Here is a 64,429-nt window from a genome sequence, read left to right on the forward strand (position 1 = left end):
TTCTCTTGGAATGAACACGGCAAAATGACCTTTTCAGCTTTTCCTATTTGTGCCAAGTCACAGGTTGTCTCCTTGACCCATTCGTTATAGTCCTTTAGCTTCACATCACATTGAATTCTGTCTACAGCTCTTAAGTCCTCATTTCTGATGCAACGTCAATCTCATATTCATAATTTACTTTCCATTTGTTCTTTCAAGTTATATTTAGTTTTCAAGTTTTATTGTCAATACATACCAAGACAGATATTGCATGAAATACAACACCTGACGTCCCAGTAAGTCCCAAGACTTGTGAAAATAAAAATAGTATGATAACTAAAATAACATCATAAATCAATAAGAGATGCAAAGGTGTGGCTGCAGCAGAATGAAAATGCAAGAGGATGGAATTCCACGTTTATATTTTGAACTTGACAAAAATAAGAGGGAACATTTTCAAGGTGTAGGAAATCTATGAATAATCATTGTATTAATATCGTTAAAAATTATATTTATTTATTTTTCCCTATAATCACCCAACTTTACTTCATTATCATTTTCAGTAACGATTTCATGTGCAAATGATTTTCATTATCATTCCCGTACGCCCACTTGAACTCTGCTTTTGTTCTCTCCGTTGGCTTCGGTTAACACGTTGCTCCACAACCTCGTTTCTTTCCCTCTCTTGTGTCTTACCCTGCCCTCCAGTGCTGCTCTTTTGCTTTTCACTGGCGCTATCTCGCTTCCGCAGAGGCCAAGTTGAAACGGCGTTGCGAAGCTGACTTCCAAGCCCCGCGCCTCGCCAAGCGGCCAACGCGCTCGCTGCCGTTCAGCCGGAACGTGAAATATACTTGCCACTGACTTGTTGTATATTCACCGCCTGCCAGCTACGACTTCCTGACAAATGACTGCTAAACGCGAGATGCTCGCACACCAGCTTAAGACGGCGGCAGTGTTCCCGCATCAAATCTCAAGTCGTCAAAGAGAACAGACGCGTGCGAAAGGCACCTTCGCCTTCCACTCTTCGCCCTCCTACTTGTTCATTTCACAGACGGTTAATCGTTACGAAGATTATTTAATTAAATAACCGCCTGACGACGGACCGAGAGTGATTCGTCGGCGAGGGTACAGAAGCATTCGCATGAGAATTTAACGCATTTTCCAAGATGTCTCTCTTTGTCAAAGTATGATCTGTTCTATGTAGTCCTAGCAGAGGACCCTCGACAACGCTTTCTTCTCCCATGGTCACCACGGTGCCATTTATTGACTGGAACACGCGGGCCCCATTGTTGGGGTGTCACGACGCCGCATGCTTGAAAAGCGACAAATCCCTGTAGGCTGTCAACGCGGTCCCGTTGTGCCGCATTAGTCTCTGTGGAGAGCGGTGGCGTTAATGCTGACAAACACTGCAGAGTGAGCATCATTTAACTTCACATCCATTCAAGCCCGTGCCAATAGTCGGTGGCGGCATCGCTCACTGACAGGGTCACTCGGCATCAGCGGTAATAAGAAGAAGTTAAAAGGTTTGGCCGGCGCATACTAAACAGTTTTCCCCCTGCTTCTGGGGTCAAAACTGTCCAAACTAATGCCGAACATTTCATTTCAGTATTGCAAAGCTAATTATTCTTTGTTGATGTTGCTGGAGGGCACGCGCTGTTTGATTTCCAATTTATGAGCTCAAATCATTTCACGGTCCTTTGGAAGTCAGGTATGAAGATGCTGATTTCCTTGTCACAGCCAATAAGTCAACTGACACAAAATTAGATTGATCAGACATCCCGGTTTAGCGGAGACAATCACGATTTTGAGCCTTATGTCGTACTTTTTGCAGGGCCCATCGCAGCGTCCCGTTTTTTTCTTCAAGTCCATCAGCAACAGTAAGCCAATGTGTATTTCAATCACATAGTTGTCATGGCGATTCATACGGTAAACCAATTAAAAAGCTAAGCTGTTAAACTCCTTCTTATTTATTTACTTACTTACTTATTTCCACATTTGACATTTGCGTTCTCAAGCTCATCCGCATCTAAACACGAGCAGGTGTGTTTTTGTCATACCAGAACTAGAACTACTTTGTGCGCAGAGGTGGCAAACTGCCCCAGTTTCGCTTTAGCCCTTGGTTCTAGCTAGCTAGGGGTAAATGAGCACCATGGGAGCTAGCTAGGGAGCTAACTAACTAGCACCTGAGGCTAAAGCCAAACTGTGGCAGGGTTTTTACCTTCTGGCCCTGCATCTCGCCACCTCTGTTAAATTGTGTGTCCGTGTCCAAGAATCATGAGAAATGTAGCGCTACTAGCTTGCGGTCACCGCCACCGGACAGACCCAACACAAGCTGAGCATTTCTTGCAGTGTTTTTTCAATGCGCAGCCGGCTTCCAATAAGTTGGATAATGGTGAGTGCTTTGACTTGTTTGCACTGTTGAACTGTCAACCAAGATAGCGTTTAGCATTAGCTAAAGTAATAACACAACCGCCAGTGATGTGATTGACTAGTGATTCCATTTGTTATAAATAGTTCCTGATAAGAATTTATTTCTAAATCTGATTTTCAGCTAAATCGTGGAGTTCGGAATTGGGACATGAAATATGAATCCCTGGAAATTGACACTTTCCGACCTGTTCTCATGTGTGGCGCATAAAGGTTCTCTTTGAATAGACAGCTCCGGTCTCATAAATATGTCATAGGAGCAACCTATGACCAATTCCAAGAGTGGCGGCGGGGGTGGGGAGGGACAGCGATAAAACTAACACAGCTAATCTGCACATTTTCATGCATCATTAAAACATCAGTCCAGAGGTGCGGGGAGAAGGTCATTTCAAAGTAGCGTGACGTCACTTGACTGTGCTAACTCGAAATTTCTGCTGCAACGACTCACTCAAGATGACCGCAGTATTGTTCAGATCCCAACAACGTTTGACTCAAATTCACACACATTGCGGTGACGTGGTCAGACAGAGACGCCATCACGGTAGCCAAGTACACCAAGTGGATAAACAAAGTCTTAAATTTCCGTTGGCAGCAACTAAGAGCAAGCACACGCGGTCATGAAAAGGAAATTGAAGCAACAGTGGAAACATTCGCATTCATCGATTTGCATTTGACAAGATGTGTGAGAATTCAAAGGCTTTTGAGGGGGACAACATTTTGATGGGCCCGACAACCAATAATTAATCAGGGCTTGGTCTACGTGTTAAAATTTTCCACCTAGATGTGATGAATCTCTTGTTCCAACTTTGTGGCACAAGCTTGGGGAAAGCCCATTTCTGTTCCAGTGACAACGCCCCAGTGCAAAAAAAAAAAACTAGCTAAAAAAGGGAATTAAATTATATCTCAAACACAAAATTGATGGAGGACAAAGTTTGCAACAACGGTCTAAGGTCGGAAACAATACTTTGAAATAGACATTTTCCCCAAGTGGGCGAGCAACACCGGGGTGGGCTTCAGCAAAGCTAACAATTAAAACTAGCGAGGAGAATTAGCACCGCGTAAGCATGTCATTAAATGGCAGGGACGCGGAAACAATGTGGGCCTCCAAGGTGGCATCCAAAGATAGGCCTCAAATCCCCCCTCCCCACCACATTTACGTAGGTGGCTGCCCTTCACCGCAGCTTCTCGGGGATAATAATCCACAAAGGATTTGGCACCTTCTTGATATGGGTTAGACACTTTCACAATTTAAAGCTCTTGCGCATGAATTTGGAATGACAAAGTTTGTGCATTGTGCACTTAATTATTTGTACATCATTTACAGCACTCATAAACAACGCCATGGAAAACATAAATGACATCCTAAGTCACACATACTACAGTACAATTGTTTTGTACAGTTTAAGTCATACAAGTATAAATGCAAAGTTAATATGATTGACTTACACATCACAGATAGTGTTTACCAGCTGTGTCCGAAAGTATTTTTTTGGGCGGGCCGCATACCGGCAAACCGAAGGATGCAAGTGCTACTTTCACAGCTAAACCCCATCAATCCAGAAATTGTCTGTTATTTATATTTTTGTTAGTTATTTATAACACCTGCTGAAGGCAATGAGGCAAACAGTTTGGGATTCTTCATGATTTTGGGGTGGCCCATTGCCCTATATCCCACTAGAAAGATCCGTCCCTGCCCTTGTATATTTAGAAAAGCCCTATAAGTCAAATGTATTAGTTGGGGGAACACCCACACCCAAATAGGGTTGCAGGCCATGCCAACAGTTATTTATTTATTTATTTGTTCTCTTTTTTTTTTTTTTTCTTTTTTTTTAAGAGCTCAGTATTGTTCATTCGGAAATGTCATCATCATTGCTCTTTTATTATTATTATTATTTTTTTATATATATATATATATATTATTTATTTATTTTTATTTTTATTTTTTGTGTGTGTGTGTGGGGGTGAGTATGCGTGCGTGCGTGCGTGCGTGCGTGTATTTGTTAGCTCACCAGAAAACCTATTAGAAAAAATCTCATACCGTTCACCTAAACCGAACACCAGGAGACCCGAGGGGACCAAAGAAAACCAAGGAAGGTGAAATCCAGCACCGACCAGACACCCCCAACCAGAACTCCTCCCCAGCCCAAGAAACATCCAGACCCCAACAAATCCAAAAAACATAAAATCAGGGAGGCCTCAAGAGACCAAAGGAGAGACCGAGAAAAGGAAGGAAGGACAGACGAAGCCGCGTGAGATCCGCAGACACCAGCCTCCACCGATTCAATAACCTGAGGAGGAAACAGATTGTGTCTGAGTTTCGGTAGATGCTGGTGTGGTGGATCTGGCATGCATGAAAATCTCCACCAAAGAGGGGAGCCGTCGACCCCCGCCGGAACAGAGCAAGCGCAACACCTCAGGGCCCCCCAGGCCGCGGCAGCGCCAAAGGACGACCCCCGGGCCCCCGGGACAGGGGACCGCAGCACTGCTCTATCCTGCGGCCCCCAACCGATGGCACCCCCACAAGCCCCCCCCCCCCCACCACACACAAGTTGTGTGGTGTATTAAAATTGGAGGGGAGTTGTAGGGTGAAGACGGTGTTTCCACCCTACCCCACCCCCCAAAGTGTGTTATGTGCCCTATATGTCTATAAAAGTGTATTGTGCAAACCTAGTGTAGTGAGTTAAGAGGAGTGACCAGCGGGGCCCTCCCCAACCGGGCGGGGGCAGGAGGCGCACCGGCCCACCAAGCCCCCACCCACCCCACCAGGACCCCGGCGGGCATATGGGACCCGTTCGGCGGGGCGATAGGGCTCGCCCCCCGGATACTGGGTCCCGCCCGAGGTGCCAGGACGCCCACTGGAGCGGGGCGGGCACGACACCAAACCCCAGCCACCCCCGCCGGCCCCCGTAGCACCGAGACCCGGGCCATGGATGGAGCCCCCGGCCCAGGGGAGGGGAAGGAAGGCGTACCGGGGAGGGGGAAGGGAGGGGGGAAGGGGACGACAAGAAGGGCAGGGGGCAGCGGCAGGGACGCAAGGAGAGGGGGAGAGGAGGAGGAAGGGTGACGAGGGAGAGGGGACAGGGAGGCGGAGGACGGGCGGGGAGAGGCGAGGAGGGAGAGGCAGCAAGGGGGAGGAAGGGGGAGGGGAGAGGGAACTACCTGGCACCCCGGCGGCCCACAGGCCCCGAACCGCGTCGCCGGGCCCAGATCGACGGACCGTGCCGGAACGGCGCCGCCCCCGACACCAGGGAAAGCCCCGCAACGCAGCACCCCCCAAGAGACCCAGGGAACGGCCAAGACGCAGCCGCCACCCAGCAGCCAACAGAGGGGCAGACCCTTCCACGCCCAGCCAGGGGGGACAGCACCCACAGAATTAACCCACTGGCATGCCGTGAATCCGAATATCAACCCCTGGTGCCCATCGGAGGTGAATCCGCTCGATCCCGCTGGCAGCAGCCGGGTTCCTGACTATAGAAACACAACCATTAGTTACAAATTGCCTAATACAGAAACATCAATGCAAGTTATAACGCTGCTGTGGCTCTCGCTAACAGGCAGAATTAAAATCCAAGTTTAGGTTAAAAAATTCTATATACGTAGACCATGTTTCTTTAAATTTTGACATTTGGTTTTTATTTGAGGCAGATATTTTTTCCATTAAAATATGATTTATGAGGAGGTCAGACCATTGGTCGATATTCAAAGTTTGTTTATTTTTCCAGTTAACAAGAATTGGTTTTTTTGCGATAGTAAGGGCTACAAGTATAGATTGAAATTGTTTATGTGGTAAGTCAATTGTTAAGTCACCTAGCAAACACAAGTTTGGAGAGAACGGTATCCTACAGTCCAAGACAGCGGAAAGTTTTTCTAAGACTTTAGTCCAGAAACACATAACCGGAGTACATAACCATAAAGCATGAAAATAAGTGTCTGTAGTGTTTTGTAAACACTGGAGACAAATGTCGGAGTCTGAGAGTCCCATTTTCTTCATCATATATTGAGTAATGTATGTTCTGTGAATAATTTTATATTGGATAAGTTGTAAATTTGTGTGTTTTGTCATTTTAAAAACGTTTTCACAAACTTGAATCCAAAAGACAGATTCCGGAGCTATAGACAAGTCTGTTTCCCATTTTGAGATGGGTAAAGACGTTTTATCAGTATATGAAAGTAACTTATATATTTTTGAGAGTTTTTTTGTTGTTGTCGGAGAAAGCTTGGTAATATCTTTAGCTAAAACAGGCGGTTGGAGCGTACCCTGGAGTGTTGGAATTTGTTTCTTTATCATACTTTTAACTTGCAAATAATGTAAAAAGTTTCCGTTTTTTATTTTATATTTTTGGAGCAAGGATGTATATGATATAAACATATTATCTGAGAAGAGATGGTGGAGATGTGTAATTCCTTTCTGCTCCCACACATTCAAATAAAACGATTGGTTGTTAATTTGAAAGTCGGGGTTATGCCATAGGGGAGAAAGCCCGCTGGGCTCCACTTGGGCTTTTGTCATTTCTAGTGCCTTCCACCAGGCAGTCAGGGTGGCGGAAATCATTGGATTTTTAAAGCAGTTATGTCGCTTAATCGATGTTGTAATAAAGAGTAAATCTAGGAGTCTGAGGTTATTACAATCCTTCTGTTCTAGTTCCAGCCAACAGTTAGTATCTCCATTGGGTTGTGCCCATAAAATAATATATTGTAGCTGGTTGGCTATATAATGTTGCATAAAATTTGGTGCCTCTAGACCTCCTTTGGATTTATTTTTCTGAAGAGTAGATAGACTAATCTTTGCTTCTTTTTTTTTTTCCAGTAAAATTTTGTAACGGCTGAGTCCAACAACTGGAACCAGTTAGCCGTAGGTTTAAATGGAATCATTGACAAAAAATAGTTTATTTTGGGTAAAACTTTCATTTTAATAGTGGCTATTCGTCCTATTAGAGAAATAGGAAGATTATTCCAGCGCTCCAAGTCACTATAAATGCTATCCAGAAGTAGAGTGAAATTTAAATTAACTAAATCAGTTAATTTAGGTGAGATTTTTATGCCTAAGTATTTTAAATTACCTATAGGAAATGAGTAGTATGGGTCCTGGCTTGCAGGGTTCCATGAATTTTCTGTAATAGGTAGAAGTGTTGATTTTGTCCAGTTAATAGAATAGTCTGATAACTGTGAGAATTTAGTTATTAAGTTAAATACTTCCCCTAACGAAATAGCAGGCTTTTCTAAATAAAGTAAAATATCATCGGCATATAGATTAATTTTATGTTCTGTTACCCCAGAGTGAATTCCTTGAATCATTCTTTCCTGGCGTATGGCTAATGCAAGCGGTTCAATAAATATTGCAAATAATAAAGGCGACAGTGGGCATCCCTGTCTTGTGCCTCTCTGTAGAGTAAAACTCTTAGATATAATCCCATTAGTAGTAACAGTAGCTTTAGGAGAATCATATAATACTGACACCCAGTGAATAAATGACTTCCCAAAGCCAAATTTATTTAAAACAGCAAAGAGGAAGGACCAGTTAACTTTATCAAAAGCTTTTTCTGCATCCAATGATATAATAACTGCCTTTTTATCATGCCGCTGTGACATACTAATAAGGTTAAAGAGCCTTCTAATATTATTAGTAGAGTGACGCTCTTTAATAAAGCCTGTTTGGTCGCTATGAATGATTGTCGGGATTACTGTTTCTAATCTAGATGTAAAAGCCTTAGTGATAATTTTAATATCAGTGTTAATTAGTGAAATCGGACGGTAACTTGATGGAAGGGTGGGGTCTTTTTCTGGCTTTAATAAAAGTTTAATTGCTGCTGTATTCATGTGTGGGCGTATGTGACCATTAGTTTTAATTTCTGTTACTACTCTTAAGAATAGTGGAGCAAGCATTGACCAGAAGTGCTTTAAAAATATAGCCGGATAACCATCCGGGCCGGGTGCTTTGCCATTTGGCATACTATCTAGAGCACTGTACAACTCGTTTATAGTAAGTGGTGCATCTAACATATCTTTATATTCAGTAGTTACCTGAGGTATATTTAAGCTACTGAGGAATGCCTCAATATGCTCTGGGTTAGGTTTATTAGTTTCTGAGTATAGGTTGTGATAATAATTATAAAAAAATTGATTAATTTCTTCTGGTGATTGTGTACATTCACCAGTTGTCCCTTTAATAGCCGTTATAAGCGATGTTTCCCGATTACGTTGAAGTTGGTTTGCAAGAAATTTACCTGATTTGTTATTATATTCAAAGTTGTTGTATCTCAATTGTTGTATTATAAACTCTGTCTTTTTAGTTAACATATCGTCTAACTGTATTTTTGTATTTTGTAAGTCAGTCCATATTTGGTTATTTGGGTTTATTGCGTACTCATCCGTCAGTTGTTTAATTTTATCTTCCAAGTATTTTTCTAATTTTTGATCCTGTTTCTTTTTATAAGATGAATATGATATAATTTTACCTCTAATTACTGCTTTCCCAGCTTCCTAGAGAAGAGCTGGAGATAGGTCTGGAGAGTCATTTATTTCCAAAAAGTCTGCCCATTCTTTTCTTATAATTTTGTCAAATTCTGCGTCGTTTAGTAGTGAGATGTTAAAACGCCATGTAGGTGGTGGTTTAAAGGTATAATCAACTTGTAGGGAAAGGGAGACTGGTGCATGGTCGCTAATAATAATAGGATGTATTTTTGTAACGGTTTTATCAGCAATAGAATTATTTGTAAGAAAAAAATCAATTCTTGAAAAGGACCGGTGCACAGCGGAAAAGAAGGTAAATTCCTTCTTATTTGGGTTTTTAAGTCTCCAGCTGTCGACGAGGCCAAAGTCATCCATATATTCCCCTATTACTTTTGTAGATTGTGATCGCCTTATACATGTTGTTTTATTAGAACGATCTATTAATGGATTTAAGGTTGTGTTAAAGTCTCCTCCAATAATAATAGTAGAGTTCGCTGCTAATTCAAACAGCTTAGAGAAAAATTCATGGAAAAAAGCCGGATCATCATTATTAGGGGCATATAAATTACCGAATGTATATATTTTATTAAATATAGTCACCTGAATAATAATGTATCGGCCCTCTGGGTCTGTTATTGTATTATTTAGAGTAAAGAGTAAATTCTTATGTATGAGTATACAGACTCCCCTTTGTCTACTGTTATAAGGGGCAGAGTACGCTTGGCTAAAATTTTTATCAATAAGTAATTTTTCTTCAGATTTTTGTAGGTGGGTTTCTTGTAGGAGGCAAATATCTGCTTTTAATTTTAAGAGATGGTCTAAAGTTTTTATTCTTTTTGCCTGTGAGCGAGCGCCACAAACATTCCAGGAAACCAGAACTAATTTATGCATACAAATAATATAAACTCAGTCCTATGTATATATCTGTATAGGCCATTTGCCACCACTGGCATGTTATAGGATAGAATCAAAGTGGTTAGGTGATTTATATAGTTTGTATAAAATATGAGGTAACGTATAAGGTAACGTGTAAGGTAATGTGTAAGGTAACGTGTAAGGTAACGTGTAAGGTAACGTGTAAGGTAACGTGTAAGGTAACGTGTAAGTAAATAAAACAGTGCAAAAACGAGTAGGGAGGTGAAAGTGAAGGAAATTAACAGGGGATTAAACATAACAATACACCAGTAACCCAAGCGAGATTTTTTATTTATTTAAATATACTTTAGATATAGTTGTGTATTAATATTATATTTATAATATAGCCTAAACATAATAAGTATTCATATTTTTGGTTTTATAACCACATATACAGTATATGTATACACCTAGTAATCAAACTAAGTTTAGTTCCACCAATGCTAATTAGAACAGCCAGGGAGTGGAATTGGGGTTCCGGAATAGTTGGCCATCGATATATAACTTATCAACGGCTATCGTAGTCCGTTTACCCTCCTGCCTATTTTGTTTCATTATAGGAAACAGTACCTTTCGCCGCTCATTGATCTCTCTCGGGAATTGATCATTCATTCCAAATGAGGTCCCTTTAAGCTCCCGTCCTTTACTTTTAACAAATAATTTCTGTTTAAAATGCTCAAACTTGGCAATAATAGGACGGGGTTTGTTGCCTCTACGGGCTCCAAGCCGATGTACCCGGTCAAAAGAGATGTTATTTACCGTCTCCTGAGGAATTTTTAATGAATTCGTCATAATTTTTTTTTATCTCAACCTCTGGGTTATCAGAGGTATTCTCAGATATACCTGAGAATATTAAATTCTCCCGCATACTACGGGATTGGACATCTAAAACTGTTTCTTTTAGCGTTTTATTCTCTTTTTTCATAGTTTCCAGCTCGGCTGAAACAGCCGTGAGTGTAGAATGTAGCTCGGCATTTTCCTGTTTAAGGACACTTACCTGCTGACTGACGAATTCCAGGCTTACCTTTAATTCTTTGACGTCCTCGAGGATGAGGCCGAGGACGTCAAGTTTTTTATTTATGGACTCCAGCACACTGACCGAAACGTCCGTAGTGGTTAGGTCGTCCGTGTCCGTCGCTGAGTCGTTTTTCCTCTTCTTCGAAGAAGGTTTCTTCGACGGTTTCTCGACGGAAGGATCCTCCATTGCACAGCTGTAAAAATATCCGTCGATGAAACGTTCAAGGTCCTCCACGTTGGGTGGTATTTCAGATCTGCCGGATGAAAGAGAGAAGAGAAAAGCCAAGATATATGATGGTTAAATTTGGATTAGTTTAGTATAATAGAGCTAGTTCTATCTTAGCAGCAGGGCGCCGCCATGTTAGGGTTTCTGGTCTCGCTGTAGGTCTCGCGATAGTCACAGCATCTCGTGAGCGACTTCCTCCTCTCGTCTCAAACAAAAGTCAACTATTTACAAGGTCATCTATTTGTTCTCTTTTTTGAGAGAGCTCAGTATTGTTCATTCTGTAATTTTACCGATTCGACATGTCATCATCATTGCTCTCTCTCTTTTTTAAATTTGTATTTATTTATTTATAATTTTTATTTTCTATCTGCGTGTGCATGCGTGTGAGTGTGTACTCATTAGTTCACCTAAAACCTATAAAAAAACATCCCATACCGTTCACCTAAACCGAATACTTCAGAATCCAGCCAGAGTAGTGAGGTTGTCAGGAGACCCGAGGAAGGATCAAAGAAAAGAAAGGAAAGTGAAATCCAGCACCGACCAGACATTACCTACTACCCACCGGGTTACCAACCAGAGTCATTCACCAACCCCAGAAACATCTAAATTCCAACAAATTAGGGAGACCTCAAGAGACCAAAGCAGAGACTGAGGAAAGGAAGGAAGGGTAGATGAAGCGAGAGTGAGATCCACACACAAAGCATGCAGTAGCTAGCTGATAACACTTTGGAATATGTTAAGTGTTGGTTGCAAGTCTCCTCAGAAGCAGTGTAGAAATCATTCCTTGCATTCCGCGGAGGTTGGTACCGTTATGTCTTTGTGGTCCAAACCACAATGTTAGCTGCCGTCACCTTTCTGGCTCTAAAGTAGAATCACAGGTCTGACTCACCAAAGAGAAGCTAAGAGTTTCAAATTAGAACACCAATGGGTATCTCAATTGCATTTCATTAGTGGAAAGTGAAATCCCGCATACAGAACAATCGGCGGCACGTACATGATACAGCCGCACAAAGCATTACAACCGTTCTCTTGAGATGTGCTTAGAAGTACTTTCGTCATAATTAGGATAATTCTATTCTGCCCATAGCCTGAGCCAAAGTGGTGCGAAGCCATTTTCACGTTCGCGTTCATTCAGAGTGCAACAGAATCTAACATACGCACTTAAGCACTTTACAGCTCTTGTTTTGGGAACACACTTGAACAGGAAATGCAGAAAAGTATCTAAATTTTGTGCCTGACTCACACGAGGCCTAACAATATTTCACCCAACTTGAACTGTGTGGGAAGACGATGGGGTGAATCATACACGGTAGCTTGGTTTGGCACTTGGCTGCACTGTCAAGTGAATACTTTTTGCGTTCTACAATACATATGACGGCATCCAGAAAATGTGCGTCTGGAAGTAGGAGAAGTGGAAAAGCACTTATACAAACTGATATCGTCACATAACGGGGCAGGGTATGAAAGCATTGTAATTACCTAACAATCATGCTGTCAGAAAGTACGCAAACTTTCCCTTGTGGGTTTCTCCAAACAGGAAACGAGTCAACTGACTTCACCACTATTTATCATCTGGGACTGCACTTACATGCCTTTAATCACGATTTCAAGTCAAGTTTCTGGCTCTCGAGGAGCAACTGTAACTTTGTTCTGTTGTGGCAATATTTTCTAGACTGCATTAAGCATGTGGGAAACAATTCTTGACACAGGAGACACATTGGGGTCTTCTGGTTTACGCGGCAAGCATAATGAACGTCAGGCACCTTGTGGCCACTGTGAAAACTGCTGCCATAGTCCAAAAACAACCTTGGGCAATGAGCCACATGCTGCTGCACCAAGTCACAAGACAAATATTTTGTTCTATTTTATGGATTTTTTCCCCACAGCTTTTCAAAATCACAACAACAAAAAAACATATATTTTATGGATTGTGTGTGCGCGCGTGTGCTTGCGTGCGTGCGTGTTTCAGATTGTTTTTTTCTGTTTTGGGGATTTTTTTTTCCTGTTTTGCAATATTTATTTATTTTTTTATATGTTTTTCTTATTTCAGTTTATTCAGTTTTATGTAATATTTGATTTATGTTTTTCAAAAAAAAAAAGATTTTCAGAAAGAAAATTGTCCTGTTTTAGATTTTTTTTAATATAAATTTATTTTCTATTTTATGGAATAAATTTTCCTGTTTTTTTCACAATTTTTTTTTTTATGCAATTTTTTTTCACTATTTTCTAAATATTTTTGGGGGGATTTACAGAATAATTTTTTCTGTTTTTCTGATTATTTTTTTTCTTCCTTGTTTTTAAAATGTAAATCTTTTGTTTTTTATGGAATCATATTTTGGCAAATTATTAGTTTTTTCGATTATGTTTTTCTGTGTTTTGGAATGTTTGTGTTCTTTTTTTTGTATGTAATATTTTTCCTGTTTCTCAAAATATTTCAGTTTTTGAAAATATAAAAAAAATATATATTCAGTTAAAAAAAAAATACTCCTGAAATTCCCCCTCCCTCAAGTGAATGTACCTTGGAGACTATACCAATAGCTTCACAGAAGCATCTTAGTATCCATCAAAACAAAAGATTTCAAGATTTTGACAAATGCAGGGAAGTACAACTACAGAATCTAAATGGCCAAATCGCAGGAGATATTTGATTATTGGGGCGAGGCTTCATGTGCAGGGCAGGTGGAACAACATAGACACGGCTGTGTGACAAAGATAAATTCTGTTTTTACCCGAGTAACCGGAGGCTACAAAGCAAAAAAATAAATAAAAATAGGGCCATTTGTGGGATGGAAGGTTGCCAGATCCGGTTGTGAACAGATGCACAGGGGGGGGGGACAAATATAAATAAATAAAAGCGCTTGCAGATGCCAGTGTGGTGCCTTGTGTCATTGACAAATAGCAGCTTATTTTACTGCGAGCCGCAATGAGCAGCGCTGTTGCAAAGCGATCGATAAATCTATCGCCTCCACTCTGTTCGGCCACCATTAATGATTGATTTCCCCGGCGGACTTATTGATTCACATACACCTCCATAGCCATAACTTTTTTTCTTAATTGCATGGGAGCGAGAGAGAGGGAGAAAAAGCATGTTGACGGCTCTTAAGTCGCAGTGGATCTTGTGGAGTCTATGCAGAAGCCCCGGAGGGCAACTCAAATGCATCATTTTGAGTGTCATTTGTAAGCGACTCAGATAGTGTCGAGAGCGACAAAGGGTGGCCACGTCTTGCGAAATTGTCTTCACAGAACAAAATGACTGTATTTTGTCTTGGTCATATAACTCGATTCTCCAGTCATGTTTTCGTGTCACTTTTGAGCTGCGGATGCTACCAGATGAGCATATAACAGGCACACCATTAGCGGGAAAATGTACCTGGCAGCTAATGAATAGCCATTTAACAGCCGTCTTCAGACTTTCTGCATACTCTCATTCTGGTTAAGCCCACAAGAAAGAGCGTGATGGAAATTTGGACTGACAGCAAGGACTGAACAGGCGAGGGAAATCAGGAGACAAAAGGGATGAAGTACCCCAGATAAAACGAGGCAGAGTCTGCAAAGAGGGTGGTGGTGGGAGGGGGTGGGGGGGGTTGTATAGAGGAGATCTCCAAGGCTCATTACTTCCCTCCTGGCATGCCAAGTGCTGACCCAGCAGCACTGCGCCCCTCCATCCTTCCCCGTGCCCTTCAACCCTGTCCCCTGGCCGCGGGCTTTCAGGCGAACCTGCAGCCCACCCATTTGCGCCCATAAAGCAGCGCTGGATGGTAGTTACCCAAGAGCTTTTAAAAGGTGTCCCTCGGCTACATTAGCAGATGACTATTTAGCTTAATTGTAACGCTGTTCATGCTTTACTTGGAGGATTTGACCCCTCTTTGGTTAAATGATGGCCCGGCCGCCGATGGGTTGGTCAGGGCAAATTCACAGTGGCACTCCGCTCACTCCAGCATCCGCCGACGTGCAAACTGAGATCACTCCACACTGCTTAGCACTTATTAAACAGGGCAGCGTTGACTGGAGGCTGTGCGCAAGTTTGACGATGAGGCGTGAAAGCAAAAGAGAAAAGGGGCAGAATTAATGCAGTCAAAACAAAAAGAGCACAGAGGCTCCAATTGGCTAAAGTCTTTTCGGATTTTTTTTCTTTTTATTTTTTTATAATGCAAAGTCAACATTAGCACTTATTTGAGCCTGGAGGATTTCAAGAAGTTAATCTGACATCATTCATGCACAAACAGACTCCGATCCGTTTCAGACATGATCCTATTTTGAATCTGTTGGATGCTATAGAAAGCAGCAATCTTTTTTTAAAACATACATACCAGACTGTAAGACACCTTTAAAAGCTACAAGGAAGAAACGGAAGAAACTGTAGTGGCATGAATATTTGACCAGATTACGCTTTAAAAGTTCATTATAAGGGGCAGGTGAGGTACAAAGGATTCCTTTTGTCCCAAAGAGCAGCACCGCTCAAGGACACAAGAAGGATTTCGGTAAAATCTTTATAGAGGGGGAAAAAACGGCAATTCCATGTTCCAACTTCGTAAAGAGACAAATTGGATTTAAAAAAACGTCAGCAAATTTGGGTCTGAAATGAAATCTGAGGTCTAAGATCTGTAAACTGTAAATGAGAAGCGATTACAGCTGATTATACTTTAATCATTAGCCCTGACATCATACCTCCACGTAACCCTGAGGGGATCGAGGCGACCGCGCTCCCTCCAACCAGGGGCGGCGTTGGCGACGAGCATCGTGGTCAAATCTCCCTCCGACGTCCGCCCTTCATCTGCATATTCCCAGAGTGACACAACTAGTTAGCTGGGTAATAAATCAAAGCCCGGCTGCCCAATTTGGCCGCCTAATGTAATTAATAAGTGCTAAAAGCGTTTAAGTGGCCCATGATTTTCAGATGCCACTTTGAGGTGAACTTTTCTTGCCGGTGGAAGACAAACATGCTGCCAGTTCTGAGGAAGAAAACAGAATTGAGGTGGAAACGAGGCAAATTCTAAAAACATGCGCAATTTCTAATACACGTAGAAGATAACTGCATACAAAAAATGAACAATACAAGAGACAGTCGTAAGATAAATAGTTATCTGGTGCATCTTGTGTACGGAAACTTCAGTTTGTCTTAAATCTAAATTCCTGCCTATTACGTTTGCGTTCTCATTCGCAATGACATGTCATCGCGAGCAGGTGTCCATGTTTTCGTCATACCGGAACGACTTTTTTCTTCCATGTCTAAAAATCATGGGAAATGTAGTCCTAGTTAATGGGGAAAAACATTGTCAGTTTTCCAAAGTAAATGATGATGTGCAAATGTCTTATTTTGGTGAAACACTTTTTTTGGGAATATTTATAGAGCCTGAAATTTGAGGATTTGGACAAATTCTAAGTAAAAAAAAAAAAAATTGCTCTAAACAATCATCAAAACAATGAATATGATAAATGATTAGTAATTGATTACTTGTTGCACTTCTTGTGACTTTTGTATTTAGTTTAACATTATCTGGTCTCTTTGAATATATTATAGCACTGTGACGATTCACCAAAATATTGACTCTGTCTGTTTTTTCTAACCTCTCTAAGATACATTTGCAAGTGAGCAGGCGGGAAGCAAAAAGGGAGGAAGTGGAGCTGAGAGAGAGAGAGCACGATTGCCAGAATAAAGCAGCTCTTGTCAACGAGTGGATTTATGGCCGGGGAGGTGGGCGAATTGACGGGTGACGCATAATCAGGCTCCCGTATCGCATCCAGAAGCGTGTGATCGCGTCTGGATTTGGCTAATGTCAAAACCCCCCCCACCCCCCCCCACCCCCCCCCCCCCCCCCCCCCCCTTGTGGCTCAGACGCTGCGACTGTTGACAGCTGCTGGAATTGGGATTGTTGTCAGTCCAGACCTTCATCAGGTGGCGCTGTAATACGGAAGAGTGCGGGAAGTGAGTCGGAAGGGGTGGCTCTCAATTTAGCGCCGGGTTCCCTCGGCTACGATAACAAGCTAGTGACGGAAAAGATGGCGACGACAGATATGAACGCGGCTGAAATGAGTTTCCGAGCTTAGCTTTTTAGCGATAGATTGAGGCTTGAGTGCAGGAGTCTGCCGAGGTGATGGCGCCGCCACCCAAAGCTCCTTTCTTTGGCGTAGTGATAAGACCCTACCGGAGTTGTAAAGTCCTGGTCCAGAATGTCAAAGCCTTGTCACAGTTTGGCTTTAGGTAGACTTTGGTTCCCAAAGCAGACACACCGGTTGAGTAGTAGCACCGTTGGGTAAAGCCAATCTGTGGTAGGGTTTTTTTTTTTTACTTTTTGGACCTGGATTTGATGATGTCTTAAAAGGAACCCTGACTGTAATGACAAGTTTGCTGTATATTATTTATTTGATTGTTACTAACATAACAGTTCAATAAATTTTATAGAAAATGTATTTGGACGTACGCCACCATTATTTACGTCGCAACGCATTCAATGCGTAGTGACGTAGAATGGCGGCTGGCTCTGCCGAGCAATGTGAAACGTCTATAAAGGAAGTAAGTTAAGCCTCGTAGCGTTCCTAAACAAACAAGAGAGTCACCCTCCCCCACGCCGTGCTGTAGTCATTCACCAGACGCATTCAAGAGTTGTCATCGTCCCTTTAGGAACGCTACCAGGCGTATGTCCAAATAAAGTTTCTACAAAGTGTATTTAAGTAATTAAAATTCATCTCATCGTTATGTTGGTAACAACCAAATAAATAATATTGAGCAAACTTGACATTACAGTCGGGGTTCCTTTTAAAGAATTATTAATCAGTCAAACAGGAATGGTGTAGCTCCAATCTCGACCAATTAGGAGTCTTCAATTGTCATTTTAGCAATATATGTTGGCAAATGCTATGTTCTGCTCTTTTGTCAAACAGATTTTTTTTTTAATCTGCCTACCTAATTCCCAGAAACCACAAATGGATTATGTCCAAGCATTTGCTCTCTTTATTACTAACATTGTAAAATGTGATTTTCTTTGTCGTTGCCGTTTTAGTCCATACATTTTTTTTCTGGGGTTTAAATCAGAGTTCTCAGTCCTCATTGAAGTCTGCCCCCCTACAATGATGAAAGCTTAGAATTGTTAGAAAATTAAAATTACAGCCTATAACATAAATATTATTGTTGCTGTGACTTTCTGGGCAAAACCTCCGCAAAGGCAGCTTTACAATCAGACAACCAAACCTGCCGCTTGTGGACCCACCGGTGCACGTAAAGACAGCTTCTCACATCTAACTTTGGGGCAAAAAGGAAACACGCTGCATGTTGACAGACGTTGTAATGAGCTTAATTGTGTTGCTTGTACGAAACGCCGCTGGCAGGCGAGTGGATTAAAAACATTTTCCAGCAAACCTCCAACTCATTAATGACATTTAACCAAGATCAGGCCAGTTAACACATTATTATAGAACGCCAGCAAATAAGTACAGAAATTTGATAACTGGCAACATTAAACTGTGCATTTAATGAGTGAACAAGGCAATTTAAAATGTCAGTTTATAATGTATTGACGCCGAGGCTCCATTATCTTTTTTTTACTGTACATCCTCTATTAGGCATATATCCGAAGACGTCGTTTCTGCTAATAGCTTGAGATGTCCCGCTTCAAGTCATAAGTCACAGTCCTCGTTTTGAGCCTTGTGTCGCGAGTGCCGGCGGATTACCCCGCTTATGTTTTGTCTACATTTTCGCAGGTTCCATCACATCGTCATATTTGTTCTCATTGTTTTATTTATTAATTAATTTTTTGTCCAGTGAGCAAGCCAATCTTTTGGGCCATATGTAGTATGTCAATTCCTTCCGTGTCTAAGAATCATGGGAAATGTAGTCCTACTAGCCTAATGCTGCGGGTTAACGTCAACTGGGATTTTCTGGCAGTACATTTCCAATGTTACAATGCGGAACTGCCGAGGTTGGATCATGGTGAGCGCATTGACTGGTTTAGCGCTGTTGAACTGTCAAGCAAGATAGCATTTAGCATTAGCTAAAGTAACAACAACCACCGGGCTCCGGATTGACTAGCGATTCACATTGTTATTGATTGCATATTTGGTAGTCGAGATGGTAGTGTCCCGGTTTTTAATTTTAAAGTCTGGTCTACTTCAGTGATCCCGTCAGTAGCGTATTCACTTATTTAGCATCAGAGTCAGAGTGTGCGTTAGCTAACGTGTCATTGCACTCTCGCTGTCAGGCGCATCATCATCGCTACACGCGGGTGAACTTTTCAAAACAAGCTCGGCGACACGCACGCGTCAAACCTCTCTCCCGGAGCGGCTATGAAAAAGAGACCATTTGCAGTAGGTTGCTACGTGTTTTTATGCGTCTCATCCCCTCTTGATAGGCCGCAATTTGCTGCAGACGCCGTGGCGGAATGACAAATGGCTGCTTAAAAAAGATTACCCTCAAACGGCTGTTTTCTGTGCAAAAAGGAAAGCAGAAATGAGAGAAAAGTCAGGCAAAATCACAACATCAGACAGCTGTTATCGGTTCATTGCTTAGAAAACCTCATAGGTACGCTTGTATGCATTTTTGGGTGATTTAGCGACTGCACCTAGCAAATGTGAGCGTACGTTCTTTGTGCTGAATAATGGACCTATTTTCAATGGCCTCCTACCATGCACGGCTAATGTTATTGTGAAAGGTCTGCTAGCTGATGTGGGAATTCAAATATGAATAAAATTACAGGTCAGACATAATTGCATCCATGCAGCTCGCCTGCCAAAGCGGGCCTGAAGTGTGGACACTGCTGTGGTGGTTTCAAGGGTTTGCAGGAAACTAATACACAAAACTTGCACTGAATAATACGTCTTAATAAATGTGATTGACATATATTGTTCCCTCCAAAAGTATTGGAACAGTGTTTTTGTTGTACCTTTATACTGAAAACATTTTGGTTTAAAGGTGAAAAGAGATAAAAGTTTGGCTTTAATTTCATGGAATTTACATCTCGATGTGTTCAACAATTCAAGACAGAGCACCTTTTGTTTGGAGCCATTGTCAAATTAACTTGCAGCCAATTAGCGATTAATAGTTGGTGGCATAACCCTTACTTGCGATATCTGCATCAAGCCTGCGTCCTTTGACTTCATCAGACGGTTGCATTCTTCTTTTGAAATGCTTTTCCAGGCCTTTACTGCAGCCTCTTTCAGTTTTTGTGTCGTTCTCCCTTCTGGAGGTAAATTTCACGCTCTGTTGGGTTCAGGTCTGGTGATTTCCACTGTCCCCCCTTTTGTTGTGTTCTCCCGATTAGTTTGGATGCTTTTTCTGTAAATTGCCAGCCAACAGTTTTGTCATCTTCAGAATTCATTTTGCTGTGACCATCATGAGTTACATCATCTCTTTGTCTTCTTCATCCTCCTCCTCATCTTTTTCAATGACCAGACTTCAAACCAATAGACTCAGCATGCATTTTACACCGAATGCACTTAATATGGATTCTGTATTTGTATTTCTTAGGGAATTGCATTTCCTTTTCACACACAGTAAGACATCCGTTAATAAGCCTTGTTCTACTTTTGTTGGCTCAAATTCCAACATCTTTAACGATTCGACATCGGAAGTCAATTGACTAACTTAAATTGGCATGTAACGTTTTGTTTTACTTTCATTTGAAGAGAAATTGAATTGATGAAAACATATTGATGAGCAAATTTTTCATATAGGCTGCTGGGAAATGAAGGTGGGTGTTTAGCTGAACTTAACTCATTCACTGCCATTGACGGCTATAGACGTCAAAAATTCATTTGAACAATTTTTATTAGTTTAACATTTTTTTTCCACTTTTGTTAAAAGTATGAAAATCTAGAAAAAAAAATAGTGTACATTTAGAACAGATGTAAAATGTGTGATTAATCGTGAGTTAACTAGTGAAGTCATGCAATTAATAAAGATTCAAAAATTTTAATCGCCTGAAGCGATTTAAAAAAAGAAAGAAAAGGTTATTAAAAATTAGGAGCGTCAGGCGATTACAATTTTTAATCGTAATTAATTGCATGACTTCACTAGTTAACTCATGATTAATCACAAATTTTATATCTGTTCTAAATGTACAATAAAAAAAATTCTAGGTTTTCATACTCTTGTTAACAAAAGCGGGGGGAAAAAATAATATATAATTCAAATGAATTTTTGACGTCTATAGCCGTCAATGGCAGTGAATGAGTTAAGGATAACAGACTAAACAACTTTTTCTTCTTTCACTTTCTGTAGGTAAAACCTATACTAATTCCATTCTTCCTACTATAGACACGGCTACACGGGTTTATAAAAATAAATAAAAAATCAAAGTGGTCTCTGGTAATCCTGCGACGTCTACACAAACATTAACATTTTCATTCTCCTCTCATCGCTAATAGCCCCAGGGAAAGCCAACCATGCGTATTCTATTAAGAAAACGGCACGCCCAGTGCTCCCAAAGTCTCGCTCTTGATTCATACACATCCACAAATCCCTTGGCGAAAGCTGTTTGTGTTCACCAGAGCCTGCAAGAGTAGGGTGGGGGGGGGGGGGGGGGGGGGGGGAGCAAAACATTGAGACAACTTCAGAACACACATCACAAATGTGACTTTTGACAACTTGTATGTTTTAGCATTTCATTTTTGATGTACTCTGGCAACTTAATATTCATTTTAAAATACATTAATTATTGTGGTTTTAGCGTAGCTGAATTAGCCACATGATGATTTTTTTTTTCCCCCCATAACATTTTCCAACATCTCTTTGTCTGTCTTTAAAAGTATCTGCAGAGCGGTGACATCATTTAAGTATAAAGCCATAAAGAGTGCAGGAGGCGTGGCTCCACTAGCTGCAGGCGACAGTAGCTCAGATTTAGAAAAATTGGGTGCTGGCCAGAGAAGATGTAGCCCGGAGTGTTTGCATCTCCCAATTTTCAAACTAGAACTGATCAAATAAATCGGCAAAATAGTGAGACTTAAATTGACCTCGTTTCACCCCGATATAATCTGTGCTGTGTTCATCACGCTCGAGAAAGTACCACAGTGTCACCAAGAAAGTCAAATTAGTTTAAACGCTTGCTCCTTTGCAAACCTTTGCAAGATTCCTGCAATCAAAACACTACACAACTGCAGGGAGCACTTTCCAGCATGATGGAAATTGGATGCATAGTTAATTTCGCAGTGGGTACATGTTGAGCCGCGCAGGCGTCGCTGTCGCCGAGGGCTGTTTGCCCAGCAGGTAAGGAAAACATGGCTGACATTTGCCCGCCGTTCATTTGCGCGGGGGCTCCAGCCTGCTGTGAGCCACACTGGGCCGGAAGCAGAGAAGTGGGCAAAGTTGAATAGCCAATCACATTAAAGAGAGATGCCGTCTCCGGGGGAGAAACAAAACATCAGCAAGGAAACATAATTGGAAATTGCCAGTGAGCCTGCTCGGCTACCACCAGGTTTGGTTCAACAGTGTCTTTATCGAACTGATATCCAAAACAGTCACATTATGAAGAATATGAAATAAGGCTAATTTAATTTTTCATCCTAAATAAGTTTACATTTCCCAACAGATGAGCGCTGTGGTCCAAAAGTAAGATCCAGTCATTTGTCATTGAAAGGGAGAAAGACAACACTGCCCCCTATGTGTGTAGACTATTATTACATGCACCGAGAGTGAGGTGAAGTAGGGGTGACATTCTCTGCACATTCACCAGACCCCGAACCTTGAACGCATCAGGCCTCGGCACACTGGGGTCAAGACTAGTTTTGCACTTCTTCCTCTTTCTTCTACGCCTACTTTGGTCACATTTTCAAAGCTTGAAACAATGCCTTCATAGTGCACTTGAAAGAGCCTCGCTTAAAGCAAAATTCCGTTACTGAACAATAAAAAAAGGCAATAATGGGCAGCTTTGGCAACACTTGAAAGAAGGACAGATTTTGATCACATAAATGGAGGTTGTGAACGGCAGCTCGCCGCATTTATGTGGAATGTCACGTCGCTGTCAGCGCGGTCATCAGAGCAGAACAGAAAGAGCGCAACGCACTTGCCAAATGGTGCAGATAAATTAGAGTTCCATCAAGATGACAGACCCCTCACCGGCTTTTCTGAAAGGTGTCATCTGCTATAATTTCTTGTTTTTAGCTGACCAATAATATGGCTTTTATTCAGCCCGCCCGCGGACTCTCAACAGTCTTTCCTCCGGCAAACGGGCACCTGCATGCAAATCATATTACGACTCCAAGTTATCCTCAATGCTCTACTACAACCGGGGCGGCGAAAACTTAGCTTTTCCTGCTTCACCCCGACGCATCCTTTCGCTCCATCCGGAGTCATTTGTCTTGTGAAAATCTTCCTGCGCCGAGTTATTTGCTGTCAAGGAGGCAGGAGGCATGTCACGCACTTTTAAGATTTGTGGAGCACCTGCACAGACAAAAAGACACCTTCAGGAGCTTGGGGGGGGGGGGGGGACTTGTTGAGATAATAAACACCATTTAAATGCTAAATGGCACAAATGTAGTTTGAAGAGCCTTCATTAATATGTTCAGCGTAAAAAGTTTAAAGCTTCGAATTGGCCAAGATTCTCATTTAAATTCAAAAAGTATTATTCATTCCAACCAACTCAAACAATTTGGTCATTTTATGGGGATTTCGTAAGCCTTTTGTGCATCCAAAAGTTGCCGTGGCTCTGACCTCTCGTACATATTATGCAGCTTTATGGCCACTGTTTACCAGCTGGTTTAGCGCCGCGCACCCTTAATTGCATTCATTATCTAAAGCTCCAGGTCTGGGCCAAGGTTATGAGTGGGGCGGGGGAAGATTGGGGATTTCAGCTATCTCTTGTTTACTGCAAAAAAAATAATATACTTTTATCTAAGACTAACTGCCAGTAGTGTTTATGATAAGTAATGAGCGCATATTGTCAAAAAATAATGGGAAAACGTGAGGGAAGGGATTTTTCTTCCACGTTTTTATCTCAGCCATTTTTCCATACAGAAACGAAATAAGGATGTTTAGGCCATCACGGCTTGAGTCTCATTAAAAATGGGAAGGCAAAATGAAGTTTCTTTGTGTGGCGGGGGACACATAATGGAGTTCTCACCATTCCGAGAAGTGAAGTGGGGAAAACGGAATGCTGGAGTTTGTGCACAGCTGTGTATTTAGCTATAAAAGTAGCCGTTTAAACGTGACCTTATTTATTTTTATACTGATCAATGTGAGCACGCAGACGCCGCAATCAGCATTGTGGCTCTCGTCCCGGCTTCCATAAGAAAACATATGCAGGGGGGCAGGTGGGGGAGGCTTGTTCAGGTTCTATTTGTTCGGGACGTCGACGAAGCCCAGTGCCAAAAACACAAGCGCCTGATTGATGAAAGCTGCCGCAACAGAGGCTCACCTGACGTTGAAAACGGCGACAATATGTCTGCTTGACCCTCGATGTATTCGTGTATTCCACACACGAAGCAGTTTTAAAATAACATGTGCTGAAGTAGCTACCTTGAAATAGAAAAACTGAAAACAGCACAGAGGATTTAGGTCAGTCAGCCACCTACACCTTTCAAACATGTTTTTTTTCCTGAATACATTTTCATGTTAAATCCTCGTCACTGCTGCGTGGATTCTTTTTTTACCTTTACTGAAGTAATAAGAAACACACACAAAATGGCATTCAGTTATCGACTTGCCACCTAGTTGAATTTTATAAGCCCTTTGATATGACAGGAAGGACAGCGGATGGGGGAGTGAGTGTTGTGGCGCTGGGGGTGGATTTTTATCGTTGTGAAAGAGTGACATTTCCATTAGCTGACAATCCAGGACGCCTCGTGGAATCCAAGCCATCGCAAGCCCACCCCTACCCTTGCCACGCAGGGCCGAGCAATACCGATGGCAGCCTGTCAAGGCAACGAAAGGCCCGAATTGATCACAAGGCAAGATGCATTGAGGACACCAGTCAAAGACCTTTTTCACAAAACCCGGTAGTTAAGAGATCGTTGTGCGCGTCGACTTCCGGTGTTCGTTCACAGCGACCGAACAATGCCGCAGGCGAAAAATAAAAGCCACTGCATCGTATTGGGATGCTCTTCCTGCGTTTTAAACTTTCGTCCCCCCCCCCCCCCCCCCCTTCCGGACGCAGAAATAAAACAGAAGTGGACTGGAGCTATTCGGCGGGATTAAAGACCATATTTTATTATCAGGAAAGGGCAGCACGCAAGTCTACAGTAGCATTTCACCTCCGAGGATTTCGAGTTGGAGCTAAAGTGTCAGGTGCCCGAAACCCGAGGCTAATTTAAGAGTCTTATGTCCAGTTCAACCTCTGAAATTATAAAAGCAATCGCCACAGCATTTTGGATTATATTGGCATTCAGCCTTAGACGCCCGACTATAAAAAGCTCTACGTGTTAACTACGACCAATCGCCACCAAAATTGACATGCACAGATCTAATTTAGGCATACATCAATCTCTTAACTCATTCACTCCCAGCCATTTTCACTGAAGCAATCCCCTTTGCTCCGGGCTGTTTTACTGGATTTTGACTGATTTTGCAAGGCCCGCAGAATATTGTGTTCTATTGCTATAAAAACATGGAAACTACCAAAAGAAAGATTAGCATCTCTTCTTTCATCAGGAAAAAAAAGTATATATCTATCTGTTTCCCTTTTGCATTAATTAGTATTAGAATATAGCTAGGTTTAATCATTATTCACAAATCTGCTTAGAACCGTGCTTGTTTTCAACATGGCCCTGGTTGATCTCGTATACTCTGCTGCCACCTGCTGGCCGTTTTTGTAATGACTACCATTGTTTCAACGGTTTTGTGCAGTTGAGAGGCTGCGTCAAAGCCTTCTGTATGCTCTAGCATTAAAAAAAAAAAAAAACATAAAATAATTCCGTCTTTGGGACACTTAAAACGTTCAAAATTTCGGCATTGTTCCAGTCACGGTGAACGACACCGGAAGTTGATGCGCACAACAATCACTTAACTTCCGGGTTTTGTGAAAAAGGTCAATTGCATCACAGAGTACAATGCAAAAATGAGATTAGAGCCACTTGATTGGACATCAGGGTAGTGCTAAGTATATTCTAAAGAGAAACATAAAATTAACTAAACACTGTGTGTACATATTAAGTGTTGTTTGTATATCATGTGGCTGTTGTGGAGCTAGCTACCTAAGCAGAGCTAGCTATCTAGCGGACAACTAAGCGGAGCTAGCTAGCCAAGCAAGAAGCCCATATGATATTACTGTCCTGTATATTTGGTAAATATTGTACTGTACATCTGTTGTTCTGTCCAACCACCATAAAATCCATTTTCATATCCCTCTGAAAGGTTAGCCTAATATCATTGAAGGGTAACAACCTTTATTTCAAAGGCTGCATACCAAGAACAGCCAGTACAGTTAAACTTGAATAACTATGAATAATTAAAGTTCTTGTGTGGGAGAGGGGACGGCCATTTAACTGGAACAGATAAATGAGATTTAGATGAGGCCTTAAACTGCTGTCTTTTTGGTGCTCATAAATTACGTTGATGCAGGCTTCGGCCATTGACATTTAAACTATACAGTTGGTGTACTCAAATAATTCCAGGAATAGATCAGAGATTAATTGCCTATATTCCCTTAACCAACAATCTGTTTCCACAGGCGACAATGAATTAGGGACCTTAGGTGATATTTTTGACTGGAAGCAGCAACAAGCCACTTTCAGCCACGGAGCCATCTTCTGACAAAGAGGGCAAACCAGCTGAACTTGGGCCGTCGGCCAAGTAATGATGGACTGCTTCGGGGCACGTTCGCGTTGGGGCCTGAAGACGCTCGGGGATAAACGCCTGCGCTTTAGATTTTAAAGCACTGCCATCACCTAATAAAGATGTCTATCATCATGGGCAAATAAGTAACCTTGTCAGGGCACCAAGTCTGCTCCGGCTTGGGCGGCGGTTGGGTATGATCAGCGGCCCCACAAATCAATCATGCATAAACAACGGGACAAGACGAACTGGCCTACAATAACAATTCCGGGGGAATATTGCGGCATAAAAATTGGATAATGAAAGTCGAGAAGCCGTGCCAGTAATAGCATCAAGCTAATAAAAGAGATAAGCAATCAAATGGGGAGCCGAAGTGCAGTAAAAGGAACAAGATCAGTTTTCATTCTTTTGGATGGCAGAAGCGGGCGGGTGGGTGCTTATATAGATGAAAAGACACTCTTCTCAAAAGTCTCTAAACTCCAAAATGGGAACTAATTAAAATCAGAAACGTGGTCAGTGACAAACCAGGGAAGCATGGAAAGCCACAATACCCATTGTGTTTAGGCATGGACATTCATTTCAATATTGTCAACAGTGTCTTTTCCTTTGCCTTAGGTTTTAAAAAAAAAAGCAAAATGGATATAAGCCACGAAGGAGAGACACCAGAGAAAAAAGAAAGGGGACGTTTTGACTGGAAACAGTCACATCCATCCTCTGATGCTCGCTGTTTCAAATTTTATTCAGGTACATGGTGGAGGGGTAAGACAAATCCACAAAAGATGGACAGACTGATCTGGCGCTACTGGTTGTGTGAACAAACACTCAAAATACCCCTTCCGACACGCAAAAAAAACAAAACAAAAAAACGGTCTTGGGCTTGAGACAGGTCTGAAAACCACTTTTTAAGGGTCTATTTTTATTTTTATTTTATTTTTTTGAGTTCAGTATTGTTTATTCGGTAATTTTACCGATTTGAGATGTCATCATCATTGACCCCTTTTTTTATTTTTTATTTTGTATGTGCGTGAGTGTGTACTCATTAGTTCACCTAAAATCTATTAAAAATCCCATACCGTTCACCTAAACCGAATACGTCAGAATCCAGCGAGAGTCGTGAGGTTGTCAGGAGACCCGAGGAAGGATCAAAGAAAAGAAAGGAAAGTGAAATCCAGCACCGACCAGACATTACCTACTACCCACCGGGTTACCAACCAGAGTCTTTCACCAACCCCAAAAACATCTAAATTCCAACAAATTAGGAAGACCTCAAGAGACCAAAGGAGAGACTGAGGAAAGGAAGGAAGGATAGATGAAGCGAGAGTGAGATCCACAGACATCAGCTTCCACCGATTCAACGACCAGAGGAAGAAGCAGATTGTGTTTGAATTTCAATAGATGCTGGTGTGGTGGATCTGGCATGCATGAAAACCTCCACCAAAGAGGGGAGGAGGGTCTCATCTTGGAATAAAATTTTTGCTCGCTCTTGTCTCAGTTTTGGACAGGGTGGACTTTGGGTCAAGACTGGTCGAGATCGGGCCAGTACTGCGATCAATGAGTAACGCAGATTATAGTTGCTGCGCTGCCTTCCCTTGCTCCCGTGTTTATTCCATTGATCTTTTTTTGGGATGATTTTTCTGATTTATACATTCTTAGTCTTGTCTTGTCTCGGTCTCGTACTCCAAAAGTCTTGGTCTTGTCTCAGGTTCGACCTCCAAAAGTCTTGGACCTGCGTCGATCTCGAACACCAAAAGTCTCGGTTTTGACTCAGTCTTGACCCCCAAAATTCTTGGTCTTGTCTCAGTCTCACTCTACAAAATTCTTGGTCACGATACACTCTAGTCTCGACAATGTCTTGGTCTCAGTTGGTGTGGTCTTCCTGTAAAAAGGAATAGGCAAAAATCTATAGCAATTTCCTGGCACAATGAATCACAAAATAAAGGCAGGGTAACTGCATCAGATATTAGTTTAGCAGTGGAATGTGTGCTACCTGATGTCATCATTGCACCAATTCCTTTCATTGGTTTATTTCCGATAAGACAAAAAAAAAAGGGCAGTTGCTTTAGACTGTCAAATGTCTCAAAAGGCATGCTCGTTGGAAATGAACCATTCCCATTGGCAAGGTACTTGAGAGGAAGAAGTTTATGTGTAGACATGTAATTTATGTATGTCAGCATGATGGTTGGGAATGCCGTGTTGTTGCAGGGCCAGGTGTGGGAGTCGGCCATTTAATTGCACGCCCGCGGCTGGCGTGAGCACCTCACAGCAGGAAACGAACGATCGCACAAATGGCTGTCAAAGTTGTTTTTTGACATGTGACAAGATGTCAAGCCGCTAATCATCACATGCTCTTGCCATTCGCTTGACGATTGTTGCCAACATTGTACCACAAGAGTCGCACTGCATTGCTAGTTGTCGGACTACGGAACTCGCTCCTAGCCAACGACCGCGTGATGGATTTACGTAAGAAAGTGTTTGTTTCGTTAATCCGAGCTGGGCATGCGATCCGTCGGTAACCTAAAGTCCATTTATCTGCGACAACAAGGTGGCAGGGGCCGAGCCGGGATTAAAGAACCGGCTGCCGTGGTCGGCTCTCACCTTCAGCACTCTGTCTCGAGTCGGAATGAGAGCTCTCCATCATGCGACGCCCTGCCTGACAGCGGCCAGAGCAACGGGGTGGAAAGAGCAATGGGGTGTCGCCATCTCTGCGAGCCCCGCTCCCTCATGGCGTCACTGCTGCCTATATTTTTTTTTGGGGGGGGGGGGGGCACACCCTGCGCTCAACGGCAAAAGGCTCACCTTGCTGACTCAAACACACAAGACAAGTTAAGGAAAAGGTGGAGCACACTACAGAAATGACTCAACAGTGGAAAATCCAAATCACTTTAATTTGCCTTACTATAAGTAGCTTTTCCCCCCACAACCAACGTCCTATTATACGTGGACGGTTTTTTGATGATGGTTTTTTGATGATGGTTTGTAGCTTAGGTGGAGTTGTACAACAGGTAAAAAGCAAACACTTTTGAACCTTTAAGCCCACTGAGGGGCGAACGTTGGCAAAAGCTAGTGACTGTTGATTTCTCATCAGGGTTCGTTCAAGTTCACGTACCTTTGCACAATAAAATGTTCATATAGTCTACGTTATTAACCGCTATGTCTACATTTATTTATTGATTCACACAATTCCAATTTCCAACAACCCACTCCATCGGTAAAAAGTAGATGTGGCCAAACGTATGCATGGCATTCATTTTTGTGAGTATTCACCAAGTAGATAGAACGTGCATTTTAATTTAATCATACCGGAAAAAAAATACTGTGTCTAATTAATTCATATGTAAGTAATGCAATATATTTTACAATAGCAACAAACTACAAACAAAGTGATTCAATCTCTCAAGTAATAGTAACACTGTTTTAAGGAGTAGTGGGTGACAAAAAAAGATAAAGATATGAAAAGCATCATTTTAAGTCAAGGAGAGAAGCAATTTGACAATGCTTGTACAGCGTACTCGGGCACTCTAAAGATATAGAAAAATATGTACGCCGAGTTCCTTCACACTTGCCCCCAAACAGTGATGTTGAAAATCGACGCCAAATTTTCATTTTATGGCCCGTCAGCTCCGTGATACACAGCAAATAAATGTGGCGGCAAACAAATCTATCAAATCCTGCATCAAATAACCGCCGCACGGTGCCTCTTGCCGTGACTTAAGGACACACCCAGGGGGGGGGTGAGGAAGGTGAGAGGCGGGGAGTTGGTGAAAAGAAGAAGGGATACAAGTGCGGCCAGGGTACAAGTGTCCACACAAACAGACTGACTTTAGCGAGTGTAAGCATAATATACAAACATACATGTATTATACATGCAGGCAATAAAACTCGTGTGCTGATCACTCCTTTTTGGACAGAAGTCAGTGCTGCAAATGATCAATAGCAGGATAAGAGTGCTAATACGTCACTGATTGATTTAACATATTTACGTGATGGAGAGAAGAAAAAAAGAAAAGTCATGTGTTAAGTATACCAAAGACTTTGATGTGTGAGAGGTAGCATGGTGCCGTCAGCCATCCAGAAAATGCCCGAAAATGAAAAGAGCAGTGTTAGAACACATCAAAAGAAGCTAGGCTAACTGTTAGCTTGCACGGTAACTACACTGTTGATGCAAACGCCTCTCCTTGTCATTTCTACCGGTAACCGACTTGTGACACGTTCTACCAGAGGTCACCGACAAGATGCTTTTGGGGCAGAAGGTCATGCACCAAAGACCACATGAACCTGCTCTAAAAATAATTCTCAACGTCAAATGCGCGTTCCTACATAGGATGGAGCCTTTTTTGGGAGCGTTCAATCATAATGAGCAGGCCACTGCACTCAAAATGGTGACTGTGGAGAAATGAATGTGCTGCCAGGTTACTTTCAAAAAGCTCTGTGAGGTGGGAGAAATGCAATCAGTCATCAGTGGCTATAAATTTCACCGTGGCGAGAAGAACGCCACATTTGCGCTGATGCAGCCAAATAGTTTGACAGAGAGCGCGCTGGTTTGACTCCCCCTCCCCCCCTTCCCCCACTCACACCGAGTTTTCCAATAGATTGCTTATGTGGATGTACTTTAAGTTGATGGGTGTGTATGATGATATGCATACTGTACATCATTGCCACACTGGCAGGAAGTGGATGGCTGAGGTCATTCCCAGCCTTTTGGAGAATTGCCCCAGTGCCGTTTAATTTGATTAGCCGTAACTCATTACACTCGGGAATGTATTGCACTTTAAAAGTAAGGCATATCAACACAGTGAGGAGTCCTTCTTTTTAATGGGCCCATGCCCTAAATCACATCGGCTGCCACCTTGAGGACAACAATGGATGCTGAAACTCCTCTGAGCCTGCTTTGAGCCGTTTGGTAGAGAAATGCGCCCAAAAAAATGGGATTTAAATTCAGAACATTCTTATGATCACCTAACCGGAACTTGGTCAAACTCACAACTTCTTGACAAACAATTAGCAAAATCATCAAAGACAGCAGGACAAATTCAAGCATTTGGAGCCAAAATAATGTAATTATTTCCTCAGCAAAACTTAGCTCCGCCCCAAACAAACACACGCTTTAATCATTTAGATTTCCATTATCGCTGCTTCCTCGTCTCATTACTCAACCTTGTTCCCTTGACTGCAGTGCCATGAGCCAAAATTTAACCATTTGCTTTCCCATGTATGCAACGTGCAGCTCCATTTGAGTGTCTTTGTTGTTGTTGTTTTTTTTTAAACACATTTTCACCAAATCCAGGCGAGATTAAATGGAAATTGGTAACAGCGAGACTCGATTCAATACGGAAAAAAGAATAGCAGTCCTATACAGTGCCGCTTCGCTGTATGACTAAAGCAATTTCAGAGGCGGGAATGTGCAAACGGGATCTCCAAACAGGCTGTCAGTCACACAAACCTGTGCCTAGGAGCGACCGCGCTTCAGCTTCAGTTCCCTCCTGCTTCAGCAACTTTCACATCTACGGAGGAGAAAACTGGAAATGTTAACACCAATGCGACAGCCCCAAGGAAACTACTCTGTCGATCACTCTAAACCCGGCTAAATGAGAGTCCACATTTGATCAGTGATTCTTCTTTTCTCATATGCACTTTGGTCATGAAACACAGCTGCAGATATCTTCTTGAAATCAACAGTGTTCGGACTTGGACCAAAACAATCATAGGAAATCTGCAAATGATGAGCTGAGTGTGTGAGCGAGTGAGCATGTTTGCTCCCCTCTGTCAAAAATTGTAAATCCATAGCAGTGAAATAAGATTATCTCCCCCCCCCCTTTTTCCCTTGGGTAGAAAATAAATATAAATATAGAAACAGACTCAAGAGGGGTCAAGACTGCAGCGCAGGGAGAAAAAGATAATTGGGAAACTCTGGGCTGCTTTTGTGTGATTGCGACTTTCATCAATGACTGAGGAAACTCATTACCAGCGTGGGACGGCGCGGAAGGCGGACCTTAATTGTGTGCCAGTTTGTAATTGGGCACGGTAATTGACAGCTGGATGAAGCAGGTGTGCTGGGGGATGTGGTGGCACCGTGAGGCTGGCAAAGGAGAAAGGGGGCGTGAGGAAGCCGGGGGGGGGGGGAGAGAAATCAGAAAAATAATCAGCTCTTTTTGATATTTACAAAAGGCAAACATTAGGTACAATGGGAGCATTTATTTGCTACGATGATGTCATCAGCTGCGCTGCAGGGTGCAACAATTTGCCGTGCTTTTACTAGCACAGGGTCCACAGGGATCAAAAACACAACCTTTCATTATGCGCTGGTAAAAAAATATAAATTTTTTGCACTAGCGCGACTGCATGTTCTTATGCTACATTCGTGGTCTCACTGTTTAAAACGTGGTTTACAAATTCAAAGCAAAAGTCTGATTTGTTTCCAGTGAAGGTTGGACTCCGCCAAGTCTGCCCTTTGTCACAGATTCTGTTCATAACCTTTATGATTGACAGGCGGATCGGTGCAATGTTGACAGTGATGCGTCCTGTCATGGTGAAGGAGCAGAGTCGAAAAGCGAAGCTCCAGATTTACCGGCCATACTACGTTCCTACCCTCACTACAGCTTGTAACCAAAAAAAAAAACCAAGATCCCGGATACAAGTGATTGACTCTTGAGGGTGTTTGGGCTCTCCCTGAGAACTTGCGAGGGCGAGCTGGACGAAGTGGCTGAGGGAGAGGGCCTGGGGAAGTCTGGCCTTTACTGCTTAAGCTGCTCCTCCAGCCTATGTTCATATTCAAGAGCGTTTTGAGTTCTACAGGTTCCCCCATGTTGCCGCTGTACGTTTAAATGACAACATAGACCAAACGCAGCATTCAGACTCCCTCGCCGTAAATTGCTTTTATGAGATTGCGTTGTGGCCCGTGAGCATGCGTCATGAAGCTTGTCATGTAGATATACGGAAAGTAAACAAAGCCTTTGCACTCACTCGACATGATATACCAACCAAAAAACGAGGTCTTTCTGTGCTTCTTGCCCTTTGGCGAGCACTCGTCGAGCAGGGGCAAGCATGTTGAATTCAATCAGGCAGACCATAATTCCTCACAGTGTACTTGTGGAACCAACGTCAGTTTCTAATGGCCGCTCGTAATCAAGCGCTGCGATGCGATTACGCACTCGGGGAAGCGGGCGCAATGGCGAACGGTCCTTGTTGGAGACGTCCTTTCCCTCTGAGCCAAGTGCACTAGCCGCCGAGAGGACGCGGGTGCTTCATTAGCTTTTATGCACGGAGACTCGCCTTTGCTGTACGACTTCCTGATTTCCATAGAGGGAAAATAGCCCCCGAAGAGCTCTTGATAGCCAGCATTAGCGGGCCGCGCGCTGCCATTTGTGCTACAGAGGATGCCTGTGGAGATTGCTCATTTTGTGTTCTCAAAGGAACCACAAAAAAAGGAAGAACAAGAATCCACAAAAGTGTACACATACACAGAGGATAAATGACAATATCCACTCCGCCCTCAGAGAAGCCAGACGGCGCAATGTGTCCTCCGCATGGCGAGTGACATTAGATGAGCAAGACAGATGCTTGGCCACAGCGACTCATTAGTAAAGGCTGCAGAGGTTCTGACCGGCTATGACGACTGTGACTATGCTGCCATCTGCCAGCTAAAAATCATCATACATGGGCCAAAGGGTATGAGGGAGTCCAAATTGGAAACACCTGCAATTATGAAATAAAGCAGGTGTGTCTATCGTTATTAGGCCAGTGAAAAGACAAAACTCATGCCCAAAAAGAAGGAAGAAGTGCAAGGCTGCCATTTTCAGTGCGATGTTGGACGACTCACACTAAACACTAGCAATGCAGCACCACAAGGTCAAATCTTGATGAAAACAAAACAAGCAAGTGTTATGAACTTGCAGACCTGCTCATCACTGCCTTCAGTAAAGCAACGGAGTGACGAAGTGTCAAAATGCCAAGTCTGGTTGGAATGTCCACTTCGACTTGAAGTACAACGTAAACAATTTTGATAATTGGATGATGGATTCGGGAGAATTTGAAGAGGTTTTTTTTATGATGGATTCGGAAGAATTTATTTATTTATTTATTTTTAACTGCATGGGATAGTTAAACAGTATGACGAGATTATTTCAAGTTTAAGTTTCAGTTAAATATATTCACCAATAAGATGGTAGGGGTCAAAAATTGACGCATCAAAATGTCTTGCCCAAAAAAACTTAAATAGCGCAAAAGGAACATTATTGATGAGAAAGGCGATGTGGGCAGGTCATGTACTTTAGTCATCAATTGTTGAATTTAATTATGAAGGATTTTAGAGACATTCATTCCATGTTTTTTTTTGGTTTTTTTTAATCCTCAACGATGGCAGCCACTTTTAGCTTGAATTTGGGTTGTAATTAAACAATGCAACTTCACCCATTATATTCTTTGAACTAGCAGTAAACACACAAATGTGCAAAAGCTTCTATTCACAATGCTCATCAATAACAAAGTTTGCTTTTTGTTATTTGTAACAATGGATGAAAACAGATGCATGTATACACGCACCCCCCCCCCCCCACCCACCCCACACACACACACAACGCTGCCTGGAAGGCATAGGGGAAGATGAATTGCCACTAAGTGCTTGGCGAATCACATTACAGTCCATAGATTATAACTATTTGAGGTAAACCCCGCTGGCAACAAAATGAGTCTGATGAGTTGGCTCTTCAGCTGCGCTCATCTCTGCTTGGACACGTCGCTGATGCATCGCCTCTTTAAGAAAAAACGGGGCGAAGCGAGCGGCACACTGCCTTAATAGACCGCATTGCATCTTTTCAATCTGTTTACCCTTGTCATCGTAATGAGACTGAAAATGCTCAAACGATGCTCCCAACGATTCACTGAGAATGTTTAGCTTGAGATCTGTTTGTATCTTCTTCTTCTTTTATTCTTTTTCTTTTTAAACAGCGAGAACACCCGGGTGCCTGCAAAATGTGGACTCTCGCGGCTTAAAGTAAGCACAGGTAGATGCCTGACAAAAATCAATCAATGGAGTGTCAGCGATGCATCACTGCCTCTGCTTACTGATACTTACATGCCCTTTGGGTAACGGGCAAAAAAAACAAAACACTTTTTTTTGTGTGTGTGTATGCACACACCATCCGTGTGTGCGCGTGTGTGTATAAAGCACAAGTCCTATCCAGCAAGGGATTAATCCAATCCATTATCTGGCAGGGCTCAGGGCAGCCCAATCGATGGCGCTCTCAGTGGCTGCTGATGAACTTCCCTATGTGACAAGGTGTATCACTCAAAGCTGTCACGGGGCAGCACTGCGCACTGCATTCCAAACCACAGAAGAAAAAAGAAAAGATCCAAGGTCCAAATGTTTATAAGAAGTGGCTAACCCTGCAGCGAATACAAACGAGTCCGACAGTGCTTCTATTGACCCGTTAACTAGTAATCGCAAATGTCATTTAATCGCAAACAGAATTGAAGCAGAGAAGGGGGTGTGTGTGTGTGTGTGGGGGGGGGGGGGGGGGTATCCCATTCAATTTGGTGTTTGTCAAGTGTCATTTTAAGCCACCAGTTTCAAAACAAAAAATGCTAAAAGTGCATTTGAAGCTACATGGCCAGCCATAACACATCTGCCATTTATTAATATAGACCATTACAGTGGGTGATCTAGTGTTGCCAGGCAACCACAGAGCTGCCCATTGCCTCATTTTATAGTCCATTGTCTACATGTTACCCTGACTTAAGAGCTTAATTTGCCTGGTGACCACGCTCATAATTAATTTTACTCTAATATTAAATTAATTTTTCCCATAGGAATGTCATTTGTGCCCCCCAAAAAATATTCATGTTATAAGTCAAGAAAAACAGCACTGTATACAAATGTATTTCTGTAGGTAGTGTATAGATAGCATTTGTGTGTTGCATGTGTGCCTTTAACGGGCGTGGCCTAGCAAGTGACTTAAGGGGCCGGACTCGAGTCAGCTGGTTCGTCTGCATTTTGGCCTACAACAGCTCCTTTCTTGCCAGGTTCTGTATTTGTTTGTTTGACTGTTTATAAATGGTAACTGCGTGGCTCTCCTTGCCCACATGCAAGGGCATTAATTGCACTCTTGTTTTTTTTCACATCACTAAGCAGGTAAGTTGGCGCGCTCCTAAGTCATGTATAACTATTATATTTAACAGCAACAAAAATGCCCTCGAAGCGACATGACTACGATAAAAGGTGAAATTGAATAAGCTAAAAAGTGTGTCACATGGCACACTCAATTAAACGACTTAATTGTTTGACATCATCCTGTATATGATAGCTTCATGTGAAATTAAGAACGTGGCATCAATTCAAGCGTGAACCGTCATTACAAAGAATGAGGACAACGCTGAGGGTGGCATCAAAACCCTTCGAGCTGAAGAAGTGAAGAGGGATGATGGCGGCGGAGGTGGCGAAGAGGATCAAAATGGCAGGACGGTTACGAGACGCCTTTTCCAAACGTCGCCGTTTTGCCCGCCGCGCCAGTCAATCACGATTACAATGGCGGGGGAGTGACGCGAGAGGTGGCGCGGAAAGAGCACCAGTGATAATTACAATGCAACGGACAAGATAATGGGAAGGCGCCGCGCTGGTCCAATTGCTTAGCGTACGGCGGCTCCCCCATCCCCCCGCCCCCCTCGGGCCGTCGCAGCCGCCATCGCCTCTGACAACCGGCAATCACAGCTCATATCGGCAGGACCCAAAATGAATTCATGTGACGAACGCACTCGCTAGGTTGCTTCATCGCTCTGAGAGGGTCAATATAGAAGATTCACTTGTACTTTGTCAGCAGCAATATAAACACACCAAACATGAACAACTAGACAAATACGTCATTTGACAACAAACTGACATTTCTAATCTCTAAAGGGGATATCAACACAAAAAAAATGTTTTGACAATAATGTTCTATGTAGACCCACTAGCATAAACATGGTATACTGTACTGATTAATATTGCATTTGTGCAATATGTGTTAAGCAGCAAATCCGTTTTCAGCCACCTCGGGGGGCGGCCATTTTGTCACAACCTGTTGACTGAAAATGGCATCACATTTGCTCAGGGTTCAGCTAACGACTAATTACGGCTTACCTGTTTTCTGATGCTGAGCTGTGATTGGTTGCTGCCCCTGATAAAATGTGATATAATTTTTCCGTCAACAGTAAGTAACAAAATGGCCGCCCCCCTGAGATGAGATGGAACACAATTTTAATCAGAATACCCTGTTTAGACTATTGGAGGCACATACAACAATACTATTGTAAAGAACATTTTTGGGTTGACCCTTTAATGTAGAATACCAATCAGACCTGCAGGTCAAATTGACCCAGTTTAAACTTTCAAATGCACACATGCATCTTACTTTAAAATATGGTACAAAAATACTTATTTTTGTATGTAAAAAAAAGTATTTCCATACAGTCTTAAAACTGCTGGATCAAAATCAACCCATTTTGGGTTAACAATTGGACCAATCTGGCAAAACAAGCAAAAGTTGGGTCAAATTGACCCAAGTTCACGGGTCGGGTCGACCAATTAGTTTTAAGGGCATAGCTAAATTAAAAAAATTAAAATCAGATTCAACATTTTTAAATGGTAGACTCCTTTTCATTTCAACATCAAGAATCATTTTTGTTTATTTGACATCTAAGATGGTGAATTCGTAGTTGTTGTTGTTTACCGTAAGCTACAACAACAGAAAATCAAATCAAATGTTGAGTGGTGGATCTCTTTACTGCCCATCCTCTGTGGTAAAAATGTCAAACATGTTATAGGATTTTTAATATTCTCAAAAAGGTTCCTCTGGATGATTAAACTGGTCTATATTTAGCCATGAACATTTCTGTTGCATCAAGGAAACTAGCATCATTTAAAATCGAGGTCCCCTACCTACACAGTAAATACAGCAGAACACACAGTTATTTAAAGTCAATAACATATGTTTTCACATGATTGAGTACCTGTGCTCGCCTTGCTTGAACGCTTGGCGGCGGTCCCGGCGGCTCCCATCGCTCATCTTCAGTAAGGAAACCCACCTTGGTAATCAAGCGCATCATAAACAACTTCATTTTCATTAAGCCTCTTTTCTGTGCTTTATTTCACAGAGAGGATGTCGTGATTAATGATCAGACGAAAAGGGACACAGTATGCAAATACACGCTTGAAATAAAATACTTTTTGATGTTACTTTAGTTATAGTTATTGGTACTACTCAGCACCAACACAATTCTGCATGAGGTTTCTTCACCTCCAGCAGATGGTGCTGTAGTAAAATAAAAAATTGTAACCCTCAAGTATTGTGATGGTTGATTTGACCCGGTAATATTTTTTGAAGTATAAAAAAAAATAACTGAACAAAAAGAACGACCTGATTCTATTTTATTTACACCGTACAGTATATCAAAAATAGTGACCTGGAAAAGAGACAAAGGCTAAAAGATACTAGAGAGACACACATTCTTTTGATAGGCTAATAATAACACACATAGCTATTACGTTCCATCTGTTTCAAACACTTTATTTCAGCACAAGTTATCCAAACACAAAGCATAGCTAAGTGCTTTATTTTTCCATTTAGCCTATTAGGGGAGTCTTTTAAGTATATGTTAAGTTCTAATTTAAAACAATCTGTTGTTTTAAATATACAGTGAATCAAATTTCGCATATCAAACAAACATAACCGGGTTCAATGCTTTCACTTCCTTTCTTTGCCATTTTAAATACACAATTTGACCTACAAATCTGCCTTAATTGCAACAAAATTCAGTGTTAGTCTTATCAACATTTCACTTTGGAAAAAAACAAAATGAACAAAAATCCACTACAAAGCAAATGGACAAAAAAAAAGTTTTTTGCAATTTGGCCCAATTTTTATGTCTTTTTTTTTCTTCATTCATTCCGAGTGAAATTTCACAACTCACCTTTCTCAATTAACATCCATTGGGATAAGTTGATTAAAACTGGGTGGCAATTTCTTTTAAATGGGAAACACGATCAGGCGATGTCACAAAACAGCAAATTGAAGTGAAATATCACGAGTGAGAAAACTATTACAAAAATTGTATTTAAAAAAAAAAGTCACCTTACCTCACTCACCTCGTCAAAGGCAAAATGGCGACAGAAGGCCGTAATTCTCCACTTCAAAAGGCCCCCAAAATCAATAATTGGCTTCATAATTCCATATTGTGTAAGCAAAACGCTATCAAATTAAACGTTTATCAACAGTGGTGATGCACAACTTACTTCATTGGCGTCGTTTAAGTCGAATTGATAACTGATGAAGCTAATTCCATTGATTAGTACAAAATAAAAAAATAAAATAAAATAAAAAGACAAACAAAACATAAGAATATCAAATAGTTCGATTTTTGTTGTAGTAAATAATTGTTATGCATTCATTCTTACCTGAGATACTGCTAACTACTGTAGCCTGTATTGATACTAAATTGTAACGTTTGTGTTTTACAGTTGCAGGACTGCGGAAATGAAGTTCCGATACGTGCTGCATTCGTAAAAACAAGTGTTGCACGGTTGCACCTGATTTAGCAGATTGCGTTTACGTGTGCTGGGAAATTTTGGAACAACCAAGCGAAATAGTTGGGTAGACTAGTGCTTGTGTAACTGTTGTCGACTTTCGGTGAGGGTGGGGGCCTAAGGCATTCTGTCGCCTAACTCGCTTTAACATTTATTAAAAGAATGACAATTCAACATTTTAAAAAGAGTGTGACGTGTGAGAGAACCCAAAAAACCCGATTACATGTTAATTATGCAGCAATGTTTGGATGTAATTTGTTGTACATAACAGCAGGTGGCAGCAAAACATTGTGAACGGTGTAAAAAGACAACTTTTAAAGTAGGGGAGGAAAGCCAAAACCAAAAAAGAACACTTAGGCAAGATTAATCAAAACTGTTTATTTTACTGAACAAGTGGCGATCGATACAAATAAAATAAAATCTCTGGAATCCAAAAAAACAAACAAAAAAATTACAAATTACAGCCTATTCAAAGCAAACCTTGCTTTGGCACTAAAAAAAAAAATACAAAAAGGCACTGTGTCACTTAATAAACATTGAACCATGAACAGATACTACATATATGTAGAACATGTTATGAATACACCTACCCAGAACTAAATGCTTTCATTTTACTACTACTACTACAAAAAAAGGATGTTTGTACAGTTAGGAGTGTTATCCAGTGCTAAGACTTTTGTTTGTGCGACATACTTGCTGCAAATAAGCATGAATTATCCGTCACCTAAGGAGGGTCATTCTGCCTGGCCTTTATTATGAGCACAAAAGAGACAGGAGAAAAACATTCACACCAGATTTCACCTTGGCGCGTTTTGTGTCCTGCCCAGCGAAACCCTGCTCTAAAGTGGTAGGTAGGCATATACCTTTGTGGGTGCACCAATCTATACGGATCCCTAGGATCCATTAATGTACCAGGACTTGCTCAGTATTTGGTACGGATGTACTGTTGGCTTGATAACCCTGAAAAGAAGATCATTCCTTTTTCTGTACCTTTCTGGTTGTGCAAATGTAATTTTCATTCAACCTTGTTCTGAGGAGCAATCTGCTTGGCTGCCACATTCTTGTTCAAGACATTCAAACAGTCATACAGTAATGCATAGTGATTTGTTTTGGGGGCTATCCCGTCACAGGCTCGTTGTTGCGTCGGCTCCACCTACAGAAACCCATGCTCATCGAGTCCTTTCGGAGTCACCGGGTTCCACTTTGCAACAGGCTTATTGGAAGCGGAATAGCCTGCAAAAAGAAGACGGGCGTAAAGGCAAACATTCAGGCGAAACCAAAATCGCACTTTTTGATGTACCTGGTTGTGGTCGGTCAGCGGGGAGTTGTGATGGCGCAGCGTTTGACACAGGAAGTCCTCTCACGTCCGCGTCGCTCTCCCCTGAAGACGTGTGCTCCTCTGTTCTCATGTGCAAGGCGGGCCGCTTGTAGAATTTGGCCCGATAGGTGTCCGTCATGCAGTTATCCACAGTGAAGTAAGTCGTAGGCAGAGCCACATCAGGGGAGTCGGAACCGTCTCGGCCCGGGACCCTCTCCTCGCTCTCGCTGGCCGACAGGTCGTTGCGGTCCTGATCCGAGGACCTGTTGGAGCTGGCGTCGGACGAGAGCCTGCGCTCGGCTGCCGTCGTCTCGATCCAGCGGATCAGGGTGTTGTGCGAGAGCGCAGGCGTGGTGCTTTTGGGCCGGCGGGCCGGTATTTCTGGCGGTTCCGACGGGTCCGTCTGATCGCCGCCGAAGTGTTTAGGGGGTAGCGGAGGGGGGGAATTGTGCAGAAAGGCATCATTGTAGGTCTCCTCGTGTTCGGACAAGGGTCCGACGAGGTCGTCCGAGCTGATCCACTCAGAACTGCTAGTCTTTGTCAAGTAAGGCAGAACCGGGCTCACTGGACTATCAGTGTCGTCTTTTTCGCTGTCCAGCTCGTTATGTTGTAAGACTCCAGGAGTGTATCGGAAGGCTCTTTTTCTATTACAAAAGCAAAATAAGCATTCCAGTGACACCTCTGTAGATTGACATGACTGCTTTGAAGTGAATTTACCTCTGTAAGGGTTTGTTTAAGTCATGCAGGTCCGGAAACCTTTTCCCTTGTTCACCTGGATAAGAAAAAAAGAAAAAAGAAAAAAAGCTCCCAGATGTTAATTCTAGCACCAAAATGGTCCGAAATAAAGCTAGCCGACATCTGTCGCAGCTTTATCTTCGCAAAGGGACTATGTGATGTTTTAGTTATGTTATCTAACAGGGGTCACCACGCGGCTCTGTGCCGGGAGCGGAAGTATCAGAGCGGCTTGTCTGGCAGTGCGGCCTTGGGGAGGAGTGGGGAAGGCGAGCTATACTCGGACCCTCCGAGCTTGGAGCTAATAAAAAAAAAAAACTCCAGCAGATTTACAAGTTGGAGCAAGTAATGGCTAACACTCATTTATTTTAGCCCTGGGCAAGTACTTTCAAATGTGCATTTTGATTAGAAGCGACCATTTTAGGATAGTTAACAAATATTAACCATGCGCGCTGCACTTTAGTTTTTCATGAGAGGTCGTCATTTACTAAATAGCAAAAGATACAATTAACCTGTGCATCCACCTGCTGCCATTCATACAACATGATTTTGTGTTCAACCAGGCCAAAATAAATTTGTAATTTGAGAAAAAAAAAACATAATTCTCACAGAATACTTTGTGTGACATATTTCAAATGTAAAATACCTTGGCTCCCAAAAAGTCTGGGGAAAAACTAACTATACGGACAGTGCTTCTTAAATTGGATTCATTCGGTTTGGCCGCAGAGTTCTGACCTCACAATTTTTTGTCTAGTCATCAGATCCCCGGATGGCGTCTGTATCACCGAGCGGCGTTGGAAAAGGTGAGCGCGATCCGCAAGAACAGCTGACGAAACGGACAAAATGAAGGGAGAGGCTGGCCATCTGCGATGCGTCAGCACACTCTCGCTCTCTCAAAGCATTAGAGGCTAAATCCTTTGTGCTGGCATGCAATTACGCCGGGGTCAGAGCACCCCCTCCCCCTCCCCCACCCGCCCACTCTCTCCACAACGCTATTGCGTTTTTAAGCTGCTAAGTCCATGAGGCAATTCACAATTTGAGGCTGCTGATCTGTAATTCTTCTTCAAAATAAAGTGATGCCGGCACACCTTTTTACTAGAGACCAAACAATAGCCTTAACTCATTCACTGCCATTGACGGCCATTGACGTCAAAAATTAATTTGAACTATTTCTATTAGTTTTACTTTACCCCGCCCCACCCCCCACCCCCCACTTTTGTTAACAAATGCGTGGCAACCTAGAATTCTTTTATTGTACATTTAGAACGGATATAAAATTTGTGATTAATCGTGAGTTAACTATTGAAGTCATGCGATTAATTACAATTTAAAAATGTTATCGTCTGACGACCCAAACTTTTTATAATCTTTCCTATTCTTTTTTTTTGGGGGGGGGCATCAGGCGATACATTTTTTTAAATTGTTATCGTCTGACGACCCAAACTTTTTATAATCTTTCCTATTCTTTTTTTTTTGGGGGGGGCATCAGGCGATACGATACATTTTTTTAAATTGTAATTAATCGCATGACTTCACTAGTTAACTCAAGATTAATCACAAATTTTATATCTGTTTAAATGTACAATAAAAAAAAATCTAAGTTTTCATACTCTTGTTAACAAAAGTGGAAAAAAAATGTGAAACTACTAGAAATAGTTCAAATGAATTTTTGACGTCTATAGCCGTCAATGGCAGTGAATGAGTTTTTAAAAAAATGAACAAGGAGTCTCATTTTTACATCCACTGTTGTATGTTAAAATGTCTGCCCAGGTAAGCAACAACCATAATTCAAGCTCGGCCTCCGCTTGCGAACTCAAGGACAGACAATTATGCAAACAGCGAGGCGAGGGAATCCATTAGATCGGCCCGTGGGTTCAAACTCATCCCAACAATATTTGTGTCACGCGCGACTGCTGGCGGGTCGCATGGTCAAGTGCAAACGGGAGCGTTAATGGCCTCTGCGGTGAGTTCCTGTGAGGAGATGCTGGAGCGGCCAAGGATGATTTAGCGGCGGCGGTGGCATCAAAAGTCCACACGGCACCTTTTCTTGGCAGAGGTGGCCCTTTTACGCCGGATATCAGTCCCGCCATGTCTGAACCTGCAGTCGCCGTTTAGTCTCTATTTTGGATGGTAATCTAAATGCAAGCTTGTCTATACAGTGCGCATGAGAAGCAGACACAGACCCCCATACTCACTTGAAATTTTCCACGGAAAGTGGCTGGGGGAAGTTTATTTGCTCGGGTGTAAAGGGGACGAGGTCACCCTATGGAATAATCTATCGCAACTATTTTCGATACCGCTTATCCTTAGTGAGGTCGCGTGAGCTGACTGAAGGGAGCCATACATTATTCCGGCACGGGTAGCTGTGTTGAGCTAATGCAGATGCTCGTCGAGTCCCCAAACAGGCTAAACAAGTTTCAAGAAGGTAGGTTCAAGCTCTTCGGCTGACTATTTGTAGTGAATCCACAACACTATGACCGCTATTGTGACCTCCGCCAAGGCCTGAGAAAAATAAAACAGTCAAAAATGTAGAGAAAAAGAAAAAAATTTTTTTTTTACCCTTTTCCTACTCTTATGAAAACATTCTTGGCAGATGTAAAGCAGTGGGTTTTGTGCTTCATTTTGAAACTCGCCAAGACCTGGCAATAAACATGCCTGCAGTTTGTTGGCTTCCCGTCTGAATACCACTTTCTGACAGGCCCGGCCGGTCGTGGCATTTTCTGCCCGGCTGAGCACAGCTGGGTGGCCCTTACAAGCTCACTCAGCATTCAGCTGGAGGTAAGCTAAAAATTGTATTTCCTTCCTGAAGATGTTGTTTTTCTCTTATTATACCGTAGGACAAAAAACGATTTTGACTCTTTGGATTGTTGTGAAAATACATTGGAAATATTCTTGAGTGCCTTTTTTAATGATAGTGACTTACCAGTTGAAAAGGTAGCTTGCGATACATCATCGTCACTTCCCCTTGGAGGAAATATATCCCTAAAAACAAAAAAGTAAAAACAATTAATCACAGGTGCTGGTTTTAATATTATAAGAGACATGTTATGCAACTTTCCATAACAATTTCCAAATATGTTTGCGATGTTTTGTTTTGGATGGCTTTGTGTTATTCTGATGCTCCAAGAAAAATGTAAAAAAAATAAAGAGACACCCTTGAGCTCCTACAATGGTACTAAAAGCGATGGCTTGTGGATGTGGCTCTGCATTACAAACTTACTATAAGCGAAGTGCGCATTACATTTGCGCATGCGTAAAAAAAATATATATATAGCGAGACTACCAAACTAGCCGTCATTTGAAAGGCGGAGATTAGAAAGGTGACAGTCTTTGCTTAACTGTACACCTTAAAGCTTGCAAGTCAACCCCATGCTATGCATGTTTAAAATACATTCAATTAAAAAAAACAGCAACTTTCAAGCAAAAAAATTAAAGTGGTTAACGCATTTATTTACCGCGTCAGATGCAACTCAGGTATTGGCCGTAGCTCCTTGGCGGGAAAGTTCTCCACCACAGGTGAGTCCAGATTTGCCGAGCTATTGCTAATTCTGTCGCTGCTCTCGTAGCCAGATTCCGTTCGCTGGATCTTCCAGTTGTCGCCGTACACTTTAAGAGTCGCCGTGCCCTTCGACCTGTCCTTGTCGCCGTAGCCGCCGCGGCCGAGCGATTCCAGCGAGCTGCGGCTGCTGCCGTTTTCGTGCCTCTGGTCGTCCTCGTAAATGGTCATAAGGTTCTTGGACTTGCGTTCCTCCCGGCCTCCCCACATCGCCTCCCACTCTCGCTCCGGCGTCGGCGACTTGCCGCCAGGCCATCTCGGCGGGCTTAGCTGCAGCCGCTCTGGATCGGCCGCCCCGCCGCTCAAGACGCTGTCCACATTGAGCGTCTCCCGCAAGGGCTTCCAGAGACGATTGGCTCTGCTGCGACCGTTCCCCGCACTTCCGGGACGCCCGCGAGAATCCTGGCTGCTGTCGGTGTCGTAGCCGTTGGTGTCCGGTTTCCTGCTGTAGTGAGCACTTCTCACGCTGGGCACACTGGGTAACACTTGAACCCTTGAGCTGGAGCGCATGGGCTCGTTAGAAGGCCTGCTGCTAATTTGGGGAGAAGGCCTGGTGCTAAGTTGGGATGGCCGGTCGTTCCGGGTGGGACCTTTTCCCTGGCTGCTGTACAGACGAGTCTCCAAGTGCTGCTTGAATCCATTTTCCGGGGGGGAGGTAGATCGGGAGTAGACGCGATCTTGACCCGCATCTGTGTGAGAATAAAACACAAATTGTCAAAGTTGAAAGAGCAATCCATTTTGAGCCTGTGCAGGTGTACGCCAGGGCTGGACTGCCCCAAAAAAATGTGGCCCTGCCATTTGGACTTTAAGCCCGCTAGCCCGGCCCGGTCTAACACATAGTATGTCTATATTAGAAATTGATTTATGGACTAGTCCCTCAGTCTCTTGAAGTAAAATGGAGGAAAATAATTCAAAAAGCACTGCATCGGCCCCAAAAGACGCCGGCCCACCAGGCATCTGACTTGTATGCCAGATGGCCAGTCCAGCTCTAGTGTACGCCATGTTCAAGAGGCGATAGGATATCAAGTTATTACACATACGGTGTTTGAACAAAGAACACAGCAGGTTAGTGAGAGGGAAAAAAAGAGGAAGGGCATAAAAGGACACAAAAAGGTGTTAATTACAATCAATGGGAGTCCAATTTCATGTTTTTTTTTCTAAACGCAATTCAACCTCAGTCATCACACCTTGGCCGCTTTTCAAGAAATAACGAAAAAAAAATTAAATATTACAAACAGGTTACGTATGTGACGCGCGCTTTGTTTGTCGGCTGTGAAGAGTGGAATCAAGAGAATTCTAACTCAGAGAGCGGGATGAAAGAAAGCTCAGACGGACATCAGCAGTTAATCCCCTTTCTGACACGTCGCTCCCGAACCGGCGCTTACATAAGGCTCGCCGAATGGGAGACAAGGGCCGCTCTGGTGTGTCGTCAAAGCCTGGGAATTCTCCCCGTGCATTTTTGATGCGCGGCGTCACATGTACAGGCTGTGCATGACAGCCTGTGACTGACCTCTGTAGCGCGATTCCGGCCGGCGCTGACCTCTTCGATCAGACTCTCTTCCGACTGGATGCGCCTCGCCGCCGGCTCGCTGCACAACTTCCCTGAAAATCTGTCGGAATTGACGCTTGGAATCGCTGGCGCCGATTTTCACTATCAGAGACGTAATTTAACAGAAATTTAACATTGTTCCTTTTGTGGACATATAATAAAATCAAATCACTTATAGCGTACCTGGCCCCCGTCCTCCACTAGTATTGGCACTGCCGCGGCTGAAAGTGGAAGGGGTTTTCTGGTTTAAGGAGGGTTGAAGACCCAGCAGAGCGGTCAGATTCTCTTTGGTCAGTTCCAGCTTCTTGGGGGACGGAAGCGGAGATGTCACACCTAAGCGGGCGAGAAGAAAAGATTACATTTATATACAGTCCAAGCAGTGATGAAAACACATTGCTGCGCGCGTGAGACCATGATATGTTGCTTTCGTCACTCGCCCCGTGAGGCCGGCTGCCACCCGGCTTGGACCTGGGCTTCGGCCAGCATGGAGGGTTTTTGAGGAGGATCTTTAAACGGGGATAAAACCTCCCCAGGCACACAAATCCTGGGGTGTATAATCCAGGAGCGAGATGTTACTCTCTCTCTCGCTCACTGCCTGCTCGAGTTGCTTAACGTGCGTTCAAAATAATATGTTTGCGCTTGACTTCGATATATCCATCATTCCATCTTTTAACAAACAAGCATAACTTGCCTTCTCCGTTCTCAAGGTTCTTGTATTGGGTTTGGCTCGGGTTCTGCTGCGGCGCATCCTCAGCCGTAATGGCGCTGCCATTTGGGTTGGCGTAAAACAGTAGAAGAGGCTGGAAGTGACCTTTAATACATTTGCTGACCACATCTTTCCACCTGGAGCCGACCTAAAGTACAAACGGGAGAAAGGACAGCGTGTGATTGTTCCCGACAAAACAACGCACTAAATTAAACCTGTGAGCGCCAGCAGATGTTGGAACAGAAGCCAAACCGGAACTGGAAATAAAACGAGGACGAAGCGCACCTCGCAGTCCAATTGGCGAGCGTGTGGAACAATCACATTAGCGCGGCTTCGTCAGGTGCCGCCGCGGAGACGCCACAAAAGGCAAGCTGTGGGCTAACAGATGCCCGTGCGCTTCTTAATTAAGCAAACGAAGATTTCAGCGGAGAGATGAGGGAGAGCAGCAGCAGCAGCGGATGAACAAATGGAAAAATAGCAAATGCAATGCAAGGAAGAAAGTCTCTGTCTATATGTAAACTCGACAAAAGACATGGAGAAAGAGAAAAATGCACAACCATCACTGAATATCTTCAAAATTCACACTGAAGAGCCACAAATCAAACGAGTCCTATCAAAATTTATGGACACATTATATAAACAAGTTTGTGTTTAAATGAGAGCAACTTGGAAAGTCAAGCAGAATGTGAATGTCTTCGACGTCAGAGATTCTGCTGTATCTATGGACAATTTGGCGCCGGTCCAAATTAGGATGGTGCGGACTTGGCAGCAGCCAGAGCTCTGCGCAGTGCGACTCGAGGTGGACATAAAATGGCTGGCTACCATTTCTAGTATTTGACTTTGTTTTTGTTGTTCGACAAGAAGGGTTAAATAACGCACTTAAGTAGTGAATGCAGTTCTGGTTGGTCACCTCTTTTACGGTGGCATCGTCGAAGAAGACCCACTTGGACGACTTGGTGTGGTAGGCGAAGGCACAGTAGTGGCGGCTGGAGTAGCAGATCATCCCCACGAGCAGCAGCTCACCCTTTATGGCGTGCTCGTCGGTCACCCTGTAGAAAAGCTGCGCACATACAGTAACAATTGCTTTAAATCACCGATGAAAAAAGATAAAAAGACAGAAAAAAATGAGTTACTTCTACTACAACTTCTTTGGAAAGATAAATAATAGGACTGGGTTTAAAAAAAAAAAATCGATATTGAATTTGTTTTTCTTTTTAAGCCCGATATTGATTCATAAAACCATGAATCGATTATTTTATATTTTCTCACAAATTCTTAAGAAAATAGAATTTAAAAGGCCATTTTTTGTATCTTACGGTTTTCTTGAAATGTATTGTTCACATAAATTTAAAAGTATTGTCTTACATTTATGAAAGACCCGACTTATTGCATTTTAAGACAATTCAGAATCTTTTAAATTTATATTTATAATTATTGAATTAAAATATTTTCATCTCATCCTTGCTGATGTCAATGTTTGTGTAACACTTAAGTGATTACAACTTTCATTAATTAAACTAAATCGTTTGACCAGTTACTGCCTCTGCAAAATGACTTAACATTTGTGGAGTTTTTATCATGTCCTTGACAATTAAGAAGAATTGATGTGATTTAATTGAAGTGAATCAAATCGGGAAAAACTCAAAATCAAATCAAAACTGAATTCTTGTGAATTGAAATCGAATCAATTGAGGAAATTAGAATCGATACCAAGCCCTAGGTCAAATAGGCCAAATGATGAGACAAATGAAACCAGCACATGATACCTTGCTTCTAGTTACAACATACAAACAAAGCGGGATTTGCTCACAAAATCACTAAGTAGACGTCACATGGTGAGCAAATAATGCTTCGCGTAAAGCCTGTCTGTGAAATAATGTTGGCCTAAAAACATTAAAAAGAGAAATTTCCCAAAAGGTGAAGGCACCAGCACCGCAAGAAATGTTTTGTTTATCCCTCATGTGCTTCCTGCTCAGCCAGTTCCCACCCTTGCGAACAATGGATTGCAAACAATCGGGGCGGCGGTGGTGGGTTTGCCTTTAACACCCAATAATGTCACATTAAACACTCGCAAATGAATTGAGGCTTTTGTGGTGAGGGCTGGAGAAACATGTGAGAGGGAGGGCTGTCAAATAAACACGCCGAACGCTTTGCTGCGGAAGTTATGTAACGTGCTTTGAGCCCACCCCGGTTTGATTTCCAGCAGCGCTGTACTACTCGCCAATGGCTCTCAAGCTCGTCTGGTGGGGAGGGGATTTGAACCGCTTGACACCAACTAGCGGGGGCTTTTTGATCAGCGTGGCAGGGAGACCCCGACGGGGCACTTGCTGCTTACGCAACGGCCGACAATAGACTCGAGCCCCTTGCGGGTGTTGGGGCGCGCGCGGCGTTGACGGCGCTCACCTCAGACAGGCTGAGGTGAGGCCCCAGTGAGCGGATTACGTCCTCGGTCAGGTCCGACTGGTCCGAATCCCACACGAAGCCGATGGTGACGATCTCCGGGGAGTTCATGAGGACGCGTCTGATCCGAATCCTCTGGCCACATTTGCTCTAAAGCAGGAAAGTGCAGTAAACAAAAGTCGAATCCACAATTTTTACACATTGCCTGCTCGATATTGGATCATGAAAAATTGATCTCTGTATTGCAGCGCTGCAAATAAGCCACTTACAGGACAGTTACGAAGGTCTCCGACCGTACACGCCGCTTGTAACAGTTCTCCAAAGGAATCGTCCTTGCGCTGAATCATCTGCTGGCTGAGGGGAGGGGGGGTGGGGGTGGGGGGTCAAACAGACAATGAGACAGATAGCAAAAAGTGACAAGCACTTGGGCTTTCATGTTGCCGCTGCTTTACCAGAGTGCGGTGGTGGAGACATAATGCACCAGCTCTATAAACGGCAGCGGGTCAGAGGATGCCCCACAGCTACGGCACACAGACTGCGGTCAGGGAGACAAATAAAGTGACCCAAAATGTCTATCATTTCCCTTTCAATAACATTCACCATTTAGCTAACTGATCCAGTGGTTTGGTTCAAAATGATTGAGATTTTGGAGAATTAACTCATTCAAACCCAAACACGTGTAAACACGTTTTTTTTTTAAACATATTTAAACATTTTGTTTTTTTCATGCAAGATCATACAGAAGGCTTTGATTCTACTTATGGCATGAAGAGGTGGCTTAAAGCAATGGTAGTCATTTAAAAAAAACGGCCAGCAGGTGGCAGCCTAGTATAAGAGATCAGCCAGGGCCAAGTTACAACAAGCTCTTTTTGACAAGTGTTTTCACAAGGAATGTAAATATTGATGAAACTTTTGCAAAACGGAAACAGATGCAAATATACTTTTTTTTTTCTAATCTTTCTTTTGGTAGGTTCCATGTTTTTATAGCAATAGAACAGAATATTCTGTAGGCCTTGCAAAATCAGTCAAAATATCTAGCAGCGAAGGGGGTTGCTTCAGTGAAAATGGTTGGGAGTGAATGAGTTAATTATATACAATAGACAGGCTAAAAGACTAACTTTTATATGAAATGTTTGTTATTTTCTGTAAAAAGGGGCAGAATATAAGATTTATCACCAACCATCTACCCCATCTGTGATTTACTAGCTTCTGCTGACGCTGCATGGAAGAACCTGAGTACAATCAAATCTGCCTTATTCCACTGAGTCCGCCTACAGTCTCAGGCGTTGATTCATGCGTGTGCGTTCCAAGATTGGCACAACCAAAAACGCGAGCAAGATGGCGTCCCACTGACCTGCTCGTAAAGCGACATGGCAAACTTCTGATGGGTGATACAAGACTTTGAGGTGCACGCGTCGGTCTCCTCAGGCACGATGTGCAAGTGAATCCTCTCCAGTATATTTTCCTGGCACACAATATGACATTAATCATCAACAACAACAACAACAAAGCCATGCAAAGAGAGAATGTCCTTTTCACAAGTGCAATGGTCTGCTCATTTCTCACTCTGGTGCAGCTCAGACTGGGAGAGAGCAAGCTCAATTTGAGGCATAGGGTTTCAAAGCAGGGAAGGCTAGCGGCCCAGCGACTCAGGTCTCCGCGTGATAAAATATTAAAGACGGCATAGCATGCCTTCAGAGGTTACGGCATCACATCCTGACATTGAATGCGCATGAATTCTCAAGCGGCGTGCAAATGCCGCCAAGAGAATCAAGGGTAAAGATCTGTGGGCAATTCAGATTGACCCGAAGAGACAGCAACTTTTCCAAATTGGCCTTATTGAAAAATCGAGCAGGACATAATTATATTAATCCCTGTAATATTGTTCATTAAGGTTCATTAGGGATAAACCCAGTATCGGTATCGGCAAGAGATCAATTTTAAACTTGATTATTTTGGATCTGATGCAGCCACACCTCTTGATCTCCAAATACGGATCTCCTTGAATACTGATAATTGATATCAGTATCGGACTTGGGAAAAACTAAACAAAACATATTGGTCTCTATGGTGCGGTTTTATGAAGAAACATCAGCACCCTGGCAGTTTTTCTTGGGAGGGGAAAAGCACGTAAAAAACGGTACCAGGTGCCATTTTGGCTCACGAGTTGAAAGGAAAAAATTATCTTTAAAAAAACATGTTCTATGTAGCCACACTGGTCTCAACACAGAATTCTGATTAATAATGCATTTGTGGAATATGAGTAAAGCAGCAAAATCCACCTCAGGAGGCGGCCATTTTGCCACTCGCTGTTGATTGAAAATGACATCACAGCTGCTCAGGTAAAGGCCAATCAAGGCGAGGCTTTAAAAACAACAACAATCAGGGCTCACCTGTTTTCTGAAGCTGAGCCATGAGTGGTTGTTATCTGAACACTGACTAACTGCGATGTCCTTTTCAGGGACAAGTGGCAATATGGCCGCCTCCCGATATAGACAAAGATGGGTGGATTTTGCCATTTAATTCATATTCCACAAATGCGATACTAATCAGAATGCTGTGTTAAGACGAGAAAGAAAACGTTTGGGTCGACTTCCCCTTTAAACACACTGAACCAAAGCGGCGGCAGCGAGCAAGGCCCAGTTTGCTTTCCCCTCATTTCTCCATAATAGCCCTTTTTATTTCGTTTTCAATGAACGCATCCAGCGTAGCGCAGAAGTGATGCAATCCCCGGCGCTTACATAATCCGTCATCCCGATATTTAGCGGCGACCTGGTAGGGGTTTGATGCGAGGTACAGAAGCTCTTTTCTGTGACCTCGCCATAGAGTTTGTTGCAGTGCAACAAATTCACTCTCCCTTTATGCTACTCTGCTTCCCACGGGGGTTACCGCAGGAACTTACAAAGCACTCTGCGGCATCGTCCATGAAGCCCAGCTGGAAGCGCTGCTCGTCCTTAAAGGTCTCCGCCAAGGCGTTACGCAGGTTGTCTGATGGCAGCGCGCGCTCCCGACTGTGCTGGAACTGGGAGAATATGCCCTAAGGAGACGGAGGAGGAGGGAAGCGGAGGTGAGGGGGTTGCCACGCAGACAAAACAGGAAAACATTGTCCACGGAAAAGCCCTGTGTACCTTTAATGCGCAAAATATGCACGACTCTCCTAAACAGAAGTGGCCAGGTAGCTGCCGCAAGCTGCGTCTGAAGATGTCCAGCTGCCACAGGACCTACACAGTTGGACACAACAACAAAGAAATTGTTTTGCATTTTCAAGGTCCTTCAGAAGAGAAACAAACCCCGACGGGGGAGGGCGCTCGTCTCCAACCAGCTCATCTGCCGCCTCACTCCCGTGAGTCACGCAGAGCTGGAGGGTGACCTCACTGCGGGCCGCTGACTGGAAACCATGAGGCAAAGCCGGCAGCCAACACCCCACCAGTCAGAAGGCACAACCTTCAAGTGTATTATTTATTACGTCGCTCCAGAAAAGGCCGGACCAACTCAGAGGGTGACTAAGATGTCAAACTGGGGAGGGGGGCGTACAGCTTTGGCATGAAGACACGAACACATTTAGAAATTGGACCTCGGGAAAAACGCCAAGCAAAAATGTCTTTAGGGATGGGTACTAGTCGTCAGAGTTTAAGGGAATGGCGCAATTCTGGCACAGGCGTGAGAAGTTTCACTCCAGAGTGTCATTCTTCTGATGTCATGTAATTCAGAATTTCCCAACCGTTTTTTGAGCCAAGGCACACATTTCTCTTGGCACACCACCCAACACAAATATCACCAAAAAGTACAATGTAATCACTCGTTTTATCACAGTGGTTACATTCCAGACCACGACAGACAAAATAGATGCATCTGAGGTGCAGGTATTATTTTCTACACTTAGGTGGTCGCCAATCGCATGTTCTACAATGCTGTTGTATCTGTGACTGGATGTGTGTGGTTTTAAAAGGCATGTCTGGCCTGTTGAGTGACAAGTAAAAATTGCCGGTATATATTACTGCTCTGTCGTAACAGCCCGTGTGGAAAATAATTAAGAGATAGACGAGTGGGTTTTTTTCAGAGCTGATACTGATACCGATTATTATTAGTGAAGAAGGCTGATAATTGATATTTGGAATAGATATTACTTTCAGTAAACGGCGGGAAAAAATACCATCATTATTTTTAAAAACACAAAGTCCAACTTTTTCTTGAAATGTCTTTAAGCATATGCTTATTTAACAATTTCAGATTTGCAAAATGATCTTCTTAGACAAATTCTAACAAAGTTCAGGGAGCTCACAGGGTCATCAGCAGGTCCAAAACATTGAAATGAAAACTTTTAAAAAACGAAATAGCTCCCTATTGTTTTCTACAGTAAGTTTTATAAATTAAAAAATATCTGAAATGTTCCATTTTGATGTGTGATTTAATTTCAAACAAAAAACAGGTGCTGAGAGGTCCCAGTGTCAAGTGTAAAATACATAGTTCCCAACAGACAAGCGGTCTATCCCTAAAAATAATCACGGCAAAATCCCACGATGTAGCGAATAATCCCTTCATACTAACTAATGTCAGGGACAGCATTTGAGAATAACTGATCTAATTAATTAACTAGGACGGTGGCGGCTTGATTTTGTCAGTAAGCTGTATTCTCAAGCGCATGTGACTAGGGCTGTGCAATTAATCGAAATTCAATTACAATTTCAATTATAACGCTCCATAATTACAGAATTGGCATAATAGTGAACAAAAATAAAAGATTAGTCATTTTGAATTGTTTAAAAGGTATATATATATATTTGTATGTATTTGTATTTGTCTTAACATTTTTGACGTCTAAACATTTTCTTGTTTTGTACCAAAATCTTCATAATCCAGCAGCAATTCATGTAGCAAAAACGAGCAAAGTCGTACCTGCACGGCGCTGTTGAGAAAGCAGCTGTTCTGGCCCGGTTCGTTCAGCAGTCCTTTGGTGGGGGCCAGAGACATCATGCTCCCCGGTTGGTAGCCCTTCCCCAGGTTGCTCCCCGGCTTCCTGAACAACCTGAGCAGCGCCATTGGGTCGCGGGGTCAAGCCCTTCTCAATGGCTTTGAGCGGAGACAACCGGGGCGGGCGGTCCTTTTGCCCCTTGGAGGAGTAAACTGACCCCCCAAAAAAGTCTGGGACTATGTGATCCCGCGAGCTGCAGATGATGGCCTGCTACACATGGGCCACTAGTCCATGTTTTGCGTGCATGAGGAAGATCTCCAAATAACAAATGGGGGAGGGGGAGGGGGGGGGGGGTTATAATCCAAGTAACAAGTCTGCGAGGTTGACAGGTCCACAGGTGAGATGCCTTCTAACCGCAGATGACTCGTCTTGCCACATATTTGTGATGCGGCTCAGGACATTCCGTGGTCCGTTGAAGATGCACAAAATCCACTTGGATCCACGTTCGGCTTCTGTCCAAGACACAACAATGGGGTCATTTGGATTTCACAACCTGACCAGGAATGTTGCATAGATGTGTTCACAAATTTAACATGACAACACTTTAGAAATTGGACAAATGTTCCCTTCCTCTGGCTGAACTAAAGATTTTAAGGAATGTCAACAAAGCTTGCACATTAACTTTTATAAACAGCCTTTAAAACAAAGGCCAAGGTCGAGTTGGAGCGTGTACCCGGCAACGGCGGCGCATTCACGGCCACTTGTTTCCACAGGCATTTTTTCACTGAGCGTTGACATAGCAAAAAGGGACACACAGTAGCCAGAACATGTCACCAATTGAATCTCATTATTGTCATTCATTAATCTCCGGGTGTATGCTACACATTTACTAAATTGAATGAAGAATCAAAATAAACTTAGCCAACAGGTCATTTTAAAGGAAGACCTTTATTTCTCTCAATATATAGCATTTTTCATTAACTCATTCACTGCCATTGACAGCTATAAACGTCAAAAATTCATTTGAACTATTTATATTAGTTTAACATTTTTTTCCACTTTTGCTAACAAGAGTATGAAAACCTAAATTTTATTGTACATTCAGAACAGATATAAAATTTGTGTCATGTGATTAATTACAATTAAAAAAAAAGTAATCACCTGAAAAATTATTTAAAATAATTTCAGACGATTACAATTTTTATTCGCAATTAATCTCATGACTTCAATCGTTGACTCACGATTGATCACTTATTTTATATCTGTTATAAATGTACAATTAAAAAAAATTCTAGGTTTTCATAAAAATTTTAATGACTTTTTTTTTTAACTAAGATAAATAGTTCACACACCATGAGGCATCCACTTAAATAGTTCACATGAATTTTTGACGTCTATAGTCGTCAATGGCAGTGAATGAGTTATAAGTAATGAATGGAATTTTTCTATTCTTTTAATTTATAGTTCCTGATTGTAAAATTGCCATACAAGGGCGGTCAATATAAAACAACGTACAAATACTTAGCATCAGTACTCGCTCGTCCCTAGATATAAATTACAAACTGAACCAAAATGGCGCCTTTCGCAGATGAATACTTATGACAGGTTTGATGAAAGAGCATGTTTGCACAGTGTGCCAGTGGCTTTAATTACATTACTCAATGCTCAGAGATTGAAAGAGGAACACGTCAGGCACATTTTGAAATATCCAAATGACACATATATTCAGGATTGGAACGTGCATAACAGAGTACTATTTAAACCAATAGTTACACAACATATTTATGCACAAAGACTCAAAGAAAACACAAACCTTACCACACGGTTTCAGCCAAAACCAGTCAGACAACATTTGCCATTTTAGAATTCAGGACAGATGACGACATGGCAACCGCGCAACACTTAAGGAATGGTTTGAGTTTAGTGCTTAAAGACTGCATTTACAGTCATCATCCTCATGCAATTCAATTAAACAGCGCCGGGATTGTGGGCCCGTACTTTGCAGCTGGCCTCCATGTCAACAGGATTCCAAAGCAATCACTTAAGCTCAGAGTTGCTTAAGAGCCGCAAGTTTTTCAGATTAGTTTCAGGTCTGGCGGGAAGAGTGGAAAGCGGCTGCCGTTCTCTCACCACATCACCAAAAAAAACAAAAAACAACAGTAGCGATGATAAGGTCTGAGGGGTTAAAGGGGAACTGCCAATTGTTTTGACACCTCTAATTTTAAAACAAAAATATATACAGTATGCCAACCTGTGTTAGTAGACCCAATAAAGATATTACACACATACAAGCGAGGCCATGACATTTTTGTCCGACAAAATGGACCCCAGGCACATTTTTAGACTCGGCCAGACCAGTTTACATGCCACAGAGGTTAAAATGGCACATAGTGAAAGAGTATCGAGCAACATCAGCATTCTTACAGCATGCCATAATCTGCCTTTTTACGATTGCCTAATAAAACCCAATCTCCATGAGAAAATGGATCCCCTTTAAATCAATTTCAATTCCGCACTGTCACCTTCTGTTTATATTTTGAAATGACAGACAGCTCAACGGCCAGAAAAAATCTTCTTCTTTTTTTTTGCCAGTTAAGTCACATTTTCCCCCCGAGCGCTGACTCGTGGAATGCCGACAGATCAGACAGATATGCAATAAAAAGGAAACAATTGATCCTGGTGTGGAAACTGGGTCACTGCATTAGCTGGATCAGAACATTAAAAAAAACGGAATAAAAGGAACAATAGTCAAAATTTGTATGTTCCAACTTTTGAAAAGACAATTTGTAAAATCCAATTGTAGAGATTCATCCAGGTTTAAAATGCATCACAAAACCAAAAATAAATAGTCAATGAGAGAATACTCTGAGCTGCCCAGTTCTATAAGCAAATGTGATTTGTTCTGTTCCCTGTAAGGTAGCAGAGGAAGTCTGGAAGACTGCAAAAATAAAAAGGTTCGTCCAGAAGTGTCAAGCGAAAAAAGTCCAGAGCTTCTTTCCCCCCGGTCATTTAGAAAATGCACAAGCTAGCGCCTTGGAGCAATCACCCGGAGAGGCGCATCAGCAAGTCCGGACGGGGCCGAGGGAGTTGAAGATTTGGCGCCATGTCATCGGCATTTGATCGACTGATGGACGAGCTCATTAGGAAGGACTGTTTTTGCACAGGAGGCAGGAATTCACGATGACTCGATCCAAATCCGTGCCTTACGAATGGGCAAAATTCCCTCTGTAACTATTCTGAAATGCTGTTGAGATGTCTAAATGTGCTTTGTAAGACGCGCCGCTGATTCCCGACAGACTGAGGGAGGTTGTCAAGCCTTTCGGACAACAATGCCACATTCTGGCCCGTGGAACAGAACGGATCACCCACAGGGCGCTGACTCATCCGCTATTCCACACTGTTGTTCGGCAGAGGAAAAGCTACAACAAAAACAAAAGCACATGTTCCAGGATACAATACTTCCCACTCCAGCAATGCACAAACATGAACAGAACTTCACTTTGCTTTTCACTCAATAAGAAACAATTCATTCAAGTTAAAACCTGTAAAATAAATGGTAACCAACTCAAGATTTAAGACGTGGATCGTTTCGGTTTGGCCTTTGGCTAACATTTAGTTCTTAAGTGTGTCATTTCAACAGCCACCACCATCTTGACCCCCAGTGACCTCTATTTTGTGCTGTTTTAGCATGATGCTGCAGATTTGACACACTTAAGTGTTCTCTCAAGGCAAACAAACTTCAAAAAGAAGAGACAAAACAGGTTCTTTGACATGCCCCAACTCACTAATGATGGGCAGAAATCAACTACAAGTCGCAACATTCAGGAGCGCGGTACAGCTTATTGGAGCTATTTTAACAACACAAAAAAAAAAACACACATTGTATCATGCATGTTATGGTAGGTGCTTGCTAATCCATCCATTTTATTTTCCACGTGTGGGTTGAGGCAAGCAATGTTACACCCTGGATTGATCCCTTGACAATTGTCAGGTCCCATACTCCTAAACAAATATTCCTCACATTCCAATTTAGAGTCTTCATCGGACCTAACATGCATGCAAAGTGCTTTGGGACTGTTGGAGAAAGACAGGAAGAACACATTCACTTACAGGAAGGCTGAGATTCGAACCCAAATCTACTGTGCGGTGCATGCTCACCATATTGACGCTATATTGAAGTCTAGTAACAAAGGCAGTCTCTTAGATCTGCCAAATATGAGAAAATGTTTGGCCACTTTTAGAATCCACACAATGTTGGAAAGGTATATTGTATAATAATCCTTTTCCGTTTGATACATTTGGTCGACTATTGATAAAATATTCATTGGTAAATAAGGCCGCAGTAAAGCCTTGTCAGCCTGCTACTACAAAGTGTAGGCTGCACCTGTTTTTTTGTTTTGTTTATTGTCACTCCATTTTATTCATACTTAACTGATCATATTAATCAATAACGCGGATAGTTAAGTACATTTATAGTGTTTATTTATGTAATTTTCCATCTTGACTTTACACACGAGTGCACTTGCCTTTGCTGGCAGTCTACATACGACGAGGGTGTAAACAACAAACTTTGTTGGCGCGAAATGAAAGTTGATGTCACTTTATTTGGGTTAGTTTACAAGTTTGTTACAGTTTTTAATGGTTTTCGTAGTTCTACAACCTGGTCGACCTGACTTCCTGATTCTTCCGTTTACCTGAATTGCGTTCAGGTACATTACCACTTCACAGGACTAGGATTAAAAAATAAAGGACTAAAATAAAATACTTTTAAAAAAACAAATTATATTACCTTGGGGATATTACGAAATAGATCCACATGTGCTGCAATTTCTTCAAAAAAACAAGAGTTGCGAAATTGAAGTGGGAGGAGACGAGATCAAAACGCCGCAAACTTCCGTCCTTGTTTTCAACTCCAAACGTCGCCCTTCTTGTGACAAATAATCCCCTTTGCAGTGAAATTTGAAGCGGATTTGTTTTGAAGGCTGAGTTGGGGAAAGAGGGAGGGGCAGCGGCGGTCGTCCCGAACCAGGCACCACAACGGACGCGTCCACTTTTTGTCGCTTTCGGCACCTGAACTGGATCAGAGATGTTTTTCGAGGAGAGATGTCCAAGTCAAGTCACGCCCCTTCCTCCTCTACTCTTTTTACTGCGGCGTGCTATGCACACGCGCACCCACACACGCACACGCATTCACGTACACGCGTACAAGTTGAATGCACATTTGCTATTTCTGCACCAGTAATGTGTCAGCGAATGATTAAACGGGGAGGAGGAGAGAGGGGTTAAATATTGACTGGCCATGGTAGATTTGCATATATTTTTTTAACAGAGCAACGGAGGCAAAAGTGACGTATGCAGGCGCTCGTTAACCAAACGCCATCTGCGTTTTGAGCTCGTGTTACATAAAAGCAAGCACATTTCGTGTAAGTCGTCATTATTATTTTATTTTTTTAATCTGCGTTTGTTGTATTTTTTATTTGTAGGAATTAGCTGCCACGTTGTGCAGCCCATCTGCATTCAATATTATTTTTACTTTCACGTTTTGATATACTTGAATGACTTTAATAAACTTTTGCTCATCATGTACTACTGCAATCCTCGTTTTAAATGTAATATATACAATAAAAAAAGTACTTTACTATCCTAATTTAATTATTTATTTTTACTTCACAGTTTTATATATTTCAGGCATTGTATCTTTTACAGTGACGTTGCTTTTTTTACTTGGACTGTTTTCCAGTGTATTTACTGACGATTCACAACAAAAACAGTAACATAAGAGGCATACACGAATCCATTTTACAAACATTTGAATCCTTGATAGTTTCCATCAAAAGTGAGCATTTTAATCGCAGTATGAGCCGTACAGTGCTTGTATTGGATCCCACTGCATTTGCAAGTCATGTAAATCCATTTTCAAGTAAATCAAGGCAAAAGGAAACAGCAGTGGATGATTTAACATTCATGCGGCGAGGGGGCCACAATGTATCAGCACAGTCCAGTCTTTCCCCAGGAAGTACTTGAAAGGTCTCAATTGAAGAGACCAAGTCGTTTCCTTCCACGCATTTCCCTGAGGGACATATAACGCTTTCGTTGGAAATAATTTAAAGTTTCGGAGCGTGGCGACAATGTGTTTAAGACTGAACCCCTTTTGCGACATGGGGAAAAAAAATCAAAAGAGTATTGTATAGTATAGTGTAATTATTTATTTTACTTTTTATTTCTTCCTCACGATTATTGATTTCAACATTTATTCATTTTGTGGTATAATTTACAATAGACTTCCTGCTATCGTGTGGGTCAATAGTTGCTATATTTCCTCCTCACCACTAGAGGACACTCCAAAGCACACGTCTGCTCAAAGAGGTGCCCAAATTACATAGAGCAAATGTTACCAAATTAATCCGACGCATTTATGACAGGAAGTCTTCTGTTACATTTGCAAATATTTTAGAAACATATATAAAATAATGATGATATTTTCAAAAACTTTGGGCTGTAGATATTTCAACTAGTTATTTTGTTTATGTTCAATATTTTTACTGCAATAATGTGGGTCCAAGAATTGATAACATGGTTGCCAAACGTCCCCCTTGTCACTATAGGGGCGCTTGATGACACGATGTGCCCAGGAGGAAGTGTTCAAAATGCCTTAAAAATAAATAAATAAACAATAATAATAATAATAATAATAGTACATGTAAAAAAATATATTTAAAAAAGTTCAAAATATTTGAATTAATTGCTTATAAGTACGAGTTGTTATATAAGATGGGAGAATTTTTTTTTTCAAGAACATATTTCCACCTTCCAATTGCAGGTGCTTCATGACACAACATTTGTGTTCATTATTTCATCATTATTTCCTGACTCACCAAGAGCACGTTGATGATGTGATGTGAAGATGTGCTTTTTCCTTCTTTGTAGTCATACTGCAGAAAAGTGGATGACATAATCATCACTTGACCGCGTTACTCTGGTGCTGGAGTGCAGCCAAAAGGGGAGACTTCCAGCCTTGTACTGTGTGTCTCTGCAATGCTAAGCCTTCTCCTCAAGTCGTATCAACACATGTATACTTATTCCAATGGGCCCGTGTGTCTTTTATTCTTCCACATTAATGGCAGCTCATTTCCTGCCTGTAAAGACTTGCATTTTAAACGTGTTCCCAGAGTGTCAAGGGCCAAAACAATAGGTGGCCAGAAGAAAGTGGCCTTCTACTGTGCACGTATTATTGAAATAAAATAAAATAAAAACAATTACACGTAACTTTTGGCAAGCTTCAGGCAAAAATATTTTTGAAAAAACCCGAATACAAAACTAAGTAAAATTATAATTTGACAGTTTTCCAAGAGCAAACAACTGGCAAAAACAAACAGAAATGTCATGCAAAAAGGTTAAAATAGACAAAAGTACAGACATCTAGTGGTGAACTAATAGAATGCAACGACCTTAGTTTGAAGTGCACTACCTTGCCTTCTCAGAGACCACACTTTGCAAGCATGCCAACAATTATTACATTAGAAAAGTTATTATCCTTCGCTATCCGTAGCAGAACGATGGTGGCGAAACATGGCAGCCTCCTGTGAGGCCTGGCGTGACCTATGACCGATTATTAGACCTACAATTTTTTTAAATGTACGTTGATGTGATAGAACACATTTTTTTGCATACTGTATTATCAAAATTAATATTGTTTTTTAAAATGAATGATTAGTTCACCACTAGATGGCACTAAATTCCACACACTGTCACTTTAACTAGTACTTCAAAAAATATTTACTGTAGTTCTCCAAGTAGCATCATAACGACCAACATTGAAATACGTCTGTGTTTATTATTAACTCATTCACTGCCATTGACGGCATTTAAACATTTAAATAATCTTTTATTTAAAAAATAAAATAAATAATTGTAATAATTTTTTTCCAATTTTTAATCATCTTTTCTTTTTCTTTTTTTTGATTATTAAAAATTAGGGGCGTCAGGCGATTACCATTTTAAATCGTAATTAATCGCACTTCACTAGTTAACTCGCGATTAATCACACATTTTATATCTGTTCTAATACAATTAAAAAAATCTTGGTTTTCATAATCTTGTTAATAAAAGTGGGAAAAATGTTAAACTAATAGAAATAGTTCAAATTAATTTTTGACGTCTATTGCCGTCAATGGCAGTGAATGAGTTAACAAGGCTGAAGTTAGTTAGTTAGTTAGTTAGTTAGTTAGTTAGTTGAAGTTAAAAACAACCTAAATAGATGTTTGAAAACAATCAAATCTAAAGGTTAAATACAAAATTAATGTGCTTAAAAGGGAAATACAACTGAACGGTACTTTACTATGTAGCATACAGTAATTCAGTGATACTTTCGAATACCACTAGAGGGAGCCCATGAACCACAAATGGTACTTATTCCACATTTGGAGAATCTCTGATAACACAATTGGTTCGAATGGGAGATGAATTAGGTGTGGCAAGGACTTCCTTGGATGCCGCTTGTGGATCCAAAATGACCTCACGGGCAACACACTCTCGGCCAGTTGCATCTTTTCACCACATTTTAGGAGCTTGCAAAGTCACCAAACACCAACCCGACTGACCCCCATGTATTTTTAAATATCCCATAAATCTTTCCGCCTTCCCATGAAAACCGACACCTGCTGCGACCGTCCATCAGCCGAAGCTGGTTTACTGACGTTCGAGTGGTTCAAACCCCATCCCACGGACACGCTCGGGCCTACCAAGATGTCACTCCGCTGTGTGCCCTTGCGGCTTCTACTCCGCTTGACCTGCGCACGTTTGGGGATTGGCGTCGTTTAGCCGCCGTCAGCACGCTCGCTTGGCATTGAGCTGCTGACTGGAACCTGAGGGAACGGAGACAACAAGGGGGGAAACTGCTGATGGAGCTGCAGGGAAGGGCGGCCACCTGATGCAAAAACAATGCATCCACAAACAAACATGACGATGAAAAAAAGGAAATTAAAAAAAATTGT

General features: G+C 42.2%; 1 protein-coding gene and 1 long non-coding RNA gene across 3 annotated transcripts in view; both read right to left on the reverse strand.

The window, feature by feature from the left end:
* LOC147159692 (uncharacterized) overlaps positions 1-20,732 on the reverse strand; it is a 32,539-nt gene extending 11,807 nt beyond the window's left edge. Inside the window, exons 1-2 of the long non-coding RNA XR_015090487.1 lie at positions 20,069-20,732; positions 15,683-15,788 (exon numbers count right to left, since the gene is read on the reverse strand). This is a non-coding gene — a long non-coding RNA (uncharacterized LOC147159692). The remainder of the gene's footprint in view (positions 1-15,682; positions 15,789-20,068) is intronic.
* A 19,894-nt stretch (positions 20,733-40,626) lies between these two features.
* Positions 40,627-60,642, reverse strand: usp53a (ubiquitin specific peptidase 53a). 2 transcript variants are annotated; one of them, XM_086059946.1, is made up of 17 exons: positions 60,226-60,642; positions 55,421-55,948; positions 53,653-53,745; positions 53,427-53,561; positions 51,879-51,989; positions 50,977-51,059; positions 50,794-50,878; positions 50,528-50,674; positions 49,035-49,184; positions 48,110-48,272; positions 47,602-47,751; positions 47,410-47,520; positions 45,769-46,558; positions 45,237-45,295; positions 42,299-42,353; positions 41,564-42,225; positions 40,627-41,496 (listed from the first exon to the last, which is right to left on the reverse strand). In XM_086059946.1, the coding sequence occupies exons 2-17, from the start codon at positions 55,562-55,564 to the stop codon at positions 41,417-41,419; spliced, it is 3,018 nt and encodes a 1,005-aa protein (XP_085916072.1). In that variant the 5' UTR covers positions 55,565-55,948; positions 60,226-60,642; the 3' UTR covers positions 40,627-41,416. The 2 variants fall into 2 exon arrangements, with proteins under 2 accessions (XP_085916072.1, XP_085916070.1); XM_086059944.1 differs by having other exon boundaries at positions 47,380-47,520; positions 60,226-60,640.
* Positions 60,643-64,429: the final 3,787 nt, after the last annotated feature.

The sequence above is a fragment of the Leptonotus elevatus genome, chromosome 17 (genome assembly GCF_054856555.1).
Source record: "Leptonotus elevatus isolate MCC_2025b chromosome 17, RoL_Lele_1.0, whole genome shotgun sequence".
Lineage (NCBI taxonomy): Eukaryota > Metazoa > Chordata > Actinopteri > Syngnathiformes > Syngnathidae > Leptonotus > Leptonotus elevatus.

Coding starts and splice junctions, on each gene's coding strand:
- usp53a (XM_086059944.1), bottom strand. CDS start 55,564: ATGGCGCTGCTCAGGTTGTTCAGGAAGCCGGGGAGCAACCTGGGGAAG. Junction 51,990..53,426: donor ACGATGCCGCAGAGTGCTTT/GTAAGTTCCTGC, acceptor ATTGTGTGCCAG/GAAAATATACTGGAGAGGAT. Junction 42,354..45,236: donor GCAAGCTACCTTTTCAACTG/GTAAGTCACTAT, acceptor TTTCTTATCCAG/GTGAACAAGGGAAAAGGTTT.